The 72,089-nt window shown below is 36.8% G+C and overlaps 2 protein-coding genes across 4 annotated transcripts; both read right to left on the bottom strand.

The window, feature by feature from the left end:
- Positions 1 to 22,567: 22,567 nt before the first annotated feature.
- LOC131895526 (serine protease inhibitor Kazal-type 12-like) lies at positions 22,568 to 25,475 on the bottom strand. The gene is made up of 4 exons (XM_059245996.1): positions 25,415 to 25,475; positions 23,241 to 23,266; positions 22,855 to 22,982; positions 22,568 to 22,616 (listed from the first exon to the last, which is right to left on the bottom strand). Exons 1-4 carry the CDS (start codon positions 25,473 to 25,475, stop codon positions 22,568 to 22,570), a joined length of 264 nt encoding a protein of 87 aa, XP_059101979.1.
- A 15,942-nt stretch (positions 25,476 to 41,417) lies between these two features.
- Spink6 (serine peptidase inhibitor Kazal type 6) lies at positions 41,418 to 67,381 on the bottom strand. Of its 3 annotated transcripts, none has more exons than XM_059246237.1 (6): positions 67,252 to 67,381; positions 54,306 to 54,438; positions 51,378 to 51,400; positions 45,044 to 45,118; positions 42,712 to 42,827; positions 41,418 to 41,652 (listed from the first exon to the last, which is right to left on the bottom strand). In XM_059246237.1, exons 2-6 carry the CDS (start codon positions 54,361 to 54,363, stop codon positions 41,607 to 41,609), a joined length of 318 nt encoding a protein of 105 aa, XP_059102220.1. In that variant the 5' UTR covers positions 54,364 to 54,438; positions 67,252 to 67,381; the 3' UTR covers positions 41,418 to 41,606. The 3 variants fall into 3 exon arrangements, with proteins under 3 accessions (XP_059102220.1, XP_059102221.1, XP_059102222.1); XM_059246238.1 differs by lacking the exon at positions 67,252 to 67,381 and adding an exon at positions 67,131 to 67,233; XM_059246239.1 differs by lacking the exon at positions 45,044 to 45,118.
- Positions 67,382 to 72,089: the final 4,708 nt, after the last annotated feature.

The raw sequence follows: 72,089 nt of genomic DNA, 5'->3' as shown, positions 1-72,089 counted from the left end.
TCTTACATATAGGTTTGGGTACTAAAAGAAAGACAAAGACCAATATTTACAAAGTTTTGAAGTTTGGGAAGTGGAGGGATCCAAGTCACTGGTAATGTTTGGGAAAGTATACACAAAAGTCTAGAAATCAGGAACTACTTTTGAACTGATTTTTATTTGCAGTGAATGGAACAAGCTCGAAAATTATGTAGACTCCATTAGCTGAAGAACACCCCGCTAGCTTCACACTTGAACTCGACAGGGAATCCATTGTGAAATGAGAATTGCAAGTGGATTTTGAAGTTATAGATAATTTGGTTCATATGAACATCTAACATTTCCCCTCATGGTTGAGAGTCAGCTTCCCTTTGCTCAGCCTGAAAAAGACAACAAGAGAAATCAAGTTATTGTGGGACCACTACAAAGAGAAATACGATTATTTGAAATCAGCCAGGAAAAGCAGGCTTAGCTGCTGGGTGCTGTGGCCCTCATTCACTGTTCTGAGGATCTATGCACATTGATTCTGCCACTGCTCCTCTTTAGGCAATGTGCTTTATCAAGAATATGAAAGACTTGGTGTCTAACGCCTTTTGTAATTACAGTTGCTTACAGGGAGTGTGATGTTAACAGTTAAGTAATCTCCAGATTCCACAACAGTTGGAAATAAGAGAACTATTCTTAACTTGCTGAGCCTTCAAAAATTCTGATAACTTACTTTGCAACTCTTTCTTAATCAGTTGTTACATAAAACATTTTTGTTGAATCCTGTTTATTTTTATTCTACATGTGTGCATGGGGGGGACACACACACATATGTAAAGGTCAGAGGACACACATACTCAGGATTAACTTCTTTTCTTTTATCATTGTGGGTCTGTGGGATGAAATTCATACTATCAGCCTGGGAGGCAAGAACGTTTATCTGATGAGTCATCCATCACCCTGACCCACATATTATAATTTCTAAGTGGCATAAACAATTTTGTTTCTTGTAGAAGGACAGAACACTGGATGGTTCATATATGGCCCACCAAATCCAATTTTGGTGTCATTACAATTAGAATGTTATTATTATTATTATTATTATTATTATTATTATTATTATTATTATTATTTTGGTTTTTCGAGACTTTTTAAGCAACAATAACTAATTGAAGGGTTTCCTAGTGTTTCTTCTTTGATATGGTTGATTTACTTCTCTCACATTTCAAAACTAAAGTTCACATGAGCAGGAATTTCTGAGTTTTTGTTCATTGTTCATTTTGTTCATTGTTCATTTTGTTCATTCAAAATCTTAAAACACTGTCTGGTACATGGGAGCTGTTAAGAAATATTTGATAATTCCACAACTGAAAGTGATTTTTTCCTTCTATAATTAAATTAATAAACACTATTCCCCGAGACTTAACTGAATATATATTTCAATGATTAAGTATCTTGGGACCAAAAATGTGCCCCAGTAGTTAAGGGAGCTTGCTGTTCTTCCAGAGGACCAGAATTTGGTTCCCAGCACTCACATTGAGTGGCTCACAAACCACCTGTTAACTCTAGCTCCATGGGATCTGATAACTTCTTTTGGTTTCCTTAGATACCACCTATAAGTTTTTTTAAAAAAGAATTAGGTATCTTTTAAATATTTTGTTAGAAAAATAATAGCCAGGACATTGTTTAGAGAGGACTATATAGACATAGGAAATATTATTCTCTTTTCTATGAGTGAAAAGGAAAACAAAAGATTATTACCTTTTTGCCTCCTTAAATACACAGGAGTTCCCATATGTTTTTCCATCAGAACCACAGACTGGTTTGTAAACCGAGTCACACCTTTTGGTACCATCTGGGCTCTTGCTGACCAGGCTTCCAGCCTGCAAAAATAGGAGAGATCATCAGGTAAGGACAGAATGATGAGTTTGATTCAAATATCACCAAGGAAAACATTAACTGCTCATTTATTGTTGAGAAGCATTATTCTGCATTATTCTCTATTAATCATATTAGCCCCTTAGTACATACAATACAATAAATCTGTATGTCTATAGTGTTATGCAAATGTCTTGAATGAACAGTGTATTTTGACCTATTTTACAAGTCTAGGCACGGAAGCAGAGTGCGTTCAGGTTTGAGTCTCACATATGAATGTGTTAAATATCTAATCAGTGACCTAGATATGAAGTTTGTAACACATAACCTGTTCTTACATTATTTAGAGACAAGCCTTAACTCTAAAAGGAGAAGCAAGTGTGGGGAAAGCCATACTGACAAGTGTAAATAACATAGAGTTTATTGATTGTTTTTCTGTGCCAAAGAAAGAAAGATGAGGTGGGAATAAGATTATGCACAATTCCTTTACACAGTACCTAAGGATTTTTTTTTTTGAGTATAAATTACTAAGTAGCAGAGTACCATAAAGCTTTGACTAGCCTATGAGAACAGATGTTAATAAGAGTGGTGAGATACTTTTAGTCAAAAGTCTATAGCCTTCTTATGATGGTGACTCATTCAAACATAGCCTATAAAATAGACGTAGTTATGTCTCCCATTTTAGAAGGAATATGAAATTGTCCAAGTTGTATGATATCCCGAAGACTTCAGAGACCTACTGAGGGTGTTAATATAGATGGCAACCATCTTTCTGGAAGAGTAATACTTTATATCAACCAAGAGACACTAGGAAGAACAAATAGCTTTCCTCTGAAAGGAAGATGAAAATAGATAATTTTTTTATAAAAAATAAAGTTTTCCTTAAAATGAGATAGAGGATGTGTTCTGTCAAATTCAGGTGGAAGTATAAAATGGAACTGTTCAGAGTCATTAATAGATGAAACCAAGAAGCCACAGGGGAGAGAGGGCAAGTGACAGAAAAGTACAGTAGGACCCAGAAGAGGATGCAGGAGACATGCTGAGCATGTGGGTGCTCATCTTTACGTAAAAATGGCTCACAAGCATCCAGCATGTTGTTATTCTATCCACTGACCAAACCAGGAGAACTGATTATTATGTCTCACTTATCCTAGACTAGAAGAATATAGGTTAAAAATAAATGGTAATTTTTGACATGTTCATGATTGGGTTGAAACTATAGGTGGTTAGTTATAAAGGAACAACATAACTTGTATGATATAGGAAATGATCAGGAACATATTAGCAAGCTATACAGGACTTTATGTGATAATGATGACATGTGAGCAAGTGTGATTTGGAAGGACATTGGATGACAAACAGGGTCTTAGTCCAAAAAAGCCCTGAAAGTCACATCTGGGAGTTGTATTTTCTAGGTAACTAGAAGCAGTGAAGAATTTTGGTTGGGAACAGCAGACTACATCATGTTCAGTATCCAGATTACAGTTGGGATCGAAATGGGTATGAAGGTTAAACCTGAAAGGGATAGGCTCAGTTGATGAGACTTTGAATTAATTCAGTTCAGGTTTTGAATTGAAGATGACAGAAAGAAACAAAAAATGGTATAAAAGTAAAAGTCTCTCAGTGATCATGGATGTGAAAATAACATTGCTTTCATTTTGCTTGGTCAGTGGCATTGCAAATTGTTGTGAGTTTGTGGTATTCAGTTAACTATTATGAGGCTTGGAAAACAGAATAACTGAGGTAAGTTTAAAGGATAAAACAGACATCAATACTAACCTTAACCCGCATTGTATCATCCTTTGGAAGGTTGTCTACATTTTTTCTTTCTTCTTGTTTATATAAAGACCTTGGTTTCCTTTGTTGGCTAGAAGGTTCTGGCTTCCCTTGTTGGCTAGAGGATTCTAGACTTCCAGGCTTGCCTTTATTGCTAGGTAATGTTGGTTTCGCCTTTTGGCTAAGAGACTCTGGCTTGCCTTTGTCCTTAGGTGATTCTGGCTTCCCTTTTTGGCTAAGAGACCCTGGCTTTCCTTGTTGACTAGGTGATCCTGATTCTTCTTGCTTGTTAGAAGCCTGTGGAGTTCCTTTTTGGTTTGATTCCCCTGGCTTCCCTTGCAAAATCCAAGCACTGGGCATCCCAGGCTTATTCAAAGCTTCTGGCCTCCCTTGCTGATAACCACTTACTGGTTTCCCTGGCTGGTTGGAATACCCTGGTTGTCCTTGCAGAATGAGCATTCCTGGTTTTCTTTGTATGAGACTACCTCCTTGTTTGTCAGGTTCCTGCTCTCCCCCAGGATTAGCTTCATTTTTTGTCTCTAGAACAAGTGCAGGTTGTTGGTTCTCTTCTAGCTTGAAAACGCTTGGTTTTGAAATCTGTGCAGAAGACACTGAAAGGACACGATAAGAAAAATAATAAAAGAGGAATTATTTTAATATTCTAAAACAAATCCCTCACCACACGATCTAGTTTTTATTATATAACTTCTTGAATTTTCCCATATTTCCTCCCATGTAGAATATGTCGGTTCCTCCATCTGTTTTTCTTTAATGAGTTATAATTTCCAAAAAGCACAGCGTCTAGCAAGCAGCTTGCTCATTTGTAAATAATGTTATCTGAATCCTTTGAACTAAGCCTTCTTTCTATCTTTGTTTCCCTGTGTTTCTTGAGAAATCAGTCTCTACTAGGTGCCTATTTTAAGCTTCTGTTATATCACAGAAACCATTTTACAGATGGTATCAATTTTCTAAGCACAAAGTCTCTTCCAGGCTGCAGGGGAAGCATTATTTGCTTCCAAGCAAAACTCCCGACATCAATCACAGTGATGGTATATATATCAGATATATATGTTAAATTGTAGAAAATGATAGATACTATATGTATTTCTTTGTGTGTATTCTCCATTTCTATTTAAAATTTTATTTCATTCATATATTTTCCACCAACACCATGCTTTTTTTTTTTTTTTGCAATGGCTCTGAAATGCAGCTTGAGGACAATAATTTTGTCACTTCCAATCCGGCTCTTCCTAACAAGGCTTTGGCTATTTGGGACATATTTTTGTTTGTTTGTTTTCATATAAATTTCAGTATTGCTGTTTTATTCTTATGAAGGATATGCTTAGAATATTAATCAGAATTGGATTGAATCGGTAGGTTAACTTGGACACTATAGTCATTTTCACAATATTAGTTCTGTCAACTTATGAACATGGAAGTTATTACTATCTTCTTGAATCCTCTTTAAGTTATTTCTTCAGTGTCTTAAAATGTTTATTGTAGAGGTCTTTCATTTCCTTTTAGGTTTATTCTAAGGTTTGTATTATACTTTATTCTAAGGTATAATTATAAGTTAAGACTTAGAGAAATTCATACAATGTATCCTGATCACATTCAGCCCCAACTCCTCCTTTCTACTCCTCCCAGAACCATTCCCCCACCACCATCTTATTCTTTTTCTATGATGTTGTCCTCAGAAAAGTCTATTTCCCAACAACTGTTTTAGTCCTCCGGCTCTTATAATCTTTCCATCTCTCTTCCAGGATGTTCCCTGAGCATAGAAGTTTAAGGATTGTGTCATAAAAGTCCACTTAGAGGAGGGCACCCCTTGATCAATTGATCTCTGCACTTGGATCAGTTGTGGCTTTCTGTAATGGCCTGTCTTTCTGCTGAAACAAAAAAGAAAGCTTTCTGTAGGACCAGAGCTGCACTTACCCATGGATGAGAACAAGTACTCAGAGTGCAGTTAGAGATTATTGGTTTAGAAAAGCAGCAGCAGTAGATCCTTAAAACTTATGTTCCAAAACTAATGTACTCCATGTTTTCAATTTATTTTGGTAGCCCACATATCACTTACATGTTATTATGTTTTTTTCCCCAGATTATGTTCCCCAATAAACAGTATCTAAAAACAATAGGCATAAGTTGATATTTTATAGCTAAGGAAATTGGTATTATTCTGGGTTATATCTTTTATGAGTACAAGTCATTTCTTTTGTCTCATCTTGTTTTTGATAGTAGTCTCTTTTTTTCTTTTTTATCATGAGGTTTCTTCCAAGCTTTTATTCAATGTTACATTATTTTTCCTGAGTAATTCTCTTCTCACTTCACACAACTTAAAACCATCTCAAGGCAGATGATTCCCAATTTATACTCAGGGTTATATTTGAATTTTAAATTTCCCTGCTTGATATTTTCAAAAGTATACATTTACATATCTCACACGATTTTAACACAACTGAATGTATCAGCAATTGTGTTGAGTATGCTGGTGTACCGACTGGTAGTTAAAACGTTGTCTGGGCAGAATACTGAGCAGCTGGCAGCATTTTGAACGATACTGGTAGAGCATGAGGAGAATCATGACTGTGATTTAGTCATTCATCCAATTAACCGAAATCTTTATGTTCCTGACTGTGCCAGGTCTATAATGAAAACTAAAGAGACAACAAAGAGCATGATTCTGAGAAGTCTGTCAATGTATGCAAATGTCTACATAGGAATGCATAGTCATACAATCAGTTCTAAACATACAAAAGAGAGGGAACGAGAGACCAGGTAATATGGATGTGGTGGCAGAAAGTGGTGCTTATGTGGACTTGGCAGGTGAAGAAAAGAGAGGTCTGAAAAACCAATGTCAGCATAGAGTAGAGTTTGTAAAATCAGAAATGGAAATGAAAACCCAAACCACACCAAAACTGCAGACAAGTATTTTTCTCCTCAGAGAAGGTGACAATTACGGTAGACAAGCTATAATTGGAAAAGATGGCAATGAAATCTACTCTTGCAGAAAGACCAGGAGTACAGATGTACACTCTCCAAGTTTTAGAGACCAAAGGTTGTTCAATCCCAGTCACTAGCACTAACAGTCAGTTTGAAATGCGATGAAATGGAAAATGTACTGTTGGATTAATTTTTATTAACCATATTAATTTTGAATAGATGGCATAGATAAATGGCACTGAATCTTAAAGACAAAAAGCAATTCTAAGTCAATTTTCTGGATCTCCTCTATCCCCCTCCCCCATGGTTTCTTCTCTGGGAAACCGTCACCTGTATCAAAACTACCAAAAACATTTTTTTTTGCATTATCCCAGAAATAACGCAGGTGTTTACACACATATTCAAAATGTAATGTTTCCCAAGCACTCAGAAGCACAGTTCGCTTGCTGTTTCCTTCCTTGTCTCCTCCCTCAACAGTGTAGGGAAGCTGTCAGTGAATCAGTACCCAGTGTGCTTCCATTCTTTCCCCTTGATGGCTACACCTGCCTTATTATTTGGATTTATCATGCTTTTTTTAATTATCACAGTCACTCTGTGAGTAATGAAGTTTATGTTCCCAGTTTGCTACTGCAAAGAATTATTCCATGAAATTTCAGATAAAACATTTATCTCACATGAAAAAAATAAATCTATAGGCTAAAAAAACCTGAGGTGGAATTTTGGTGGTAAATCAGATATTGCTGGACATAATGGCATATACTTGTCAACTAAGCAGGAGGGTGGTTGAGTCAGGAAGGCTGTGAGTTCAAGTCTAGCTTGGGATTTAAGGAGGGACACTGTCTCAAAAATAAAATATAGGCATCATACTATATTAGGAGCACGTATTTGAGTAAAAAAAAATTAGAAAGTAGTTATCTTGTGCTTTGGGTTTTCTTTTGTTTTGAATTGTCTTTTCTCATTTTACAAATCCCAACATGTGCTTGGCTACTCTTTCTTCACACTTTTCTCTTCTTTGCCTCCCAAGCTCATATTACTGCTGCCTATAGTCTTGACACTTTCTTCCATCAACATACTGTCACTTAGAGAGACCCCCAAAACGCATGGCAGGTGCCACCATCATGAACAGAAGCTTCAGGGAGGGATTTTAACTATCTGGCCTTTCCTCTCCACCAAACATATATGCTCTTACTTGACCCTTCTCTCACTCTGTCCCTCAGTTCTATACTAATTTCTTAACACAGTTTATCTATCTCTCAGCAGCAGCAGCATCATATAACCATTGCCCCAATCCATTTCAGTACTATCAAAATACTCATAGTTCCGAACGAGTTGCATGTAATCATTCTTGTCTTCAGTAACATAAAATAGTTCCACAGTGTCTGCAGTGGAAGATAGCCATCATGTCCTTTGCTGCACGTGCACGAAGCATTAGGTCCTAGCTATTTTTGTTATTCCTTTACACTAGTCATAAGAAAGAGCATCAAAAGATCATAATTTGGGGTAAATTAACTTTTTCCCCGGTTCTAGAGACAGAATTCATACACGTTAAGCATGAAATCTATTATTAAACATAGTCCCTTAAAATCCATTCTATTGTAATCATTATATTAATATATGTATTAAAATATTTTATTAAGACATATATATTAAGACATTAAGAATTTCTCATCATCTTGAGAAATTCATATATCAGCTAGAATTTATATATTTTAAAACACCTAAAAGTATGAAATAGAAAGTATAATACTATCAGTCACCTATAGAGAGATGAAACAATGGTAACTGATGTAATCACCCAAGTAATTTCTAAAGTAAAAGGGAAGTACAATTATTTATATTTTACTTATAAAAATAGACTCAAACACCTTCAGCAAGTTACATAAACATAGAAATTCAGTATTAAAATACATTTTAAAAATTTGATCATACAACATTGGATCATACCACACCACCCTTCTATTACAGGATATGAATGTGAATATTTAGATGCCCTTATAACACTTTTAGATGGACAGTATCTTTGCACTCTAAGCCTTTCCCAACCTTTTATTCTTGCTTCCCTCTGACCATAAGTCTTCCATTCTTGTTACAATCAGTCACCATTTTATACCTCTAGATCTTTATTTTTCTGAAATTCTCTTTGCCATTTTGTTGTTTGATTCTAATATAGCATCATCTCATCCCTCAAGTGTTCAAACTCTGTCCTTAGAGAGTAGGAAAGAAAGACACCAGATGCAGCTTTCTTACCTGGGAACACAACCAGGAACATGAAGGGAAGGAACATTAAGCGCCCCATGACAGAACCAGTAGATTCAGACTTGGCTGTTGGGTAGCTTATGTGGAACTCTTCTGTAGTTCTTTTCTAAGTAAGCCATGCTCATCCCCACCAAGTTATATATTTGAAAAATTCTCCACCCTTATTGCTAAACACTGTTTAGCACTGTCTTGAAAAATTACACAGTAAACTTTCACAAATGAAGGTGTTTTTCAAATTTGAGTTTCACACCCCAACTCCCATAAATATCCAAACTTTAATATGCGTCTATCAGATTATCTTCTCCCAGGACGAAAATAGTGAGACACACCTGAGGAAGGGATGAATTCATTGTTCATTTCTTTATGGCTAGGGGATGGCTTATTGTTAGGTTGTGTTGCTATTCACTCAAGTTTATATGTCCATGTTAGAGATCTTCAAGGTATTTTCCCTCAACTGAGTTATATACCAATAATTTACCTCAAATTATATATTAAAATCAAATAAACTGCATCAAGTATTGGTCATTAGTAAGTTATGAATGCATTCAGTAGGAAATGATGACATGTAATGTGTTTTTATGAGTTAGCAAGAGACAATAGTGTTCATGTTAGGGGAATAACATTACACTGCGGCCTTTTCTTCTCAAGTTATAGCACCAAACAGAAGCTCATGTGAAAACCATGTTGGGAGGTTTACTTGATCTTAAACTCAGTATTTATAATACACTGAAATATTGTCTTCAAGGTTAGAGGTTCCACGTAAGAAATTCAAATTATTTGGAGCATGCTCAAAAGATGTTTTTGATAATGTGACATCTAGACATCAAATAGCATGATGTAGGTTAATGGTTCTTAACTATCATCAAGGAAGTTTCTTTCTGAAGTAAATGGAGAATATCACAGAAATCTGTAACTGGTCAAAATGCAGGAAACAACTGATCATGGGGAGCCCAGCCCCAATTTATATATTTACAATACAACCCTCACACTGAGGCTCAGGGGACATTATGAAGAGTAGATGGGAAGATCATAAGAGCCAGAGGAACAAGAAATTGGCTGTGAAATTGTGTCTTCTATACATAACAGGTACTTACAGCTATGAAATTTTAACATCAAGTTTGCCCACACATTGACAAAACCAGTTGACATGGCAATATGGATGGCAGAAATCTCACAAAGCTCAATGCCAAGATGAAGAGCTATGGGAAATTAAATAGCTGCTAGGGAGGGGGAGAATCAGTTTCCTCCAGGAACAACCTCCTGATAGGTTATCTAATCTTAAGCGGTCATCCTAAACACATACACATGTGAGCAATACTAAATGAACTTAGAAGTCTGTGTGTGTGTGTGTGTGTGTGTGTGTGTGTGTGTGTGTGTGTGTTTGTGTCTGTGTCTGTGTGTGTGATGTGATTCTATGTGTTCAAGTTTGTGTCTCTGTGTGTGGATGTAATGTGTGGATTGTGTGTGTGTGTGTGTGTGTGTGTGTGTGTGTGGATATGTGTGAATGAGATGTGATTCTGTGTGTTTAAGTTTGTGTCTCTGTGTATGGATGTGATATGATGTGTGTGTATGTGTGTGTGTGTGTGTGTGTGATGTGATGTGATTCTGTGTGTTCAAGTTTGTGTCTCTGTGTGTGTATGTGATGTGTGTATGTGTGTGTGTGAATGAGATGTGATTCTGTGTGTTTAAGTTTGTGTCTCTGTGTATAGATGTGATATGATGTGGATGTGTGTGTGTGTGTGTGTGTGATGTGATTCTGTGTGTTCAAGTTTGTGTCTCTGTGTGTGGATGTGATGTGTGTATGTGTATGTATGTGTGTGTGTGTGTGTGTGTGTGTGTGTGTGTGAATGAGATGTGATTCTGTGTGTTTAAGTTTGTGTCTCTGTGTATGGATGTGATATGATGTGCGCGTGTGTAGTGATGTATGTGGTGTATGGATTTAGACATGCTTCTTTTATCTGAAACATTGAAAAAAGCTCATCGCCAAGTCCCCCGTAGCATATGTACTCCAAGAACAACTTTCCATGCAAACAGCAACACCTCCAAATAATGTGTTGAAGCAACCTCTATGACCTCAAAGGAGAAACACAAGAGATTTTTAACTATCATTGTAATGTCGTGACCTATAAGTATTGGATGCTGCTTACTAATATGCATATTGTTTTGAAATATCAATTACCCTGGGGTTGAAAAGTAACATGGGGTAGCACTAAGTGATTCAGAGGCAACTGCTAAAGAAAATTCAACTATTCTTGTAGTATCCTATCTAAAATCATGATAAGAAGTCATTCAAGGTGTTGAGCTTCTCTGATACTTAGCTGTGGTTTGGAGAGGAAATCCCTTTGTTTTTGTAGCATCCTTGTTGTTATTCTGTCCTGAAATTTTCTTTACTTCTCCATCTATAAAATGAGCTCGAGTTAGGATTAAAGTGGATTTATTCTGGAGGTGGGGGAATTGAAAACACAATACCCTGCTATCAGTAATCATTTCAAGCACATGGATTGAATTATACCAATTTAATAAGTTACTGGCACTTGGAATCCACCTGCATGTGCTCATGAGCCTGTTCTGTGGGTGAAACGGGCAAAGCCGGAGTGGGAGGGAACAATGCCTACTGGTACGGTACCACTTACAGCATTTGCCTGGCGTTTTCAAAAGTACTTTTTTTAAATAGTGTTTTTATTTTATAATCAACTTAATTTCACATATCAGCCACGGATTCCCCCTTCCTCCCTCCTCCCAACCCCCAGCCCTCCTCCCCCCAATCCATCCCCCACTCCCACCTCCTCCAAGGCAAGGTCTCCCCTGGGGAGTCAGCCCAATCTGGCTGACTCAGCCAAGGCAGGTCCAGACCCCTCCTCCCTACACCAAGGCTGAGCAAAGTGTCTCAGAACAGGCTCTGTCATGATAGAACTCTCATCCAGTGTCTGATGGGAGAGGATGCAGTGATCCACTGCTGAGTCCCAGGTAGAGCTCCAGGAGTCCAAACAGCAAGAGAGAGGAGGGATTGTATGAGCGAGAGATGTAGAGATGTAGAGGAAGCACAGGGACAAATAGCCAAACTAGTGGAAACGCATGAACTGTGACTAAGGAGCCCCCATGGAACTGAACCAGGTCCTCTGGTTAAGTGAGACAGTTGATTGGCTTGAACTGTTTGGGAGGCCCCCAGGCAGTGGAGCCAGAACCTGTCCTTGGTGCATGGGCTGACTTTTTGGAGCCTGGGGCCTATGCTCAAAAGTGCTTTGAAGGGAGGTGAAATGTTTCCTGCGGTTTCCTGACCATGGTTTCTGCAGTGGACTATCCATATCCAGATTACTGCATTCACTATCAAGCTATTTACACCCACCCAAAAGTGGAGAAGCTGTGAACTCTTATAATTTTCTCTTTTTGATTTTACTTGTGTTCTTACCCAGGGAGAGAAAAACACATGTCAAGCTTAATTCTTGTGACTCTTGGGATGATTTAAGAGTTTGAACACAGAAGAAGAGAAAAATGTTCTCCATCTCATTCCTATTCTGATACAAACACAGCATATTTCACTGAGTCCGGACAGATAAATGGAACACTTACTCTGGTCTTTGGAGTATAATTTTCCTTTTATAAGAGACACTATCCCTGTTAAATTCAGCATCCTGTTGCCAAAGTTGTTAGAGAAAGGCTTGCCAGTTAGTCAACTGATCTTATTAACTACAGTATCCAGAAAGGGTAAAGGCTATCCACTAAATAATCACTCTGCATCAAGGACCTTTGCCATTCTTTAGTTGATTCCTTGATTAATAAATGTACTTAATTTTCCATTCTACACAAGGAATGTTTCAGTTTTAGCACACTGAGCTCTGGAAGGGATGATTGAGACTTTGCTTGAGACACAGTTTCTCTGCTGTGGGTGTTCATTTCTTCAGCCAGTGCACAATGTTTCAATGAGAACTGAAATTCAATTGCATTCAATTTCATCATTATTTATTGAGGTTACACATTTATCTGACACAAACTCACATTCCATGAATGTTAGCCAGTGTTATTCTGTGAACATCGGCATTGGAGGAAAGTAGACACATGACCTTACTGACTTCATTTTAGTTGCACCCACATGAAATGAGGAGACACCAATAAAATACAAAATAGAGTGTAATTAAAACAGTCATGAAGTAAGCTGGTTATAATAGACGTTTATTGACTTGTTCCCAAGACCTATTACATGAAGATCTTTTGGTGTACATGTCTGTAAATTCTAGGGATATTAAATAAAGTTTAATCTCTTTCTAGCTCCCCAATTCACCTCCATTTACCTCCTTAAGAATAACACAGCTTTTGCCTTACTCCCATCTTCATATTTAAGAGAAATTAAATCACACAATCATTAGGTTTTTATTTTTTGTTAACTTTTTACTTAAGCCTTGATTCCAATCATATTCTATAAAATATCCACTCATAATTAGGTTTATATTTTGAAGAAAGAACATAGCTTTAGAACTGTGTTAAGAACAGCATCAACACATCCTTATATGGCTCTATTCTTCTACAGGACAGAGTCCACTTTTCTTTCCTGCCATCTAAGATGTGGTCACATTCCTTGGAATAGGAGGCAGTAGGTATGGTGGAATGGTAGGTTTTGGCCTAAGCCTTATGAGGCCTGGGAGTATTAGATGAAATTAAATATCCTCAATCATGAGCTAAAATACCAGTCATATGACTGAAGCCATCTTGGAAATCAGTTGAATACCCTGCTATGACAATAGTGTATAGAGATAAACAGCCCTTTCAGCTGAGTCATGCCTTCAAAAGCCACAGAAACGTGAGCAAATGAATGTGTGGTTGTTGTAAGCCACCAAGTTGATGTGGCATTGACTATGTACATTGGATCAAAATAGCTATACCAATCACTCTTGTGGCCTCTTTTATTTAATATTTTTTGAGAACTTCATACATGAAGATTACATTTATAACATTCTGCCCTTTCCAATCCCCATTCAATTGCTTCTATGTTTTTCTCCAAAATTAACAATCTCTTAATTATTATTGTTACATGTATATAGACACAAAATATTATTTTTTGAAGAAAAAATTTTATGTGTATATCTAAATCTTCAAAGCTTAAGTTCATAGATTCAATCATGCAATAGTTCACATCTGGATGCTTCTGAGAAGCCTGTCTGTTAAATGACTGGTTTCCAGCCTATGGCACCATTTCAAATGGGGGTGGAATCTTTTTTTTAAAATTTATTTATTTATTTATTTATTTATTTATTTATTTATTTATTTATTTATTTTTTTGGGGGGTGGAATCTTTAACACACAGGGCAAAGAGGGCCAAGTGGGTAGCCTTAGGACACTGAGGACACACCTTGTAATGGGACTGTGGGATAGCAAACTTTTCTCTGTTATTCCTGGCCACAAGGTAAATGGGCTTCCTCTGCCATGGGCTAATACTCTGATCCCCTGTTTCTTCATGGTCCCAGATCAAAATTAACAAGGCCAGTTGGTCAGGAGCTAAGGTCTTCAAAACTATGGGAGCCAACACAAAGACCCAATTTTTTCTTTTTAAAACTGACTTATCTGTTATTTATGTATTTATTTATTTACAGTAGTGAGAACCTAAGAGTTAAGATCTCTAAAATTCTTAAAACAACATCTAGCACATAGAAAGCATTCAGTGAATAAAAGGTCTTTTTGAAATTGAGCTTTCAATTTGACCACTAGTATGCATGCACTGATGTTGTCAAAATAGGTTTTTTGTTTTTTTTTTTTTTTACATATTCTTTGCCGCAGTGGGGCGATAATATTTCACAGCAGCCTGCTGTATACTTTATAAATAAACAGATTAGAGGAACTGAGACCAAGTTATACCAGTTCTGAGCATAACCCAAGAGATTTTATATCCTACCACAGAGACTAGCATATCAATGTTCATTGCCACTCTATTTATAATATCTAGCAAATGGAATCAACCCAGAAGTCTATAAGTGAATAGATAAGAAAGATGTGTACATATACCCTTTGGAATGTTACTCAGCAGTCAAGAAAAATGAAATAATAAAATTTGGAGGTAACTGATAGAACTTGGAAAACTACATTGAGGTAACTCTGGCTCAGGAAGACAAATGCTACATGTTCTCTCTCTTCCTTATGAGGTGAAGGGGGTCCCTGAAGATATCATACAGGGAAATGAACCCTGCCTAAAGATAAGAAAGAAAACCCAGTGCATATTGACTCTGTCAACCTGGATCAGACTTTGGGGAGTCTAATAACAGGTGGTTTATTCCCAATGCATTTAAGCCCAGCATAGTTTGGAATAAGTTTCTTTGTGTAATACGATCGCCATTGCACAAGGAAGCATACTTACACTGAAATTCAATTCAGGGTGCATGTCACTTCCTCCAAGAAGATGGGTTCTAGAGAAACACCACCTGTACTAGCTTAAGAGCCTAAAGTTCTGGCTTGGTATCAGTCATGCAGATAGCATAGAGGTCATTTGGGCTATTAGCCACCTCTGATCCTGGTTATGGGACCTTGGGAAGACTCTAGCTATCATGACCCGTCCCGCGGGCCAGGTTATTTGATGAGACCCGAGGAGGCACCTCCTGAAAGATCAATGGGGGCGAGAGAGAAAGGAGACCAGGCGCAGAAAGAAAGACAGAGTCATTCTGAGTCGTGTCGAGGTCTCGTTTATTGACTGGGTGTTGAGGCTTATAAGCAGGGCTTCAGGCAGGGAGGGGGAGCAGGGGAAGCAAGGGGAGAAGAATGGAAAATTCCTAAGGGAGGGTGAGGTCGCTTTGGTCCCAGGCCCCTGCAGCTGGCTGATTAGCACGTACTCCAGGAAGTTGTACAGCCCCCGGTTAGGCCAGGAACTTCCTGCTTTTGTAAGGCTTGATAAAGCAAGGAAGGTCACACAAAGTTCAAGACACAGCTGTCCGGAGTCGGTCCCCAACACTATCAGAGGTATTTAGATTACTAGCTACCTCTGGTCTTGGTTGTAAGAGCTTGGTGTGGCCTGGTCCAACAGATAATACATGACTTCAACAGGAAGTCAATCATTTTCAATTCTCAGCTTTCTGGATGGAAGAACAGGTTTTCCATTCTTTCCAATGGTTAACATTCCCAGTTCCTGTGGTATTCGTCAAATTATTAAGGCCATTCCACGTAGTTAAAAGGAAGATTTATTTAGTGGGTAACTTACAAATGAAGGGATAGGTAGGTGGCGGGTTTTGAAAAAGACGCAGCGCAGTCCGGCAGTGTTCTTTGGAGAACTCCCGTTGGTCTACCTCTAACATCCAGGTCCAGGAAACAAGAGAGCGCATCGCGTCCCAATCTCGGGTCTTCAGGGCCCTCCCTTGGCCCTGCCTTGTAGGCATGATAGTTACCGAAGCCTCAATGGGGGTTGGAACTTCCAGACCAAAGCTGGAATGGCTACCCTCTACACTCTGGAGATCTGTGGATGCAAGAACTTTCATGCTATGCTCCCAACAATGAGGATCCTAGCCTGAAATATTTTGTTTTGTGTTTTTAACTCAGAGCACAGAATGAAAGAATGAAGCCTTTGAAGAGTTGTGAAATATTTGTTTAATGATACAAAGATGTGTTGCATTTGTTTAACTATGTTTATATTGCAGAATATTTAACTATGCAAAGATGTGTCTCTGTTTTACCTTGCCTGCCTAGGGCACCTCATTGGTCTAAAAAGAACTGAATGGCTGGTGGTGAAGGAAAAGGTATAGGTGGGATTTTCAGGCAGGGAGAGTATTAGTAGGAATTTAGGCTAGGGTAGGAAAGAAAAAAGAGAAGCCAGGGAGACACCAGAGCCTAGCCTGCTAGACATGGAGGAAGAGGAAAGTAGAACATACAGAATGAAAGAAAGATTAAAAAAAAATCCCTGAGGCTAAATGTTGATGAATAGAAATAGGTAAAATTCAGTTAAAAGAGCTAGTGGGACAAGCCTAAGCTGAGAGCAAGCATTCATAATTCATAATACGTCTCTATATCTTTATCTGGGTGCTGGTTGGTGGCTCAAAGAAAATTCCAACTCCAGGGAGTCATGTTAATGAAGAGTCATAGAACATTGCAGGTAAAATGAGGAGGTAGAGTACGGGGAGTAGAACTGATTATGTCTGGAGGAGCATGAGAGTATGGGGGAGAACGAGGGTTTAAGGAAGGGTGAGGCCAAGGGGAAATCTTTATGAAAGCTTATTCTCTCAAAACCCAATTAGAACATATAATTGGGAGGAGAGTAGGACACATGTGACATGAACGAAGAGAGGATGTATTGGTGTTTAAGGATTAAGTGGGAGTACTGGTGGGAGAAGGGGGTAGATGAATGGGCACTGGGTGGGTTAATCAAAATTATGGATGTATGAAAAAGCCTATGGAAACATACTAATTAGTAAGATAATTTCAAAATGTAACTTAAAAAATAAGGGTTTAAAAGGAATTACCCTCAAAGGATGGACAATATTCCTCCCAGAAGCTATAAGTTATTAAATTAAAATCTCAGTGGTATACTTCCCCATGAGTTATTGGTCAGAGAGGCCCCTGAGGTCTCTCAAATAACACAGACTATTGCCATTGCCCTTGGTTATTCACCATCACTACATGGCAAGACCCTGTTTCTGAAGACATCACACACTTTGGCTTCAGGACATACACAAATCAATGTCAAGCTCATAGGAAAACATCCTTCCTGCTGGCTAGCATCTGCAGGACAGTAAGATAATATGGCTGCTGTTAGGGTAGAAAAAAGACATTAATGATCTTCTCTAGTGCTAGACTGTGCATGCTACAACACCTACATGCTGGGCAAAATGTATCCACTTGTGCAAGAGTGGCATTAAAGTTATTGGAGCAGCCAACCGTCTTCTGATTGGATTCGAGGCTTGTTCCACAGAAAGGAATGTCATGGGTGGTACTGTAATGTAATCTGGGTCCAAGTCATGGCTGGGAAAGTCATAGGCCTTCAGGTAGATCATGGGACTGCCACTGTGCTTAGTGGTCATGTTGACAAATTACCTTTTAAATATTGATATTGATATTCCCTTTTCTTTGGTTGTGGATAGCAATCAACACAGAGGTACATAATGCCTCAAACTGCTGAGAATAATAAACTGAGTATATAACCTTAATTGGTACATATTTATTATTCATCACCCCTGATGAGGCTCAGGGAACATTGCAGGAGGAAAGGTGTGTTAGATACTTTTCAGTTGCTATGACAAAAACACCATGACCAAGGTAGCTTAGAGAACAGAAGAGTTTATTTGGTCTTATGATTCCAGAGAGTTGGAGTCCTTGATGGAGGAGAAACAGGAAGTGGCAAGATAAGAGCTCACATCTTGAACCACACTCATAAAATGTGAGATGGGGGAGGGAGGGAGAGAAAGAGAGAGAATGAGAGAGAGAGAGAGAGAGAGAGTAAAAGAGTGAATGAGTGTTAAAGAACCGAATATTGTCTATGTTTTTAGACTCTCAAAACCTGCCTCCTGTGACACAGCCTGAATGTAACTGTGGGCCAAGTGTTCAACCACGGAAGACTCTGGGGGGCTTTTCTCATTCAAACCACCACAAGACAAAAAAAAAAAAAACAAAAAACAAAACAAAACAAAACAAAACAAAACAAAAAAACAGGAGAGCCAGAGGATTGGGAAGAGGGTTGTGAAGTGCCATCTTCTAGAAATAACACAACTCTCATGTTTACGAACCCACACTAACTATAGTTACATGTACATGACATGCACAGGACCAAACCAGAGAAAATCCCAACACAGGTGTGGGAGTTGCTATCCCGGTCAGCCTCCTTAAAGAGGAGCTATTGGCACTTGATAGCTGCTAGGGGAGGGAAAATCATTCTTTTGGTGGGGTTCCTACTGGCTGTTTCCCCATGATGCAGTAGATGGTTATGGAATATTATTTTAACCATGTAAAGATGTGTTACTTTTGTTTATGCTGTGTTTGTTTAATAATGTAATGATGAGTGTTTAATTATGTAAAGATGCATTATATTTGTTTCACCTTACCAGCCTAACGCACCTGATTGGTTTAATAAAGAGCTGAATGTCTAATAGCTAGGCAGAGAAAGGATAGGCAGGACTGGCAGGCAGAGAAAGTAAGAAGAAGGAGAAAAGAACAAGGAGGAAGAGAGGGACACAGCCAGTGTTGTGAGCCAGGAAGCTGTCAGCGAATCAGACATAGAGACAGCAGGAAAGTAAGGCATACAGAATGAAAGAAAAGTAAAAAACCCTGGGGCAAAAGGTGTATAATGATAAACAAGTTAATTTAAGTTTTTTTTTTTTTTTTAAAAGCTAGCCAGAAATGAGCCTAAGCTAGGCCGAACATTCATAACTAATAAATCCCCATGTCATATTTAGGAGCTGGTTGGTGGCCCCAGAGAAAAATCCTGCTACAATGGATGGCTCAACACCCAGGTACACGTGGGCAGCACTAACTGGACTTACTAGGTTATGGAAAAGAAAACAAAAAGAAAAGGAAGACATGAAGTTGGGAAGGGAACATGTTGCAGAGGGAGGTGGATAGAGGGGATGCGGGAGGAAGTAGCAGGGTCAGATATGATAATATTCCACTGTATACATGCTTAAAATTCTCAAAAATAAAGAAAAATTATAATAAAAAGACAGAAACAGTAAGATTCTAAACACAAGAATGTAGCTGAAAGTTTTTCTGTATCTCACCTGGCCTGCAGTCAGGACAAGTCTCTCTCACCCACCAGTCCTGCAGCTGCTTGAACCCAAGTAAACACACATAGGCTTATATTAATTAAAACTGCTCAGCCATTAGCTCAGGCCTACCGCTGACTAGCTCCTACACTTAAACTCAGCCCATTTCTATTAATCTATATGTCGCCATGTTTTCCGTGGCTTCACCTGTTGCTATTACATGCTGCTCCCTGGACAGCAGGCTAGCATCTTCTGATTCAGCCTTCCTGTTCCCAGAATTGTCCTCCCTGCTTGCCCCACCTGTACTTCCTGCCTGGCTACTGGCCAATCAGCATTTTATTTATCATCCAATCAGAGCAACATAGAGTCACAGCATGCAGGACATCCCACAGCACATGAAGGACAATAAGACAATATTAATTACACTAATATGATCAGTACACATAGTAGATACATTTTGAACTATCTCAGTATTCTCATTTATAATGATGGCTAATCAATTTCTTGAACTGTCTCTTCTTTTAAAAATAAATTCATTCATTAATTTATTTTACATCTTAGCGGCAGTTTCCTCTCCCTCCTCTCCTCCCAGTCCCTCCCCCTGGGCTCCCTCTCTTCCCCTCCCCCCCAATCCATTATTCCTCTGTTTCTGTTTAGGAAAGGGCAGGTCTCCCATGAGTATCAACAAAACATGGCATATCAAGTTGCAGTAAGACTAAGCACCTCTCCATGTATTAATGGCTGGGCAAGGTGACCCAGTACGAGGAATAGGGCACCATAAGGAGAAGATAAGAAGGATGGAATGGAAATATGGAGGAAGGAAAATGAAAGTGAAACAAGGAACAAAGAAAAATAAAAAAAAAAAAGAAATTAAGATTACCAAGCTCTCTATTAAGAGATAAGTGGAGATGATATTTGAAAGTAGAGAATGTGGAAACCAAGTAAAATGATATGATCCACTGCCCTTAAGTTTGTGTTCTGTGGTATTTTGCATCGTGATTAGGATGGCATGCATGATGTGTCTTTTGTGGTTTCAGAGCAGAGTATTTGCCACTTTGTGTAAGTGACAAAGAGGAGAACATTGACTCCAGGAGGAAGCTGTTAAGCACTGATGAAGTGATCTTGTCCTCTAGAGCGTAAACTTCTTTTCCTGTTTTAAAAATAAATTGTTGTTGTTTGTTTGTTTATTATGTAGTGTTCTGCCTACATGTATGCTTGCATGCCAGAAAAGGGCACCAGATCTCACGATAGATGTTTGTGAGCCACCATATGATTGACGGGAATTAAACTCAGGATATCTGGAAGAATAGCCAGTGCTCTTAATTTCTGAGCCATCCCTCCAGCCCTAGAGTGTAAATTTCTAAAACCAAAGTTATTGAATGAGACCCTTAAAGAAAGAAGTGAAACTTTATCATCTGCGTTCAGGAACTAGGAACAAGAATGAGGCTGATCTGGAGGCTTTGGTAATTAGTCTACTAAAAGGGGTCAAAGTCAATCAGTTATTGAATATTGAAGAATTAGAGCATTATGTGACTGGATCTTCTCATATCTACAGTTTCTAGAAATCCATATTTTTATCTGACCTTTTACAAATCTTAAATATTGTTATCTAACTGAAAATAAAAAAATTCATGTGTGTGTGTGTGTGTGTGTGTGTGTGTGTGTGTGTGTGTGTGTGTGGTGTATGTTTGAGATATCTTGACTAAAGAAACATCTCTAAGACACCTCTGACTTGTTGTGCAGTGAAAACTTCTCCTTTAAAAGCAATGTGTTTAGCTGTGTAATAGGGAAGTACTCCAACCAAGTTTGCATCTAATTAATATACTTACTCAATTTCAAACTTCACATTATCCTTTCTCTATGCAAAACTTTCCCTCACTCTTAACTAAGCAAATTTCTTTTGTATCACAGGTGTACTAAAACAACATGCCTACTGTGAATTGTTTCCTTAGTCTGCATCAATAGGTTCCTGTAATGGAGCACATCTTCAGATTGTGTGTGGCTGTCCTCATCCATGTAATCCTGCCAGTCTTACTCACCTTTATTTGCTTTATATTTGTTATTCTCACTACTTGAAGTAGTCTCTATTTCTCCACTCTTCAAGATCCACTCCAAAGAATCAATTTCAAGCAATCCTTGTCCCCAGCCACTCCTCCAATTATCTCAACCATGTGCCTCTATTTTGTTTCCTTTTAAATTTTGTAATAACTGAAAACCGATTTAATCATAGTTTTATCTACCTACTAAGTTATAAGTTTCTTCAAAGTGGGAATCTTGTCTTTGATTTTTTATTGGAATGATATCTGGTGTATTACAGGCACTGGGGAATTATTTCTAGAAATAATAAATGGAATAATACTTTCATTGGAGTTTTTAAGCAAGAACATATCAAAGCATGCTTTAATGTTGATCTGTGTCTGTCTTTACAGTGACTGAAAGTGTTTAGCTTGTTTATGTCTACATTTTGAAACATCCGCAGCACATGATCTACTCTTTTAAGCCTTTTCACAGTTTTGCACTTACAGAAATTATATTTTCTGTGATACGTGGTGTCACACCGATAAAAGAGACAGGTAATGTGGAGGCTTCCAATGTTCCAGAATGTATTCAGAGTGACCAGTATTTTGTCCATCTTTTATTGCTTTCTGACCTCAATGCTTAAGTTGAGACATTATACAACTCAACATACTCCTTAGGAAAAACCACTCTTCCAGTATGTCATGGTGTCAGATACATATATTTATTTCATGGATTCCAATTTTATTTCCTTCAAATTCTCTGTATAGCTACTGAAGAACTGAGCACTGATTGGACACTTCTGGGTCTGGTAAGTGTAGTAATATTCTGTTTAGTTTTCAAGTTTCTCATTATATATTGAATTGTGTAAGTTTCCCTAACAATTAATTAGAGGTGCTTTCATTATCTGAAATAAAGCATTGGTTTAGAGATATTGCTGGGATAACTTTATTAAAATTTTATCTTATTCATGATAACTGGTGGGAAGCACATTGCCATGGAGACTGGGCAATAGAGAATACACATCTCAGCATAAAAATCAAACCAAAGGCGCACCCAGTGTTGTGTTAGAGGAATCAGCATTTCCCTTCATGTTTGAAACCAAGTTTCCCAAAACTTCTTTCCCTGAAAGAGAAGAGATGATGTTCACGTATGAAGTATAGTAGAAATGGGTTAATTCTAGGCTGGGTAAAGTGGGCAAAGATTGTTTTTCTAGGTTTAGGATTGGGAGATAATCATATTACTTTTTTCATATAAAATTAACTTTAATAGCCCAGTAAATTATTAATAAATAATTCATGGACTCCTACTCCACTGGACCCAACCAAGAACATCATGCTATTAGCAGCGTCCATTTGCTTACATGGCTGTTCGGCAGAATTCACAGCGGTTTTGGTAAGTTTTTCCATCAGTGCCACACACCGGTTTGTGGAACTTTGGGCACGATTTTGTATCAGTAGCCAGTGTCTTCTCATAGTTTCTGCAAAAAGCCTGTAAATTAAATGAAGTATTTTTTTTTTAACTTTCATTTCTTATTCAATGGAAAAATAGCCTTACATACCTCAAAATTCCTTGAAGCACATTCATGTTTTATTATGAAAATGAAAATACATCAAAAAGAGAACAAAACCCCTAAAATTGCAGCATTTCTTGTTAGCAGTTTATTGTCTTCCTTCCCTCTCTTCTCTGGGTATTGTGGTGCAGCTTGCCGGGGTAGGAACGACTAGAGAGAGGATGAGAGGCACATACCTTAAAGCCCCCTTGGCTCACAGCATCTGCAGTGAAAGAACAGACATTGATAAATCACATGTGACAACTGTATTTTCCAGTTGCAGCTAACCACAGCAGTTTCCTGACGCATCCGTTCTGCTTCGCGGATGGAGAACTACACGGAGACACACAGCTTGTTAACTGCACGGGAGTGCCAGAGGCAGGCTGCGTTATGCACAGTTGGAACAACATTGCTCTCAGTGTGTTTGCCCTTTATGAACTTTTGTGCAATCACGTTTTCCACTTTGTGGTTTATCTCATAACAAGCCTCTCCATGGAAAAATGAAGGCAAAGTCTTAAGCTGTTCTTTGTTGAACAGATATATATTTAGTATAAGGGAGCTGAAAATCTTGGAATTAAAAGCTTTTGGTGACAGGATAGTGATATAACAAAAATACAAAATAAATTTTAAAAAATTGCAATACTAATAATCGTAATTTATTACATTTACATTTGGCATACCCCCCTTCTATGGTGGTATTGTGTTCCCCAAAATATTGTGCACCCTAATAAACTTATCTGGGGTCAGAGACAGAACAGCCACTAGATACAAAGGCTAGAAAATGGTGGCACTCACACCTTTAATCCTAGCATTTCAGAGGTAGAAATCCCTCTGGATCTCTGTGAGTTCAAGGCCACATTGGAAACAGCCAGGCATGGTGACACACGCCTTTAATCTCAGAAAGCGAGCCTTTAATCCCAGGGAGTGATGGTAGAAAGGAAAGATATATAAGGCATGAAGACAAGAAACTAGAAGCATTTGGCTGGTTAAGCTTTTAGGCTTTTGAGCAACAGTTCAGCTGAGACCCATTCAGATGAGGATTCAAAGGCTTCCAGTCTGAGGAAACAAGACCAGCTGAGAAGTTGGCCAGGCTTGTTCTGTCTCTCTGACCTTCCAGTATTCACCCCAATAACTGGCCTCAGGTTTGATTTTATTAATAAGACTCTCTAAGATTCCTGCTACATTTCTACTGTGGGAATTATACATTTAAGTACTGTACTAAATCTTACATATATCAACTCATACAACAATCTTATTTTTAAAGCTAAGGAAGCCTGTTGATGGTTGTTCATGCTTATAATTCCAGAGCACAGCTGTGGAAGCAGGTGGGTCACTGAAAATTTAAATCCTGATCCTACCTAGCAAGTGCCAGGCCAGCCAGGCGTGCATGGTTAGACCCAGTCTCAAGAAAACAAAACAAAATAAACCAAAATCAAAACAACAGCCAAAAAGCCCAAACAAAAAACCAAAACAAACAACAAGAACAAAACAAACCAACAAACAAGCTAAGGAAACTGAGTACCAGGACAAGAATTTGGCTAAGTATTAATAATTATGTTATAAATGGCAGAATAAGGAATATAATCTAGACTTGCTAAAACCTAAAGCCAGAGTGCTTAAGCAGCACCTTTTGTTGAAGGAGGCGTCAGTGCACATGAGTTTCCTGTCGACCATTAACATCAGACAAAATAGCAACCAGAGGACAGGGGTGACTTATTCAATATGAGAAGGGGTGGTGGGAGAATGAACATTGGAAACGTCTTGGAATGCCATTCCTGGGCTCTTGCTACTCTCCTACACCATCGTAATGTTCTATGTCTCCTTCTCCCTCTCCTTCTCCCTTTCTCTTTCTCCTCCCCTAGTTCTCTCTTTACTTTTTTTTGCCTGGAGGGTAAAAAAAGGATGACTCAGATTTTCACGCCATATCTCAGAAGAATGCTGACAGTTGAAGCCCATTAAATAAGAATTTCTTAAAGAAGACATTTTAGGAGGACTTCTCATTTCTACATCAACGTTTCCCTAAAGATGGAAGCATAGTTCTAAACAGATACCACTTGTGGTGGCCCATAGACAGCAATGTAAATGGCCTACAATCTCAAAATTAGAACGTGGGAGCCTCTGAAATCTAAAACTAGCCTTTTCATCCTAGACAACCAGAAACGCATTTTGAAACTGAATACTATAGTGCTTTAAGCAGAGCATTATAGTAAAAATTAAAATAGCTCATTTATGCATTAAAAATTCCACTGAAATGAAAAGGTTTAGTTCATCATTCACCATTGTTATCATCATCATAAAAAACAATATTGTAATCCAACGGCTGGCATTAGCCAGTCTGGTCCAGAAGTCTATGGCATAGTTTTGCACTTACCTGCATAGAGGAACAAACAAGCTAGGCTGATGAAAAGCAGAACGGTGCCTGCTGGCTTCATGTTAGTGAGGACTTCAAGGTCTAAGAAAACAGAAATGTTAATAGAGTTCAACACTGTGGATGCTGTTCTCTGGGCTGTATTTATAAGTGGATCTATATGTGTAAATCCATGTACCTACACATTTGTCACTCAGAGACATCCTCCACCCCTATTATGCAATTGATTTCTCTAAAGAGTAGACACTAGATAACAAAGAAACTTATTTCAGGCCTTTTTCAGTCAAGAACAATAATCAAAAATGATGTTTAGGCATAATTAAGTGTATTATAAATTGCACACCCAAAATTTCTCCTGTGCACCACACAGAGATAATTGCAATCAAATCCTTACCTTGCAATTTATATACTTTGGACTTGTCTGTAACAGAGCCTCAGGGCCACTCAGCTAATAACTGTAACCTGGAATACAGTCTGAACAATTTGCGTATAATATTAATAGGGTTTTGTGCCATAACTATGAGGAAATGAAAAATATTGATGTGAGGGATTTTGAGGTCAAAGAATTTATTATATACAATAAGAGCAATAGCCTGAATGGTCATTGGGACAAACGCTAGACATTGAAAGTGGATAGGATTTACAAGGCCATTTCTTTCCACTCTTTTATTTTAGTCAGTGTCTGCTGGTTACTAATTTTTAACCAAATCAATGTTTTATACATCAGTTTTAGACACTAGACATATATGACATCCACAGTTGCCTTTTTTTTTCTTTCTCAAAAACACTACACACTCTTTATTTTAGCTCTTTTGCTTTTATTGTTCTACCAGACATATTTCTGGGCTAGAAACCTGAAAGTTCATTCTGCTTTTTGTATTTTATAAGCAACATAATAATTAAATGTTGAAAATAAAGTTACACAGACACATATTCATAGGACTTACATTCTCCCATCTTTTCTCAAACACTTGAACTTGGAACCGATGGATTCAAGGAAATTATTGTGTTCTGGAAATTTAAAAATGAGCAAAAGAAGCTAACATGTTACATAAAAAAACCAAAAACAACTAAAGCTATATATAGGCTGGTAAGGGAGTACTGACGAGAGGAAATTTTGGCCAAGAAGTAGTGATGACTCTGTTCTTGGCCTTGGGAGTTAGTAGAAGGTCTTGAGGCACGTAAACAAATACAGTAGTCTGAGAACAGGAACAAATATGAGGAAATAATAAAAATTAAAGTTATAATTTTGTAGATTTTTGGGGGGGGTTCTGAGAATTTGTACCCAGGGACATGCACCTGCTGGTCAAATGCTCCTTCACCAAGCTCCATCACTGATGATGGTGCAGTCTTGGAAAGGAGGGTAATTAAGGTTATATTTAAATACAGAGAAGGACCTGAAGATAAAGGTATTCTTGGCTATTTTATGTTTCTCTTTGTCTCTGGAGTCCATTAAATTCGCTGTTAATATCATATGGCACATTATCCTTCACAAAACCTGTTTTTTTTCTCTTTGGAAGTATATTTTATACTTTGGATATCTCTATTTTCCTTCTATTTGCTTAACATGTTTCATTCTGTTACACCTTCTCAAGCATATAGGAAAATTGACTTAATAACCTTGTCTATAAATTACATTGTATGAGTCTTTTATGCTCAGTTTATACAAGTGATACTGTTTATCATTTTTTCTTTTTTCTTTGGAAAACAGAGAGTGTGGATTTTATTTTGATAGAAATTACATCTTTCTGTATTTGTATAAGTAATTTTTATTTCCTCAGTCAAATTACTTGAAAGTCGTCTTTATTATCTGAGATATGCTTTAAGACTTTCTTAGATACATACAAAGTGACCTTTGACTGAAGGCCAATGTTGCTGTGTCACAGAGACCCTGTGTCTGAAGCTCTCAGCTAGTTGCTGTGTGGTATGAAGTTTCACACTCTGGCCAGGGGATTGTAAAAATAGTTTCAGTTTTGCATAAATTTCAGGAATTATTCTCTGTCCATTTGGGCAGTTCTCCCTTGGTCTTCTACAGCTTCTTTTCCTATGTAAATATTATTATTATTATTATTATTATTATTATTATTATTATTAGGCATTTAATGTGTGTATGCATATAGAGATCAGGCAATAGATTTGAAGGGTCAATTCTTTCCTTTCACCTTATTTGTGGGCTTGTGTGGCAAGTGCATTTTTACCAACTAATCAAACTAACCAACCCAGCTCCTAGAGTTTCTTTCTTTCTTTTTTTTTTTTTTTTTTTCGAGACAGGGTTTCTCTGTGTAGCTTTGCGCCTTTCCTGGGACTCACTTGGTAGTCCAGGCTGGCCTCGAACTCACAGAGATCCGCCTAGCTCTGCCTCCCGAGTGCTGGGATTAAAGGCGTGCGCCACCACCGCCCAGCTAGAGTTTCTTAATATAGATATAGTAACCAACATTTAACTGAGAACTGGAGAGTTCTTCTCTGCAGACCTCCTGAACCCTATACTCTGCCCTGTGGACTCCAGATGCCTTGTTCTCCTTCAGGGAAAGTACAGGGGCACTACTGGAGGCTCTTCCCTAATTCTATCACCAGGAAATTCTGTAGGAAGCAAGTTGGTGTCACTTTAGAACACAGCTTCTTTGTCGTGATTATTGTATGAAAGATGTTGTATTACATACTTTGTCTGGCACACTAATTGCTATCCTCCTATTAGTATCTTTGATACTCCAGTCTTATTTTTTTTTAAACTTCTGTTATCGCTTCTGAAAATCTTTTCCCTTTTATGTAAAGCAACTTTTTCTGGGTTGAGAGTGTAATTCAGTAGTAGAACATGAGCTTAGCTCACAAGAGAACTTGAATTTGATTCTAGCATTGAAAAATAAAACAAAATGAAAACATGATTTTAATATTTATACTGAATTTATTCACGTTAGGGAATTACACGTTGGTAGAGAGTTTTGTTAGCTCTAAAAACTGGCCAAGGATGTCACTCCACTAGTTCTCTGGGATTAAGACTGGCAGAGAAACGGTTAAATTAGAGATACGATTAATCTATGATTTTGCATGGGGTAAATTGAACTGTGATCTCACATTAAACTCATCTATTATTCCTAGATAGCTTTGAAGTTCAAACCATATGTAACCTCTTTCTTTCTTTCTTTCTTTCTTTCTTTCTTTCTTTCTTTCTTTCTTTCTTTCTTTCTTTCTTTCTCTCTCTTGTCTTTCTTTCACACACACATACATATTATGATACATATGATTCATATGCATATGACAATCACCGTCATATGTATTTGCAAATGTTCTGTTTTAGAAAATGATTTATAGATTCTTGCTCTAAAATCCATATATTGATACAGTTTTAAAAGCATACTTTGAAAAATAATTGTGTTAAAAGTTGATTAAGCAAACGGGCTAATGTATGAGCTAGTAGTTACAAAGTTTGGAGCAAGTTTCTGGAAATCCAGGCAAAAAGAGAAAAATAGCATGTTAAATAAGTTTGGATTGTTTGAAAGAGAAAAAGTATAGCTACCACTCTGGTACTTTGATTCCTAATAATTTTCATAGTGAAGTATTGCAACTACATAGCAAAATACAGAAAGCTGAAAAGAGACACATGTGCCTAATTCTCTCATTTACTAGATGTTATTACCACTGTAAATATTTTATTACGTTTTTAAGTAAATGGACCATTTATTTAAAATTTTGATGACAATGTGGCAAATCAAAATGCTGAGAAGCCACAGCACTCATGTGGAGGTCAGAGGACAAAATATGGATTCAGTATTTCCCTCCTTCAACCTGTGGGTTTCTGGGATTGAAATCAGGCCACTAGGAGTAGAAGCAAGTACCACTACATGCTGAGGCATCCTCCCACCTGGAAATTGCAGATTCAAAACTGTCAGCCCTGAATACATACATATAAGTAACAATGTACAGAATGATCTGGTTGTATTTAGGAATATATGTCTATACATTTATAAATATGTATGTAACACAATGAATGAAAAAAGATGCCATGAATTTGAAAGAGCCGAGGGGCATATTGGAGAGTTTGGAGGGAGAAAAGGAAAGGGAGAAATGATGTAATTATACCACAATCTCAAACAATAAAAGACATAAGATAAGAACCAACAGTGGGACACACTGGCAGAAACAAATGTTGCGTAGGTTTGACAGTCGCAGATCACATGTGATTCCAAAGTCACATAAATGAATACTGATAATGAAGAAATTCACTCCAAAAAGGATGCGTTCTGTATGGTTCTAGCTATGTGGCATTTGGGAAAGACAATGTGATGTAGACACGAAATGAAACTAGTGGTTCCCAGAAGTTCAGATAGGGAAGCAGAGAGAGGAACCAAAACAGAAGAAGGGTGATAGGATCATTTTACATGGAATTTTAAGAATGCATACTTATACATTTATCAGCTTCCGAACAAAATATTAAAGAGATACGCATGATGTACACCATTGTATTTCGTAAATAATGATGCGCCAATGTTGCCATCTGTTGTCACGAATGCATCCGATGGTGGACACATGACAGAAGAGGCTGAGTAAAATGTTCAGAAGGCCAAATGTGAGAATTTTGACATTCCTATTTAATTTTGAATTATTCCAAAAATCCTCTAAAGTATTTTATTAATATCTGGATAAGAAGAGCACAAATGTAGGGAAACAAAAGTAAAAGAAAATGCTGAATGTTAATTTGGTCAATGCACACTATCTGCATGAGTTGAAATCTCAAAGTTATTGTATAAAATGAATGCACACTGGTAAAAATTTAAATCAAAATTTTAAATAAAGTAAATTTAAAAGGTAACATAATAAGTAAACACAAGTTTTGTGCAGCCATGGAGCGCTGTCAGGACTGTCTCTCCAACTGGAAGTTATCTCCTTCATGTCTATTATTAGAATTATATTTTCATATAGTCACACAAATTACAGTGTTTGTAGAGACTTTTAATGGTTGTGTTTATTCATTTTTTCCCCAAAACTAAATTAGTGGTGTCTAATTATTATTATATTGAGTATTATATTATATTGAGCATTACTACATTCTGACTTAATTCATCATTCCTTTTAGAGCCCAATTAAAAACATTTTCTAACTCAAAACCTAGGTCCTCCTAGGGACTCTGGAGAAAGCACACAGACAGGCTGTCTGTAGTACAGATTTGTACATTGAATTTATGGAAAGGACAAAGGCTTTCCAACCCCATTCCTTCTAGTGGAGACTAATTTATGTCAGAGAAGCAAAGTAGGATTTCCATGAGAACAAGCTAGTACTCTCTTTTAATATAAGTTTTAAAAATTATTTCCTTTTATGAGATTATAACATAATTACATAATTTCTCCCTTCCCTTTTCTTCTTCCAGTCCTTCCCATATACTCCCCCCTGTTCTCTTTCAAATTCACAGTCTTTTCTTTCATTCATGGTTGTTGCATAGACATACATTTTGTTACTCTTGATGGTCTGGACAACACATTACTCTCCCTCTTTGTATTTTGCAATGTGATATTTCTCATAAGGAACATATTGTAATAGCTTCTGCAAAGTAGGGAGATATACTGTTTATTACCAAGCAAATACCAAGTGCCTTTTCCCATTGTAGGATTTCAAGAACAAAAAACTAGTGTTCTTAGAGGAGTGGGAATTGACTCATACTTGGGGAAGTGTTGAGAGATTCTACAGTTTCATTCTTATAAAAGAGCACAGAGGTTTTCAGTAACTTCCAGAAATTAACCTATAATTAATTATGACGCCTATAGGAGGGGCGTAATGCTTCATTATAGTCAGTAAGAGGGTGTTTAATGATGTCTGCCTAAGTCTATAAAAATTTCAAAGCATTGCACATCTTAAACATTTATTGTGGAAAAATAAGGTGGCTTTTATAGGATTAACAGAATTTTTTTTTCATAATGATAATTTAAGGAGAGTTGTGTTTAAGTCAAATTATTCACAGGAAAACGAAAATAATCCACATCGTTTCCATTCGCACTGTTACTCTGATTTACAATATGTGTGATTTCTGACCCTCCCTGCTCAATTATTTTTTCAAACAGCCTTGTACTGCTGTCATTCTTTCCTGAATGAGAACAGACCCTGGCTTCTCCGTGCTTCATGTTGACATCTTACCCTCTCTGAAGACTCTAGATAAAGTCTACCTTTCTTGTGTTATTTAATAATATATTTGTCAGATTTAATTTCCCCAAGTGTGTTTAATACTTATTCCTCTTGGGAGTTTTCTAGTCACTCTTTGCACGTGAATGTGTCCTCTGTAGAAGTGATGTCTGACCCTCTAAAGCAGCAGTTACAAGCTGGGTAGTCACACATTGGACTCAGCCCATAGCTGCTCCACCTTGTCTTTGATGCTACAGTTTTCTTTTTATGATAAAAAAAGCAATCTAAACTCAATGCTAACAAAAGAGGGAAAAAAGCAGTAAAATTTTAAAAGAAATATAAAAATAGAGATCAACATGTAATACAGATAAAAAGCAAAACCCAAACTTATTTCTCTGAGGTGAACAAATTGGTAAAGATTGACTAAAAATAAAAAGAGAAAATCTAAAATCAGATTTGAAAGTGAAAATATTCCTACTAATTTATAGAAATGAAAACATTATAAGAGAATATAACTGTATTCTAACTAGTATATAAACTAAATGAAACACGTAAGTTTCTAGAAATACATAATCTACCAAAATTGAATTATGAAGAAATAGAGAATGTGACTGGAGATATTGCAGTAAGTAGATTTTTAAAAAATATTTATTTATTTTATGTTTATGTGTGTTTGCCTGATATATGCATGTGTGCTGCATGCATGTCTGGTGACTATGGAGATCAGAAAAGTGCTCTGGATCCCCTGGAACTAGAGTTACAGGATGAGCTGCCATGTGAGTGCTGGGAACTGATCCTGTTGATAAGCATCAAGTGCTCTTTACCCCTGAAGCATCTCTCCAGCACTGTGAGGAGATTTTTAAACAAAAATTGAAACCTCCTAATAAAGAACAGTTATGGATCAGATCACATAACAAAACTGATTTAACTATGTAACTTTAGATAGTCCTACAAAACAGTTCAAGAAAAATTAATACTAACCCTTCCCAAACGTTGAAGACAAACAAGACTTATTAGTATGATACTAAAAATGTGTGTGGATAGTATATAAAGAGATTCAAAAATTATTCCATAAAATACTGAAAACCATATTCAACAGCATGTTAAAAAAATACAAGCTCACATTTTCTATTTCAAGGTCAGCCTGTGCTGCATATGACTCCACAAAGAAAGTATATTGAAATTTACCTAATGACTTTGATGAGTCAAATGCATTTTCTGATTACATTCTATTAAGGAAGCATATATCATTAACGGATTTTTATATACTAAACATTCCAGTATTCATGGATTAAACCCCTTGAGAATGGGAATGTTTTTCATTTTCTGTCTTGGAAAGTTTGTAAGCATAGACAAGCAACTGATTTTTACATGTTCATTTTGTGTTTTTTTCTTCATTCTTGAGACGAGAATATAATTATACCATTTTCCCCTTCCTCCCTTAAAACTCTCCCATATACCCTTCCTTGCTCTCTTTCAAATTCATGTTTTCTTTTTTCATTTATTGTTGCTGCATGCATATATGTATATGTTTATACATAAATATTCCAAAATATAACCTGCTTGTTCTGTAAAATGTTACTTATATGTCTGTTTTCAGGGCTGATCATTTGCTATTGGATAACCAATTAGTGTACCTTTCTCTGGAGAGGACTGTTTCTTCCTTAGTTGCCTGTGGTTCTTATGTAGGGTTGAAACCTCAACGGGCCTTCCCCTGCCCACCTTGGCATGTCTATTGAAGTTGTCCTTATTCAGGACATGTTTAGGCAGTTATTTTGGTGAAAATTTATAGGTAAGCTTCTCACATTACTAGAAGACACAATCTCACAGCAAATTCCCTGATTTTCTAGTTCTTAAAATCTTTCTGCCTGCTCTTCCAAAATGTCCCCTGGGTCTTACTTGTGGGAGAGTTTTGTGAATCCTCTGGGACTGGTCTCGATAACTCGGTGTTTTGATGGTTGTGGTTTTCTGTAATGGTCTTCATCTGTTGTAACAAAAAGTTTTCTTGACAAGGAGCGAGGATTATACTTATTTGTGAGAATAAGGACAAATATTTAGAATATAGTTAGAGATCCTGCTGATTTAGTAAAATGGTGGAGGTAGGTTCTTCTCCTAGATCCATGATGATTCATTAGTCATTTGAGAATTTTATACAGTTCTGATCATATTTATTTCCCTTCCCTACCTCATCCTAGATTTTCCTTCTCCCTATTCAATCAACTTCATGTCTCTCTCTCTCTCTCTTTCTCTTTCTCTCTCTCTCTCTCTCTCTCTCTCTCTCTCTCTCTCTCTCTCTCTCTCTCTCTCTCTGTGTCTCTCTCTCTGTCTCTCTGTCTCTCTCTCTCTCTGTGTCTGTCTGTCTGTCTGTCTGTCTGTCTCTCTCTCTCTCCTTTGCTTTGGGGCATGCCTTGGAGTGTGGTTGATATACCAGGTACTATAACACTAAAGAAAATAGGCTTTCCCTCTTCCAGCAGTAGTAATAAAATTCCAGTCACTTCCTAGTTAAGGGTGGAACTTCCTACTCATTTCCTTCTTCCATGTTGGAATTTTGCCTCTCTTGAACTTATGCAGGACTTGCTCATATTGGAACAACCTCTGTGAGCATTCATACGTGCAACTACCCTGATGTTTCAAGAAAACACTAGTTTTCTTGAAGTTAGCTACCACATCTGACTCTTAGAATCTTTCTGTCCTCCTTTTCCATTGAGAGCCCTAAGCCTTGAGGGCAGAGGTGATACAGATATCCCACTTAGGGCTGAACATTCCAAAGTCTCCTATTCACATACTGACATGTTTTGGTTTTCTGTGTTTATTGCCATCTACTTCAAGAAGAAGCTTCTGTTACAAGGGTTGAAAGATGCTATGCATATAGCAATAAGTCATTAGGAGTGCTTCTAAAGTTAAGTTTATATAGCACAGTGTTTCTCAACCTTCCTAATGCTGTGACCTTTTAATAAAGTTCCTCATGTTGTGGTGACCCCTCAATCACAAAATTATTTTTGTTGCTATTTTATAACTATAACTTTGCCACTATTATAAATATTAATGTAAATATTTCTAGAGATAGAGGTTTGCCAAAGGGGTCACAACTCACAGGTTGAGAACCACTGAGGGACCATGACCTATCTAATCATAGGTTCATGGTCTCATTGACAGAGTCAGGGATGGGTTCCTTTTCATGTAGCCAGGCCTTAAAACATAAAAATGAGCCGGGCGGTGCTGGCACAAGCCTTTAATCCCAGCACTTGCGAGGCAGAAGCAAGTAAGTGGATCTCTGTGAGATCGAGGCCAGCCTAGGCTACAGAGTGAGTTCAAGGACAGGCTCCAAAGCTACACGGAGAAACCCTATCTCGAAAAACCAAAAAAAAAAATCCCATAAAAATGTAGTTGGTTATACCCTTAATGTTCATGCCACGATTGCACAAGTAAGCATATATTTCCAGGCAGGTCATTATTGTACCATGCAGGGATCACAGCTGACTGCTCTTATCCTCTAGTAGTGTGCATAGCATCTTACAGCACTATGAAAGTTGCCAAGAGGAGATGAAGCTTCCAGTTGAGTACTAGCTAGATTTGTCTATGTTCTATGACTTAAGTATATGGGGTCTTTAGCAAAGGTATATAACTATCAAATTCTGGAGAGTAACCATTGCGTTAGTAATATTCTGTAATGTTGGGGCTAGGGGACTATGAGACCCATTGTCCAAGGACTGAAAAAAAGGAAATCATTCCTGATAGTGAGGGTTTTATTTGGGATTTTTAAAAAAGTATGAATGACTCCCTAGAGTTGAGATATAGTAATTAAATCCCCCAGCATTATAAAATGATCTATCTGAATTTTAAGTCTTGTTGATGTTTGTTTTGTGAAATTGAGGTCCCTAATATTTGATGCAAAGATATTTGCAATTGTCTTATCATCTTGATGGAGTGATATCTTTGTTAGTAAATCATGTCAGTCTTTAGATCTTCCAACTAATTTTGGTTTGAAATTTACTTTATCAGCTATCAGAATAGTTGCAGTAGCTTGCCTTCAACTTCCAATTTCTTTTTTTTTTTAAAAGATTTATTTATTCATTATGTATACAGATTATGCCTGCATGTATGTCTGCAGGCCAGAAGAGGGCCTCAGATCTCATTACAGATGGTTGTGAGCCACCATGTGGGTGCTGGGAATTGAACTCAGGTCCTCTGGAAGAACAGCCAGTGCTCTTAACCTCTGAGCCATCTCTCCAGCCCCCCAATTTCTTGATAGTTTGAATTCACCTTTGGACTCTCAGTCTATGGGTATCTTTCCAGCATAGTGGATTTGGGGAAAGCACAAGTTGGGTCTTGTTTTCAGTCTGGTCAACTATTCTTCATCCTTTAAATTCTGTGTTCAGATTGTGTCTAGTTAAAGTTAAAGCTATTATTGACAAAAGTTTGTTAAGTCCTGTAATCTTATTGTTTTTCTGGGTTGGGTTGATTTTTGTTTGTTCCTTTCTATATCCTCTGTGACTATTAAAGTTTTGCTTATTTATTGTGTTAGATGTGATGGTTTACTTAATAGATTCCTATGTCTCTCTATTCCTTTCACAAACTTTATTCCAGTCTTTTGTAATTGAGATATTCTCCCTCTTTCCCTCTCACTGTTTTTGGCAAATAAACCAACAAACAAAAACAAATAAAGTGACTTTTATTGTGAAGACCAAAGCATCATAATGGAAATATTTTCAGTTATGTTTATCAAAATACTCCAGGATTTTAACTGAATCTAGGTTTATTGTTTCATTACCTAATTTCTGACCAGCAGGGCAAACTTCTGTGTATTAGATTTTCTTCTTCTGTGCATAGTTTTCTTTGAAGTATCATCTGCAGTACAGGCTTGGTGGTGTTGAGCTGCCTGGACTAGTGCTTGTCTTGAAATGTCTCCTCACCTTTTAAAATCAAATTTAATAATAGTTATATTGGATATAACACCCAGTTGGCAGTTATTTGTACTCATGGCTGGCAATGTATCTTTCCATGCATCCCTGGCTTTGATGGTTGCTGGCAAGAGATCTGATGATTCTGCCTTTTTAGGAGAGTTGTCATTTTTCACCTTGCATGTTTGAATATTGCTTCTTTATTTTGTATTTTTTTTTACCTTTTGACTACAATGTGTCTAGAAAAGTTATCCTCTGTCATATCTATCTAGGGCTCTAAATTTGTGTGTGTGTGTGTGTGTGTGTGTGTGTGTGTGTGTGTGTGTGTGTGTATTTGAGGGTTCATTTCTCTAGATTTATGAATTTTTCTGCTGTGATTTTTTTAAGTAGATCTTCATCCCATCAGTGTTTTTTTTTCAATCCCCTTCTCTATCTGGTGAATTCTTAGGTTTAGTTTCTCGACTGTATCTTGCACATTGTGATCATACTTATTTCTTGCTTTCCCATTTATTTAGGTACAGGATTTTATTATTATTATTTCCTACAAACTATAGTATTCTTTCTTCTGTTTGGTCAGATTTGTGGGTGATTCTTTACACCGTATTTTGTGTTTGATTCATTCCATTTTGTAAAATCTCAATTTCCTTGGTAAATATTATTTCTCATTGCTGACTTTTTCACTCATGTTGTGACATTTCTTATTTATTCTCCTGACTTTGTCTTCCATTGCTTCTCACCTTCTCCTCATTGTCCTGGATTAAATCCACGTTTGTATCCTTTTTTTAGACCATTGATTGTTTCTAAATAGATAATGTTTGAAATCTCCATCAGTCATATTTGACCCATTATAGAACATTTGAGTTCATCAGTTGAAGATTTGTGATATTTTTTAAAGGGGGTCATGTTACTTTGTGTTTTCTTTTTCTTGATTCCCGTGTGGTTATTGGCACATCTGTTGATTAGAATGCCTCTTCTGGATTTTGAAGGTTTCTGTTTTTATGGATCAGTTTACTCTTCTATTTTAAATTCTCAATACCACTCAGCAATGAGAAAGCACAGTGTTCAAGAGGACCTAGTCCCTCATGGTGGGGAAGAAATGGCAGCAGGAAGATGGAATAGCTGGATATACTAACTTCACAGTCAGGAGGCAGAGTGCTATTGCTAAATTCATATACATGTAATTTTTAGTAAAGGGATTGGTTGCCATTATTAATAATGAGTTATTTCAAGCTCTCTTTTACTATTTTCTAGGACTTTATTTTCTCATGTTGCATCTTTTTTTCTTATGCTTGTGTGTATATTTCCCTTTAAGAAACCATTAAATTGTTAGGCTCTGCAACACTCCTTCACTAGAGCTTAATCATTGACATACTGAAGAGTTTTTTTTTTCATGTAGTTATGTTAGATAAAACTGATAACTGAGAAAGATGTGACTTGGCAACAATGGGAGGGAGTAATAAATATGCCCAAGAGCAGTTAATGGTTATGACTTTGGCATAATCTGTTCCTGACAATGTTCTCCTTCTGATCTGATGGTATGGTGATAGACACGAGAACAGAGAGCAAATGAACTAATTATTTAGAATAGGGAGTACAAGTCATACTTGAATAAGTGTACTTTGCCCTGAACATCACAATAATGGAAGATTTTTTTTCAGTGAAACAAACTGATGTATCTTATCCTAATAGCTGAACCTGTCTTGGTGTATAAGAGAGAGGTTGTGGTTTTCAATTTAAATATTTTTAATTTAAGTTTTTAAAATTCTTTTGATATTATTCAGTCATGAAGTAATTTTTGTAGAGAACATCCATGCATGTGGATTGTGATGTCATGCACTTATTTTTAACTTATTTTATAATATGTGTTTAAGATATGACATGTCTTTATATGCAAATTCATAGAAAAACAAAAAACTAGATTGAAAGATTGTATATGAGCCACTCTCTATGGTTACATGCATGTATAAGAATGTTTATAATCCATGCTCTCAGCTAATTTTCAGTGTCAATACAAAGTTACCACCACAGTCTATGTGAACATTAAATCCTTAGGACTTACCTCATCCACACAAGCAAAACCTTAACCCTTTGATTTCCTTCCTCCCGTTTTTTTTTCTTTAACTCTAGTAAGCCACTTTCTACTCCATGTTTCACTCTATGTTTCTATTTGCTTGACTTTTCCTAAGAATCTATTTGGATATTTCCTTTAATCTGTGGCTTAAATTAAATCACAGGCATCAGTGCCTATGCATGTCATAGTTAAGACCATTAAGTGTTTATATTCTTAACATAAAAACCATGAAATTGATAATGTATACAACCCTATAACCCTACATTTTGATTGCTAATATTTGATGCCTTTTCCTTATAAGAAATATAATTTCTCATCTTCTGCTGTTTGTTTTTATATGTTTTCTTTACATCCTCAAAAATAGTTTAGAACCAGACAGCAAATGTTTCCCCCCTATTTTCAGATACAGCTCATGAAATGTGCCATAGGATATGTGATAGAACTAAAACAGATGAGAGACTTGTGTGAGAGAAGAAGTAGGTTGTTCAGCAGATGATGATGTGAGAAATGTTTCAGGAAGAACACATCAGTGGATGGAAGGAGTCTTCAGTGTGAGGATAATTGAGATGGATCTGTAATATCTGGAGGGGAAGGTTCCATTGAGAGGCAGACATGGATTTTCCTTAGAAACATCCTTCCATAGAAGCACTGTGATTCTGTTAGCTGACTTCACAAAATGTTAGCATGTTTATGTTAGAATTTTACTAAGTAAAATTAAAGTAAGTAAAAGACATGATTTTTCAAATGAAAAGTTGTAGTTTAGATTACAGACATCAAGGGCAAAAAAGTTGTTATAAAGAGTTCCAAGAGTGGTATATAAAAAGACGATAGATATTTTTAAAAACTATTACATTATGTATGAAATAAAAAGTCTATAGGAATGTAAGTATTACTATTCCGTAAGTGGTGACTGAACATAATAATCACAGGTACTGTGTATTACCTCTGGTTACATATAAAACATTAAGTGAGGAGCATGCATTTTCTTATTCCTCATAATAGAGGTAATTTGTCTTCATTTTGTAAGTTAAAAAATAATGATAAAGAAGTCAAAATGATTCATCTGAATCTAACCTGAATCTTGACCAGATGTAGTGTTTCATGCCTATAATCCCAGCGTTTTAGAGATTGAGGCCACACATAGGTAAATAACTTTATAACTTTATGTAAGAGTCAAGATTCACATTGTGTTCCATTGACTGAAGGCCCACTCTCTTATCACTGTATCCCAATTATACTTATATGGTTATTTTTATGTATCAAGGGGATACTATTTAGACATGGAAGCACGTGCCTATATGCTTTTCCTTGCATAATCTAAATCATTTCTTGGATCTTTATCTAGTCACACATAACACTCCAGTTTGGCAAGATTTTCTTTGATTAAATTCACGAAGGGTAAACATCTATATGTCTCAAAGATATTTGAGATTTTAGTTGTACTTATATACTTATTAATTGTGCTGGAGAACAAACACAGGGACTTCATGCTGGGCTCGTGCTCTACCAATGACTTAAATCTTCTGATATAACCATTCATAGTTAAAAAAAATATCTCATCCATCAATGTCAAAGACAAAGCCTGGAAAATAACCACCATGCAACACAATTTGGACACATTATTCTCTGCCCTGGTCACTTGCTGTTTGTCTAGTCAACAAAATCTTCCTTAGCTCCATTGTATCAACTAGAACAAACTAGGCATTCGTCAACCTGAAGGATTGTGACATAGCTTCTCCCTTTACTCCTCTTCAAGACATTTGCTTGGGCAATTCTATCATCTCTGGGTCTTCCCAGTAAGAGTAAACATAATATTGCCATTGGCCACCATTTCTCCCTAAGAATTTTTCTACCCACATTAACAGATTCTAGTGTTTTTCCTATAGCACATATTACATCCTATCTTACTACGTTTTTATTTATTACATTTATTGCTTCTATTTTCACTTTATTTTTCCATTATTAAATGTAAACCCAGTTAGTTATTGAAGAAGTATTGGTTATTCTTACTTCCATTCGTAGGTATTTTCATAAGCACTTAGGACAGAGTCTATTCTAGATTGGACACCCAGGAAAAGGTTTTTAAAAGAGTGACCGCCATTACGTGGCAGTGAATCTTGATATGTGGTTAAGTGACTTTATCCTCAGGAAGGAATTATTTATAAATATCACATTCTAGTGGATGAAAGTATCCAAGTGACTGGTTTCCAAGACTTCCATGCTGATTTCTCAGAATGAGATGAAAGTTACGCATGAAGACTGTGGATTTTCACAGAACAGAGTAGCTACATGGCGTATGACTAGCTTATCAAAAGGACTCTTGTACTCTTCAGTTTTCTTCTAATTGGAACTGATTTCTTTTAGTAAGTAACTAAATTGCTGTAAGTCTTTGGATTCCTAATGATTTATACATTTTCCCCATTCTACAATGAAGTTCTCTTTTCTTTAGGAGATTTGTTTTTCACATATTCTTTATTGAATAACCAACATTTGTTAAATATTCACTGTTCATTTTGAGCCTTTCTTTACTTCTTATTCAGAGTCCCTCATAATGTTTTCAGGAGGCCAAATACTTTGTATATTTAAATATTACACAGTTCAAATACTCTATTTCAAAGGTAGTTGAAAACAAACTCCATAGATGATCCATGTTTTGCTTTTATGTAAAATATCTTTACTGAAATTAAGAAGCACCAATATCTTGTGATCTAATATTATATAACATAATATAGAATAACATTGATATTAGCTTTATAATTGCCATGAGAATTCCAAAAGTGCAAGAGGGGAGACATTTTTGCAGGACTGCATTATGATGGACAGTGTATTTTGATGAGGGAAGCAGGGTTTTTCCTCAAATTAATGAATCAAGTGCAGTATTCTCTGCTATAATAGCTTGTTATATTAATCCCAGACCAACAGGTAATCAGTTCTGCAGAATTTACTTTATTGAAAAATTAAAGGCAATAGACCTATTGACCTACATAAGACCCACACAGAGAAAAAGTTGTTTAATTTTTTTTTTTTATGAATTTATGGGATTTGCCAGAGAAAAGTAAAAGCAGACGTCAAGGGAGAGAGGATAGGCAAGCTGCCACAAAACTCCAGCTCTAATTCAGCATTTCCCATGATGTTTCAGGTTGATCTTCCCAGAACTTTTCCTGTTCAGAAGGAAAGACAAATATACACTTAGTGCAGTTTCTTCAGTGTTTGTCGCATAGCCCACGGCACTTTTCAACATGGCAACACCCCCCGATTATTGGTTTCTGTTGGTATCTATACTGCTATTAGCAGAATTAATTAATTGAATCTCCTCATCTAACTGTGAAAAGAATGACTCTTAGCTGAATCTCAGCTTTTAATCCTTAGAACTTTCAATACCCGTTACTCATTGTTGAAGAGTGAAAGGTAGATGGGTGGAGAAATAATGCCAATAAAGAACAAATTATAGTTCCGTCCGTCCCGGCAGAACATTTAAGAAAATGAGTGAAAACTTGAAGCATTTTGCATTTTATAGCAGACTGCAGATGCAGGTTTTATCAGGTGCATGTCCTTCCATTCATTCAAATCTCATCCTAAACCCCAAACTTATGCTGAGAAAAATTTGCTATGAATTGCATAGATAGGTTACACATTAGAGTGTTAATTACATATTGAACTCAATATTGACATTTTAAACTATTTTTTTTAAGTAAGAAAAAGTGGGGCTAAAAAGATGGCTCAGTGTTTAAGAGCACTGACTGCTCTTGCAGAAGAGCCAGGTTTGAGAGTCCCAGAACCCACATGCCAGCTCACAACCATTTGTAATTCTAGTTCCAGGGAGTCTCATAACCTCTTCTGGCCTCCCTGGGCACAAGGCATGTACATGGTGCATAGACATACATGCAGGTAAACACCATAAAATAAAAATGAATAAATATTTAAATAAAATGAAATGATGGAAAACATAAGTATTATTAAAGGTAAATTGTTCTATGCAAGATGTATTACAAAGAAATCCCCAAATGCATTATGATAGGTACAAAGTAGTTAAAGTGTTTTGAAATAATTTGTTTATTAACTTTTGAGACATGTGTTTTTAATCCATTTTCTGGAAGTATATTTTTTTCAGTCTTCACAGGAGATATGGATAGAAAATACTGGGCTAGCTCAAGAAAATATTAGTCTAACTCTGGAAGTTTATGCTCACAAGATATAGGTGTGGTGGGAACAACACTTACACCATTGCCTTGCAGAAGGCACATTTATTTCCATATGTCTGGCCATCAGAGCCACAGAGTGGGTCAGATTCCCGAGTGCAGAAGGTCTTGGGGTCTCTGAACTCACCACAATTAATCTACAAATGGAAAAAGAGCATCACTAACATCATATCTAATAGACTAGTGACTTGGCCAGAAGCTTAACATAATGCATCCTGAAACAGATACTTAAATAGAGCATTTTATTTCATTGAGACTCTTTATTAAGACATAGGAACTTTGAAAAATATATTATTATACTTAAGCATAGATTAATAAGGTCTAATGCTGTAAGACATTTTATTCCAACATTAAATTGGTGTTGTTGAGAGTAGTTTTGAATAATACATGCCATTTCTTTCATAACATGTACTGTGTTAATGTACTCTAATAGTATGTCTGCATAATATCAAAACATGAATGATCCTTGCAGGGGAGTTTATAGGCAGTAATTGAAGTTTCTTAGTTTTTCCCATGAGCGCAATACCCTTTTATATACTGAAAACAAAATTCGAATGTTTTTACACTAACTTCCTCTAAGAATCTGTTTGTAGAATTTGAACTTTGCTGACTACTATAGTAATTTATTAATGGTCCCCTAAACTGCTGTGTTTAGAAGAGTCTTGAGGTTTCATTAGACTTATGAGAACATTTGTTATGTCTAATTAAGAACAGCTATCACGGAAATGCATGGAAGTATCTATGTTAACAACATATCCTATCCATTACACTAATCAAAAATAATGATTAGTAGCAGCAAGGTGATTGTCAATGCAAGAGTGATAGAATTAATATTTGGTGTACTTTTATTTTCAGAATATTAACAACTTGATATCCATCGATCAAAACTCCTTCAAATATCAGGAACAATGGAGCGATATTTACAGATAAACAGAGCTCAATCTTGTTCTACTTCCACTAAAATAATATCCTCATGCTTTTTGATATCTCCATAAAAGTTAATCATTTTCCAAGATATTGCTTCATTTGAACCTGCACTATCACTGAGAGCTATGTTGAGCTATATTGGACAGCAGGGAAAAGAGACAAGAGCAATTCTGGAATTGAGGGCCTTACCCATGCTTGAACATATTACTTTTCATTTTTGGGTCCAGAATTTCCAATAATCTATGTGTTCGAGAAATAATAAATCCTTATTGAAAGAATTAGACTCAATGTCACTTTGTATCCTTGACTACACCTATGACCAGGACACACAGATTTCATTAATATTGATGATCAATTTTAATGAACAATATAAATGTTATAGGTACTAAAATTGTATTGTATGAGAATTCCAGTTAACTGAGTATATTTTAGCTGTTATTGCCACAAGACAAACAATGGCTAACTATTTGAGGTAATAGGTATATTAACTTCACCATAGTAATATTTTATCTATGTTACCCTATAACTTCATGTTGTATATCTTATATACAAATTTATGTTTTAAATAGGATAGAAGTGAAGTCTATGAGGCTTGGCAAGAGGAATCCCTTGTTTAAGGTGGCAGATACCATTATATACTGACAAATTTGTCTGAATTTCGCATGGGAAAATCTTCAGTGAGATAGTCATACAATTGTGTTTGACAAATAAACATGTACGTCAAGTTTAAGGTGCTTGAGAGTACCAATTGCATATTTTTGTTGAAATTTGGCATCTTATATTGTTGAGGTGAGTGTGCCGTTGACCTTCCTCTCTGTGCTGAAATACAAACTTATCCTCTCATGTTCTTTCCATATCAATAATCTTTCTTTTAAATTTTCAAACAGAATTAAATCTAGAAAATCTGGAGAACAGTATATACTCAAAACACATTTATCTCAGAACTTTATGTCATTTAAATCGTTATCATACATGTTCACAGCTATATCCTGCGATGTGAATGTGAACTGCGGTGTTGTCTTTGATATTTCATTTGTTCCACAAATGCTCAATGAGTAACTGAAGTATTGAAGGCACAGCGCTGGATGCTGGTCCGGCAAGGAAGTGGTAATAAACAGCCTTTCAGCAAGCACACCATTGACTCTTCATTAGATAGGAGAGAAGAGATGATGTAACTGCAGCACAGTGTGTGGCAAACGCCAGAGGAGAAAAACACAGGTTGTGTACAAGTTGAGCAAAAGGCAGCTCAGCTTTTTGAGGTACTAGGTATATTAACTTCACCATAGTACCATTTTGTCTGCATTACCCTATAACTTCATGTTGTATACCTTATGCACAAATTTGTGTTTTAGAAATATGATAGTAGTGAAATACTTGGATCCAGAATCTCAGACAGTAAGGGAAACAAGCAAAAAAAGTCTCTTACTTGAAAGAGACGATGCCTCAACACACCTTTCCCTGGCAATCGGCCCTCTGATTTTGTGATCCAGCCTCTTTTGTCCTTTGGAAAGCAGATATAAAGACAGGTACTTGGGGAGAGTGTTCACTTTGAGTAATTCTCATCCTCCCAATCCTCCTCAAGCTCACCTATCACCTTCTCCTACTCATTGGGAAAAAAAGACTAGGAAGAGCAAAGGATTTTAATAAACAAATTCACACTTATCAGCTGGCATGTGAACAAGCTGCCTCAGAACAGATAGCTCTCACACTGCTAATTAGTGGATGCTTCAAGAGCCCTGCAGTGAGCTGAGAATCATGTTCTAGAACTTTCTCTATTGTTGGTTATATTATCTTAGGTGAAACAATTCCTGTGTTTTAAATTACTTCAATGAAGAAAGCATGCCTTAAACACCTGCCATGACTTGTTCTCAGATTCTCAGGGTCATCTTGGAGACCAAATATGGCACAGGAATTTGTATTGTTATGGTGGAATGTTCAAAATGGTCCTGGATTGCCTTTTTATTGGAGACATCTTCTTAAGGAGGCTGGGAGAGCTGTTTCCATTCATATAGCATGATCTTTTCCATCACTGGTGCTCTCCAGTGGCCTTTCTAGCTTACATGGTCTGAGAAGTAACTAGGACTTCTTTCAATAAAGCTGTTCTGTCTTTAGTTCTTCAGCTGGATGAGAAATATCATTTTTCTTGCCTCCATGCTTTTACTAGATCTAGAGAAGCCTCTGCAATGCTCTGAAAAGTTTAAGCCAGATCACTGGCATCAGAAGAACCTAGGGATTACAAAGGCACCAAATGCTAGTGTAGTTATCAGGAAACCCCTTCTATAAGGCAGCATGAAGGGGATAGGAGGAGACTGTAGCTCCCACCCCATGAGGAAAAACATTAAGGTGTGTTATTGGCATGCCTTTCTTCTGCCTGAATTCTTTCTTTTTAATTTGGTTGTAGACTCTTGAATGACTTCCAACCGATGGGCTTCTTAATGGAAGTCAAAGCAGATCTAGATTCGGGGAGATGGTAGGATTACCTTCTCTCCACTTAGGTTCCATTCCTGGAGCACTGGAGGAGTCAGGAGAACTTAAATGCCCTCTGAATCTAATGAAAATACATCCAAAGAGTCGTGCTTTGAGGAGGTTGGGCCCCCAAATCAAATTAGGCTGAGTTGGACTTGAATTTTGCTTCTCATACTTATTAGCTGCATTACATTGAGTTTAAATTTCTAACATATGCATCAAGAGGCTGGTAACACCTATCTAGTGGGATCAATGTAGTACCTCTTCCTACAAAAGCACTCTGTAAAATATCAAGTTCCACATGGAAGAGTGTTACAATGAACAGCAGCCAGGTAAATTGCATCCTATCCCAGAATTTTGGTATTATTGCTTCCCTATTTTAATGTAATTTATTTTAATGTTGTTTGGATTGCTTTCAGATTTAACAAGAAATACCATTCAATCTTCTTTGATATTTAAGACTGCTATGCATCGTTTATCCCAGTATTTTCTTCCCTCCCTCTCCCCCACCTGATCCCTCCTGTTTCTAAGACTGGAATTGGAGGTGGGGCATTTGGGATGAGGTAGAATCCTAGTGCAATGGAAACTTCATGAAATCTATGAGAGTAACCCTAGCCAAGACTCCTAGTATTGGGGGACATGGGAGCCTGAACGGGCCAACTTCTGTAACCAGGCAAGGTAAGGTCGCAAGTAGAGGGATTGGGACACCAATCTAACCACAAAATTTTCCATCTACAGTTTATCTCATCTGCAATGTTCTGGGCCTGGAGCCTAGCAGAATTATCATCAATGAGACCAGAGAGACTTCATCCAACAACTGAGGGGAGCAGATGCAGAGTCCCACAGCCAAGCATTAGGCAGACCTTGGGGAGTGCTGCAGGGAGGGGGGAGGGGAGACAGCGGAGGAGGATGGGAAGAACCAGAGGGGTTAGGGACACCATGAGAACACAGTCCACAGAATCTATTGACAGGGACTCATGGGGGCTCACAGAGATCAGGGAGCCTGTAAGGGTCTGACCTAGGTCATCTGCATATATGTTATGGTTGTATAGCTTGGTGTTCTTGTGGGATTCCTAACAATGAGACTGGGGACTGTCTCTGACTCTTTTGTCTACTTGTGGGACCATTTTCCTCCTACTGGGTTGTCTTGTCCAACCTTGATATGATAGTATGTGCCTGGTCTTACCATAGCTTCTTATGTAGTGTTTGGTAGATCTCCCTGGGAGAACTGATTTTTTTCTGAGGGGAGGAGGGGTGGTGGATCTTGGGGATATGGTTGGGAGGGGGGACTGAAAGGATGAGAGAGGGAAACTGCGGTCGGGATGTAATATATGAGAGAAGAATACATATAAAAAACTTCCAGGGTCTTGGATATCAAACTGAGTATCAGACTGCCCTCTTGTGGTTCTTCAGAGAACTGTTATCTCCTAAAAATTTTCAGGAATGGTATGACATTTTAGTACTTAGATTAGTAGTATTTACTGAGGCAATAGAATTGCTTACTTTCATTGAAATTTGAGCACATATGCTCATAAAGTCAACTAAAGACTAGGGATGAGTAACATTCTAATCATTTTGAGTTGACAAATCAATCCAATGTGGAAAATGATATCTTTTCCCCTTTGCTGAAACACATTTCCAGTCAATTCCAACTCCATCCTTTTATCAACTCCAGTCTTCTTAACCCATCACTCTCTAGACCAGTGATTCTCAACCTGTGGGCCATGACCCCTTTGGGGGATAAAATGACCTTTTTACAGGGGTCACCTAAGAACATTGGAAAACATAGATATTTACATTACAATTCATAACAGTAGCAAAATTAGTTATGAATTAGCATTAGAAAGGTTGAGAACTACTAGTCTAGACTAGCCTTCCACTTTTATGTGCCTCTATTCTCTTAGAAGTGATCGCCAAATGTAATGGTTATGAGAATACTTACTACTAATAAAATTTATACTAGTCTTTATGATATGTGCAACTCTTGATCACCAAAATCTTTTTAAAACTCCTAGATTTATATGTCAGTTCCCTTGTTCTTCAACTATTCCTTTTTGCTTTTTTCCTCCTTAATATTCCCTCTAAGAATATATATATATATATATATATATATATATATATATATATATATATATATATATGTGTGTGTGTGTGTGTGTGTGTGTGTGTGTGTGTTCTCAAATAATACTGATCCATCCCAGGCTTTTATTTTGGAATTTTCATTAATAATCAAATCTCTAATTGTCATATGTCTGAGGATTAAGACACCCCAATTACTGGTTTAATTCATAGTTAAGAATTGTTTATTTCCAAAGCACCTCTTCTTTTCCTCTCTACTAGACTTATATTCTAATTGTTCCATTTTCACGAAAGTGCCTCTCTTCAAATTCCTCAGCCTGCTCTCTGACTGAAGCCATCATTTTTTCCTTTAAAATGTCCTCTTTTCTTTCTTTCTCAACCTCACTTCTTTGCTAATTCCAATTTACTACCTGTAAAGGTCCTTAGCATTTCCTATCTGGACCAATACCATCAGTTCTGATCTATATAAGAGATTGCCTACTGGTATCAAATCATTTCTACATTTTGAGAAATGTTATTTTAAATTATAGTGTTCATCATATTTCTTGCATAAAACAGGATGACAATAATCATCACATCAGATTTGCTAAAGAATAGTACTGCTTGAAGCCTTTTACAGAGACTGCATGGAGGCTCTGTACTGCTAATTACAGCTGAGTCAATATGGACTCAGCAGTCCTGGGACTTGATTTCACCCACTTCCTGATGCTGAGAGACTTAACCTACATTCTCTTCACCAAGCTTGAAAGTTTTGTTCCATCTGTGGTTACATTGTGGATACTCTCTAATGCCTCCAAACTGCATTTACATATTGTCAGTACATTAATTGTAAAACCAAGGTAATTGGGAATATCCAAGAACATCAAAATCATCTTAGTAGTAGAATGCTGTGTTACAAATGTACTAAAATGAATCAGTCTTTATCTTAAAATGTAATAGTTATGCCAAAGAGCACAACAGAAAAAACAGTTGCTAGGGTCACACGTTTAAATGGCTCTTTAAGGGTAAAACACCCAAACTTCCAGCCTGGAGAGTGAAAATAATAGGAAAGTAGAAAACATTCCTTCTGTCTGGAGCTTAGGCTTGTCTGTCTGGTATGGTATTCATTACATAAACTAGGTTAGCCTTAAAATTAGATGATCCTCCTGCCTCAGCCTTCCCAGAGCCAAGGTTACATGTATGGGTGTGACAAAACACACCTCATACCACAAAGAATGGTTGCAGAAGAATGGGAAATTTGTAAAGACCTACAATTAGGAGTATGCACTATAATCTCCCAGAAGATGCGTCATGGACAAAATTCCTGGCATGGGAAGAAGGACTTGAGTGCTGGAGGAAACCTGCCTTCCCTTTGGCTCGGCTGGGTCTGACTTGAGCCAGCATGTTCCTACCATCAGTAATTCCTTCTGCCCCACTCTCCCTTTGGCCATGAAGAAGAAAGAGTACGTCCACTTGGGTGTGGTCTCAGAGGGTGGAACCTTCCTTGTATTTTATAGTTCTAAGGCAGCAGCCTTGGCAGTGCAGGTGTGGTTCACAATGATTCAAATATTTAGTTCAGGAAGAGGCTTTACATAGCACTGGACCTCAACCTTCATCTGAAAATGTGAAAATGGAGGTAATGTAAGGGAAAGATATCAACCAAAGCACATAATGAGTAACTGTGAATTAGATTTCATTCACCTTGACTGTCTTCAAAATGAGTACTTCACAGTCTGGCTTGGTTGCTCTTATTTTGTTTAATTGCTAGATTTTGTTCTGTGTTTGTATCATCTATCATCTATACAGTTGTTTAGAATGCAGATTTAAACTCCTTAACAATTCAACTGTTACTGACTGTCCTACGTGAGGATCTGTGTATTTAGAAAACATGCCAAGTGACCTTAAAGCAAGCAGACCACAAGACTTTGACTAATGTAAAAGAACAGAATAAATAAATGACAGATATTACATGAGCAATACAAAACACAATTAAACTCTCAGAAATGAAAATCCCAAGAAAGAAAGTGACCTAAAGGTTAATGAGAAAATTGGGGTTAAATTTCAGATTCATGTGCAATGCTTCTATTATCTTATTTTATAGCTAAATGGAATATGAAATACATTGGCTGAGTCTTAGGACCTTTGGGTTTGCTTCTAAGTTTAGTATAAGCTGTAGCATGACACTTATTTGAGTATATACATTTTAGGATATGCAGCTTCGTAGAAGGATACAAACACATATGAGTTGGTTATATAAATTACAAGACACCATCACTTTTAGATGAACCTTAATTTATCAGATGATAAAATAAATTCTTATGAATATAATGCACACAACAGAGTTAAAAGGTGTTTTTTTAACTTTTTTTTTGCATGCCTAGTCAGTTGGCAACACTGTCTGAAAAATTTGATGCCAAGAATTCTTGGACATGCAAAAATTTAAAGAGCTAGTCCCCGAATCAAGTTGAAATGCCCAACAGAAGGAGAAGGACCAGCAGGGCAAAGAACACTTGTTTGTAGAAGTTTTCAATAGTTAGATTTTAAAAAAAAGTACAGAAAAAAATGCTGTTGAATAAACCTAAGAGAAAAAAAACCTTTATGAAGAAAATCTATGATCAGTTTTAACCCCAACTTGCATTTAAATTTGAATTCTGCAGACTGTATATCCTTTATACACAAAATTATGGTCATTTCTTATTTTAGTAAACACAAAACATACAAACAAAAACCCCCCAAGACCTCTCTTCTAACTCTATTCGAGTGAGTTAATTACAGACCAGTAACTAATTCACATAGAATGTTTACAATTTTCCAAATGAGTTGCCTGGTTTGTGCAGTTTAATGATAACTGTAATTCTATGGAGTGAATTAGTGCCTAATTTTACAGCCATGGTATTTGCAATGTAGAGAACTGAGAAACTCTTCAGCTCAATCGCCTGGTTGCGTTGCAGATAGGACATAAACTTTATGTCACACCCATTCCATGTTTGTGTATAATTACAGCACCCTAACAATGAATAAAATACAGCTTTAAGCTCCTTTAAACTTAAAATTGTATACCATGAGAAAATGTAGTTTAAAATCTCATTGCTTCATCTGATTTCTCAAATTGGCCTTTCTGTTCACTCCCCCCCCCACCCCCGCTTCTTTTACAGCATAGTCACACCTCTTTTTAGCAATAGAATAGCAGCCATATTCTACCTAGGGCAGAAAAGTACAGACAAATGGGTACTCACCTTCCCTCCTTGACCAAAGGCACCTGAAAAAAAGCACAAATTCCAAACACTGTAATTTCTGAATGTGTAGAAGTCATGTACAAATTTAGCCAAAATATGCACACATCTTTCAGGCTGTTGGCCATGTCATGAAGCCTCAATATGTCTTATTTTCATGTCTGTTCACTTCTTAAGGAACAGTAGACTATGAAGGAACACATTTGTTGGGGGTTAGGATTAAGAGAATGATAAAAGTTTAAGAACTAGAGATCGCCGGGCGGTGGTGGCGCACACCTTTAATCCCAGCACTCGGGAGGCAGAGCCAGGCGGATCTCTGTGAGTTCGAGGCCAGCCTGGGCTACCAAGTGAGTTCCAGGAAAGGCGCAAAGCTACACAGAGAAACCCTGTCTCAAAAAACCAAATCAAAAAACAAACAAAACAAAACAAAACAAAAAAAAACAAAACAAAACAACAACAACAAAAAACCCTAGAAATCAATGTCACAGGTTTGGCTTCGCTTTTTGTTTACTATGGGAATGACTTTATCATCTTTGGTTGTACTTCATAGAAGTGGAGTTGGAAAGAATCCCCTAACCAAAATGCCAAGATGCAGTCCTTGTCTTTCCTGTCAAAAGTGTGTGTCACGGACACTGGGGAAGCTGGCTGTTTGCTGAACTCAGGATTGCTTTTCTGTCCTTACTGAAACTCAATTTTAAATATATGACCCAAATGCACATCGTGAAAGACCAATCCTTCCTCTTTTTATGACTCATTTTTTATGTCTTCTCTATTTCTCTAAATTTCTGAAGATGGGTCCCTATATAGTCTCCTCATGCTCTTCTTCCTTCTTAACATTAACATCCATGGTTTTAGATGTGTGATGCTTTTGGTGCAGCTGAGAATGTATCAACCCCTTTCATGTATGTAAGCCCAAGACTTATTCAACGAGGAAGAGGAAGTACAGACAGATGCTACTGCCAACATGGGCCAGTACTCAGGCATGACATGCAGATGTCCTTCCAAATGCAGGGTATTAATGGTTGTAGGAGAATTCGCAACTTTTATATTTTATAAGGGCCTCACTGTCTCTTTATGAGCTTTTCCAACAGCACTGACTCATAACCGGCAGAGTCAGTGATTATTATGAGTACAAAGCCTTCTGCTACATTCTTTGAAAGTTACGTTATGAACCCAGACTTGCCTAGGACTCTGCATTTTGTAAATCCTGTCAGTGATTTTTATGGTCTTGGAAAATTATTACAGTTTTCAGTCAATGTTTCCCTTTGAAAAATCTATACTGGGAAGAGGTAAGATTTGTCTACTGTTGCGTATTTAGGAAATGGCAAAGCAGGAGCAAGATTCATATTGACAATACTTAAGAAAAATTACTCTTTATTGTATTTTAATTATGGCATTAATACAGGCATTCATTTAACATTTATTGTGTCCCAACTACTATGTCAAGCTCTTTATATCAATTTTCTCATTTAAGTCTCCATATAGGAGTAATTATTCTATATTTTCATTTAACATATGAAGAAAAGAAAACTCAAATGTTAGAGCTGAATGATGGAAATGCTAGGACTTAAATTAACTTTCTCAGTTCCAGTATTAGCTTCCTTGAACATGTTACCCCCATAAATGACATCTGATGTGTCTAGGAAGCATCCATGCTCTGGAGAACTCAGGACATTTGTACAGTAGATCTTGTTAAAGTAAGTTTATCTCTACAAAGATAAGCTACAAAGGATGACAATTGACTTCAGGGACTAAATTTTAACATAAGTCCAACTTTCTGCTGCCTCACAAAATGTTTTTGAGTGATTTAATTTTAAGTCAGAGGTACTCAGCAATGTTACAGGAATCTTTCATCTACTTTTAATATGTTCTTTTTACAAGAATTTGTTTCTGTAACTATGACTAACTAGAAGGAGCTTTCTCTATCAACTTAATTTCATTAAAATTAAAAAAAAAACTTCATCAACTTGAAAACCTTGATGGCAACAAAGTTTATCATCTACTGTCCCAGAAAATGGAACATCATCCATGGAAATCCACTCCTTACCCCAAGCCGAGCTTAGTCTCATCTCTTTTCATTCACATAGCAAACAGTATCTAAGAGGATACATAGGACACCAGTGGGAAAGATAGAACTGACATGGGTCAATTTATCCAGATGGACACTATGTCCACTTACTGACAGATAAAGAAGATTCATCAAGGATTCCTTTGGCCTAGAAATGTAGTCTTTTCATTTCCAGATGAATGTTACTTTACAGTGTGACTTTGAACCACCTCAGTTGATAAAACACATATCTATTGCTCATTCAAGTGGTCCAAGATATTGCCTGCTCGAGGAATAATTATCTTTTCTTGTTGCATATGCTTCTTTTTTTCCAAAGCTCCATAACTTCTTTTCAAAGATTCCTATACTGAGTTTATACCCTCCCCTTCCTGTTTCAATTTCAGTTTCTTGAGTCTCTTTGAAATAACAAAAAAGAACAGGAAAGTTTTTCTGAAAAGCCAAGATTAGTTTTAAGGCCACTTATTCATCTTCTAGACTTGTACTTACAAATAAGCATCAACTGTGATGTCTTTAGGACTTCAATAAAAATTACACATTTCTATCGACTTGGTATAATTTACTTTTCTGCATAACAGTTTATTACATGAAGAACAAGGTTATGAACTCCTTATAGGAGAATCAGAGATAATCTATAGCAGCCCTTAGTGCAAGCCTAGAGCAAAACATATGCTCTGGGAATAACACTTCTTATCATCCTTACCAGCATCATTATCATCATTACTGTTACTATCATTATCATTATCATATTCTTTCTTAACTGCTTTCATATAAAATCATTAGCATTTTGAAATCTGAGGAAGATCTACACTTCTCCTATCTGGTTCCATGTAACTATGGGATGTTAATTCTAGGGAAAAACTTACCTGAGAAAAAGCAGAGAAGAGCCAGAGAGAGGAGCAGAAAGACACCTGCTGTTTTCATGGCGTCAGTTAGCTCACTCAGATCAAGGCTGCTTTGCTCAGCTTAGGTTCTCTGTCAAGACACTTCCCAAGAAACCTAGAATAAACACTCAGACTTATATATATAGAAAGAGACAGCGTTAAAGGAGTTGGAATCTCCACCTTCTTTATAAAAATCTCCTTCTAAAACCATGTGCAGTCCTGTACACTTTAGGCGTTTATGAGGATCATCACCAGCTTAAAGAAATGCCTCATGCGGCCCATCAATCTTAAGAAGGAAAACAATTATGTGAGTCGCACCTTAGATCTTATTAGTGGAGGATGCTATTTTCTTTCAGTAACCTACATTTTCCTAACAACCAATACATCCCCCTGCTTATTCCCTCCAAGGCTCCACTATATTAAAGGGATGACTCACAGATGGCATTCTACTTCTCCTTATGTCTCTTTCAGACAGGTCCTATGTGTCTGTGGTCCAGATGAGTAACCACAGCGGAATGGAATTCCTGGGTGTAGCTTGGATATTTCCAAGTCTTCAAGATGTACTTGAAGGAGAGAGGTATTCTTCATTGTCACCAGAACTTCATCAGAATGAACATTTCAGAGCAGGAATAAGCTTGTCAGTTTAAAAATCACTGCTGCAGCCAAATGACAATGATTTCCAATTTTTAAGTTAAAAACAAGTCAATGTATTATTTTCATTTTGTTAAAAATATTGAGAAGTTACTGCATTGAGAATTCGAAATATAGAATATGGAATATGTTCTTAATTCTTCAAAGTAAAAGTGAAAGTTATAATGGATAGCCTTAAGTTTAAAATCTTTGGTAATATGTCTTTAAATAAGTTAAATGAATTTAGTAAGCATATGACATATCAAAGAGTAAGATGCTATTACTTTTTACAGAGAACAGAAATATGAACAAAGAGAAAGTTATAGTCATAGTTGGAAATTCTGCCTTGAGACATTATGTGCTGTTTAAAATACACTCAAGTAAATTATAACAAAATAAAATATAGGAAAATTGTGTAAAATATGGCCAATTGAAACATGGGGTATTGGTGTAATCTATTCATAAATAAGCTATATGTTGTATGTCAAATAATTTCTTTTCTCTTCATCATTTAAAAATGTATAAATCACGTGTACCATTTACCTCAAGACATTTGATTTCCTTTTGAAAATTACTTGAAAATTTAAAATTGATAGCTTCAAAAGCTAAGATAGATCTTATGTCTTTCAAAATAATTGGTAGAATCTATTGGATTTGATAGTCAGAATATTTCATCAGTAGGAATCATAATTGTGACAAAAGTAATTATTTTCATAGCTTTTCTGGTAATTATAAGAAAAGAACAATGAGGATGAAAAAAAGTCAATTTTGGTACAAAAATGTTACCTTGCATAAACTTTGACCTAAGTTAATATATTAGTGATTCACCTAAAATGTGAAATATAGCTGCTTGAATTGTTTTTTTTATTTTTGAGACAGGGTCTCACTTATGTAGCCCTGGCTGGCTTGGAACTTACTATGTAGACCAGGCTGGCCTCGAACTCACAGAAATCCAACTGCTTCTGCCTACTGAGTGTTAGGATTAAAGACACTTGCCATCATGCCTGGCTGGATTATCATAAATATTATTTTCTCTGTTTTCCACTCAACCCAACTACACAGTGCTTTTATGCTTAATAACTCCATGGTATAAAGTGCAAACATGAGTTTTGCTTCTAGATATGTGCATGCATATTCTTATGCCATATATTATATGATTTGAGGAAGATTCATTAAAGTCTCAGTCTTAATATTTCCTGGAAGAAAGATCTAGATGTGTAGCACAGACAAGCCTCAAATTCATGATCCACCTGCCTCACTCTCCTGAGTGCTTGGGCCCTAAATATGTGCTATCACACCTTGCCATACTCTTTAATAGCAGTGGGGAGTCACATTCAGGTATCTTATGCATCTTTATTTGTTTGTGACAGAAATGCCTATAGGTCTCTTTGTTGTTTTTGTTTTTGTTTGTCTATTTTTCATTCGGCCTTTTAATTTGCTTAGACTTGATCAAGGTGAGTGATCTCTCCTGGCTTTGTATGAATTATCTATAAACACAGCATCTTGGAAATCATCAATGTCACTTCAAAAATATTGAAAACAATGAGTATTCCATTAACTTATCTTCAAAATTACTATTGATATCTATTTATATCAATATTCATTTTTATGACATAGCAATAAGATTCTCACCTTTGAGAAATGTTTGGCATGAATATGTTTTTAATAAAAAGTACATGGATTACCTGTCACTCTGATTATTTCCCCCTGTTTATTATCATATGTTTTGATCCTAGCTGAGTGTGAAACTCTCCTGAAATAAAAAGGTTTATAGTTTCCCTTTTATTTATATTATATCCCTATTCACCAATTTTAACCATAGTGCTATCTTTGCTTGGAATATTATTCTTATTTTCTTCAAGATAGGTGAATGACTTCATTATGTAGAGAAGTAAAATGACTTGCTACTGCTAAAATGGTCAGATACTATTATAAGAGTTTACACAGTCTGTGGGTCAGAACAGAGCATCAAAGAAATTTTCAGTAGATGTAAGAGAATTCAACACACTCTCTCTCTCTCTCTCCCTCTCTCTCTCTCTCTCTCTATATATATATATATATATATATATATATACACACACAATATGTATATACAAACATATACATACATGTTTAATGCACATATATGTATATAACAGTGGGGCCACACCCTAATAAAAAATTAGCTCTCTTTCTCTCACCAGTTATCAATCACCAAAAGCTCCTCAGCTCAAGGTGGGACTTCCCACTTCACCCTCACGCTGATATTTTGTCCAATTTGAGTTTACCCAGGTCTTGTGTCTCCTACTACAAACTCTGTGCATTCATATATGCAACTTCCCTGTTGGGGCTGAAAAAAATACTATTTTGTTGTGGTCATCCACTGCCTCTTGTTCTGGTAGTCATTCTGCCAACTCTCCCACAATGTTTCTGAAGCCTTTGGAGGAGGTAGTGTGATACAGAGGTCCCATTCAGGACTGAGAATTCCACAGCCTATTATTCTTTGCCCCATGACCAGTTGTGGAACTTTGTGTTAATCTACATTTACTTCAAAGAGAAGCTTCTGTGATGAGGCTCAAGAGATGAACTCATTTAGGAATATAGTGATAAGTTATTAAGATGAAACGTGCCACAAATGTTGGTGTGGATTTGAACAAAAGAGAATATTTGTTAATAACTGGTAAGATTATAAGCTCATGCAGCCACTGAGCCAATCAGTGCAGTAGTTCCTTTTCTAAAAGTTAAAAATACATCTACCAAGCGAAACAGCTGTACCATTCCTCAGCATATACCCCAAAGACTTTATGTCCTATTGTAGAGATACTTGCTCATCCGTGTTCACTGTTACTCTATTTAAAATATCCAGAAAATGAAAACAGCCTAGATGCCCACAAATCAATGAATGGATAAATAAAAATTTACATAATAGAATATTATTCATCTGTTAAGAAAAGCAAAATTATGAAACTTACAGTTAAATGGATGGAGCTAGAAATAGTCATTCTGTGTGAGGCAACCCCAGCTTAGAAATATAAATACATGTTTTCTCTCATTTGTGGATGTAAGCTTTGAATGTTTTAATATGTGTGTTTCATTTGGAATACTCACAGAGGATAGGAAACTAGTAAAAGCACAGGTCAGGACTCAAGGGAAGAAAGCTAGAACAAGTGATATGAAGTGGTAAGGAGTAATAATGGAACAGGAAGGGTTAGGTGGGATGGGGGATGGGAAGCAGAGTACAGTAGAGAAAACAGAGAGGAATAAATAATACTAAGAACCTTCTGGAAAACACATATGAAAAACTTCTATGCAGAAATTTCCTAAACTATAGACCCGTACATGTATAAAATGCGTCAAACTAGAATTATTCTATATTAGGGAAACAATGTTATAACTAGACACTGCAGGATCACAGATAAAAAAGTTCACTGCCAGTCGTGGATGACCTCTATTAGAGTTGTTGGCCAGTGAGTTCTCATAGATCCCCAAATCTTGTTGGCTATTGCCGTTACTCTTGGTTACTCTCCAGAACAGATGGTAAGTCCCTGTTGCTGAAGACACCACATACCAGAGTCAGAGAACATGGAGAAATCAAGCTGTTGCTGTCTGAAAGCTTCATTGCTACCAGCTAGCTTTCATAGTGCTGGAATGTGCTATTCATACTATCAGAGAAGAAAAGTAATCATCACTCTTATCGAGTTGTAAACACTGTGAACTTCAGTAATGACTGGCCTGGCAAGGTCCATCCACTGAAGCAACCACGGCATGCATATCAAGGGAATGAACCACCTTTTGGTTGGGTTTGGAACCCACACCTGGCACCATTATAATGTCAATATCCTGATGTTAGATAGGTCATAGGCCTAGTATTAAACTAACTGCCTATGGTATTCTTTACTTTAATCAGTGCGTGCCTAAATTCTACATACTAAATAAACCAAAGTCCGTATTACAGTACTTTCCTTAGAACATTCATTTTCAAAGGCAAATGTTCTGAAGTGATATTATCAAAGTTAACACTGGCTTAATAAATCTTATTTTACCTACAAAATGGTTTTAAATTATTTCAAAATAGCCCATGCCTTGGCCCTGGTGTGGTGGTGTGTGCCCTTAATCCCAGCATTTGGGAGGCAGAAGCAAGCATATCTCTGGGAGTCTGAGGCCAGATTGATCTATGTAGCACATTCTGAGACAGCCAACACTATAGAGTAAGACCTTGGAAACAGTAGACGATGACTTAAAAATTTTAATATAAATATATAATATAACATTAAGAAACTATAAATAAGACAGAAGCATTCCTAAAAGTATTGGAGTCCTTAACTGCAATAGCAAGAGTTAGCTGGTGGTCAGGGGAGCCTGCCTCTTCTAAATCTGCTTTAGCTCCATTTGCTTGCCCTATTTGTTACAGATCACCGAAAGGTTGAATTTGACATTTCCCCCCTAATTTTCACCTGTTCTTATATGTGAATATGTAGGCAACCAAAGTCAAAATTGAAGGTCAGCCTTTTGCAATTTCTGTATTTTCAGATTACAATTCTCTTTGTGTCTAATTCCTGTAACCTATAGCATTCATTTCTATTCCTTCCCCTCCTATCTTCCCTTCTGTTCTATTTCATTAAGATCAAGGTATCATATATTTCATTAAATTACTTTATCCATAGTAGAAATCATGTTACATCATACTGTTTTCTGTATGTAGAACTTCTAGAAATTACTCAACGTCTTGAAACTCAGCATATTTTGAGAAAAAATTCTATTTCATACGACCATCTCTTTTGTCTCAATTTATTTTATATTTTAATTTTTATGCTAAATTGTTTTTTATGTGTTTCTATTTATTCTTGATTTACTTATTTATATAATTGAGATAGATTTTCATTTTAGATTCATACCATCTAACTAGGCTTTACTTATTTTCTTCCTTTCTTTTTTTTTTTTTTTTTTTTGGTTAGGAATTGAACCTAGTATCTTGTGCACATCAGGCAAACTCTCTTATCAATGGACTACATCTTCAGCCTTTTTAAAGAACTTATGATCTGTTGCATTTTTATTACTAACACTTTGTTTACTGGGGATTGAATATGGGGCTTGAAAAGGCTGAGCATGTACTCTACCACCATACTAAACCTCACAGCATCTATCTATCTATCTATCTATCTATCATCTATTTATTTACTTATTTCCATACTTACTTATGTTGACATGTTAGCTATTGAAGCCAGGAACTTGTGCATGCTATCCAGAAACCCTAGTTTGGAGACAGTAATTTATTTCTAGAAGTTTAATATATATATATTAAACTTCTTTAATATATATATATATATATATATATATATATGATGCTTAAATTTCTGATTTTAAAATCTAAATATTTCAGCTTGGCATTAATTCAGAATATATTCAAGAAAAGACTATTTTAATATAGGCTTAGAAACATAATAAAGGGAGTATACAATCTTTAGATTAAAAAAATAGGTAAAAGTAATTTTTTTCTTTTTTAATGAGGTAATTAGACTGGTAGACTTGTATAATATAATAGTTTCATAATGGACTTGACCTTCTGCAAGGCATTAGATAAGGACTCCCATGATATAACTGTGAGTGAACAAAGATAGATAAGGTGACTACAATAAATAATAAGAGCACTGGATCAGTTACTCCATTCATTACTAGAATAGTGAATGAAACTTGGAGGAACAAACGTCTGAGGCAAGTAAATCCTTTGTAATAGACTTAAATGAAGACAGAAATCAGGCTTTAAAATCTTCCTTATGGCTCATTTTCTTGACTTAAATAGATAGACTTTAATTTTGTTTTCTTCATTTTGTGCAGTCTCAGTACACAGAGGTCTTTTGGCCTGGACATAGAATCTTATTTTTGAGCTTTGCATAAAATTTATTAATGAAAATTTTCAACAGAGTGAAGGCAAGGGCACCCACAATGCTATAAAAATAGTCTAGGTGGTCTTCTGGGAGCACACAGAAAAGATTTGAAAAGAGGATCTCACACAGATATTTACACAACCCCACTCATGGCAGATTTAGTCATAATAGCTGAAGCACAAAAGAAATCCAAGTGTCCGTCAATAGATGAGTGGGTAGGCAAGATGTTGTGTATGTCCCCCCCCACCACACACATATACCCACAAGGGACACAAAAAAGGGATGGTATGATTCTACTTTTAAGAAATAGTTATAATACTCAAAAAGCACGTGCACAGAAAGTAAAAGAGTAATTTTCAGGGCCTTAAAGAAAGAGTAATGGGGCTTACTATTTGATGAGTATAATAGCAATTGTAGGGTGTGAAAGTTTTCCAGGGACAGGGCATAGCAAATGCCTGCATGACAAATATCTGTGAAGATAATGAACTAACTGTTAAACTACACACTTAAAATGGTTAAGATGGTGTATTACATGTTACAAATATTTTTGTATAAGTTCTGAAAGGTCCATGTTGGGAAGTAGAGGAGGTTCAGGAGGATGTGGCTGGTTCCACTGTCATGGCCATTCACCTTCCCCTTTCTAGAACTTTAATCACTGGGATCTACAGAGACTTGTTCTGAATTGCTTTGATGCTATTTACTGGCTGCATCATGTTTGGTAGCTTCATTTACAAGATAAGACTATAATGATTTGATGGGGGAATGTCTTTCTGTACCATGCGAATATGTGTTTCTCTAATTAGTTGATAAATAAAGCTGTTTGGTCTATGGCAAGGCAGCTTGGAGGCAGACAGGAAATTCAAAGAGAGAGACAGAAAGAAGGAGAGAGGAGATGTCAGTGAGCCTCCCAAGGAGCAACATGTAATGGGATGCAGGTAAAGCCACGGAACATGTGGCGATACATAGATTAATAGTTATGGGCTAATTTAAGATATGAAAGCTAGCTAGCAAAAGGCTTGAGCCATGGCCATGCAGTTATAATTAATATATGCCTCTGTGTGTTTACTTGTGTCTGAGAGGCTGCAGGACTGCAGGGTCGTGGGGCCCAGGCAGGACTGGAGAAACTTCAAGCTACAATGATTTTGACAGTAAATTATAAATTGGTATTATTTTTCTTTTAAATCTACCAATTTACCCAAATGATTTATGACCATCAATGTTGTTGAAGCAGACATGCTGTCTTTTAATATGTCTTAATTTGTTAACCTTTTGATGAACTTATCTAAAACAGTCCTAATTTTATATACTGTTCTTTGAAGACTGAGTGGTTTTTATAGATTAGTCTGGGTTCTGTTATTCAACATCCTCACAGCAATTTGCATGTATCTTGGATGTTTTACTTATAACATTGAGTTATCCCATACTCAAGGGATCTCACAGATTAGCAAATCGGGTATAGGCAATATGCACCAATATAAAGCAATACTTTCAGAAAAAAATGTTTTTCAAGATGCCATTTATGCTTTATGAAAACATAAAGAACTAATTATTTTTGCTAAAATGGTGCCCAGAGATAAGGTTCAATTAATAAATAAGCAAAAGACACAGTTGCACAATTGTCATTTTTGAAAGACATAAGGGTTCTGTGGCAAAGTGTGACTGGAGTAAGTAAAGATGATGGATGACGCTGAAGAGGAGGGTTAACAAGCTAGAACCGTGCGGGAGGCATGCGGATACAGGGAGACTCATGGTTACATGAACACCAAATAGTTCAGCAGTCTGGAACACAGGACACTTGGCAACAATGAAAAATCAGTTGCCACTAGCCAGGACCAAATAGATCCAGCATTGCCATGCCAATCACAGAGTGGACATTAGACCTCAGTAAAACGAGAGACCCCTTGTCATCGGAAGCACTAGGAAGGAAGTCTTGCTGGCATTCTGACCTGCCTCCCTGAGTTGTAACACTGAGTCAGCCTTTGGAAAGTGTGATGAGGATAAACAAGAGTAAATTGCACAAAGGTAACAATGTGGAAAAAAGGAAACAGCCCATTTAAATGACTGGCTTTGCCCAGTCCCTTTGAAGCTTAATTATAACTATCAGAGGAAGCCTCTTAAATGCTTGCTAAGACACAGCAATGTGAGGAGGGGAAAGTTTGCCAAAGGATTTTAAAGTCTCCTCCGGGAAGCAGTACTGCCCATGTCAGGTGGTTTAGCTCAAACAACTCTTTAAGAGGTTTGCCTGAATCTTCAGAAAAATAAAAATAAAAAGATACTGTAAGAATTTTTATACATAAGATCTTAAAAATCCCATTATGTTTTACATACAAATATTTTTCCAAGCCTGTGAATGCTGGTCCAGCTAAGCTACCCCAGGAAACAGTGGAAGTGCCTCTCCACGGCTTGACAGAGTATAGACAGTGAGGCCAATGAGCTTCGGCTTGAGAGTCAATGCTTCTCTCTGACCCTGCACATTCAAATCCAGCCTTAGCTTCTGTTTCCTTCCAAACACAGAAGCTCCAATCAGGAGACTTCTGAGTAAGCTCGATTTGTCTTTTCATAAACTTTTGCTCATTTATATTTTTGTCCATCTAAAGTACATTTTATAAGGTCTAACTGCCAGATTCTGACTCAATTTCCTATGTACTACAAAGCAATGCATATTCTAAAAGGAGTCCCACAATTAATCAAGGTGGGAGGACCAACAACCTTTTTGACTTAAACATGTTTCATTTTACAGCCGATGGGAGCTCCAAGACAAAGAGCTACAGTCAACCAATGGCTGCTGAGAGAGGGAGAATCAGTTCTGCATCCCCAACATCCCAGGAATGAGCTCCCTAATTCCAAGTAGTCAGACCTAAACACATGCATATATGAGCAACACTAAATGGACTCAGCAGGTTTTACATACATATGTATATGTATATGCATGTGTGTAAAACCTAGTAGGTTTTAATGTATATGCAAATAATAAATAAAATATAAGCGTATGTGAGTAATAAATAAAGACAAGATCACAAATGTGAGAGGGAGTAGGAGGCATGGGAGGAATTGGAACTGAGAGAAGAAGGAGTTAAAATGATGTAAATACCATATCATGTACGAAATTCTCAAAGAAACAAGAATATTAAGTAAAAACAAAAAAACAAAAAAAACTTTAGAGTGAGCTTCCAAGGCAGTATCAGCAAATATAATGAATTTGTGGGCAGAGCTAAGAAGGTTTTGAGAAAACCCTTAGTAGAAAGCCTGACAATTTTGATAAGATTATTGGAGAGAAATTAAATGAGAAGGATGACAATATCACAGAAAGCTGGAGGAAAGCAGCCACCTTTTCAAATTAGTGGATGGAATGTTTAACAGCACTGAGGTTCTGCAATGGCTTGGAAAATAAGAGCATTCATAGCCAGTGAAGTGGTAGATCTTGATGGTGACATTTCTTTGTCAATTATTGGAAGGATCACCTGATTTCATCATCCTAGAAAGTTCTCAATCAGACTCTAAAGAAAATGTGGAGGACCTGTATTTTCTGGGGTTGAAAGCATCATCACTTCACAACCTTAATTAGGCCCCAACCAAAAACTAGGTTGCTGCCAGAAAATATATTAAGGTAAGGAAAAATCTGTACTTAGAACTACCAAATCCTTTTAAACTTTAGACCAATGGTTCTCAATCTTCCTTATGCTAGGGCCCGTTAATACAGTTCCTCATGTTGTGATGACCCCTTAGCTACTTCATAACCATAATTTTGCTGCTGTTATGAGTCATAATGTAGATATCTGTGTTATCCTATGTTTTAGGAAATTCCTTTTGGAGATCAAACTACCCACATTGAGAACCACTGCTTTACCAATTTAATGTGTTTCCTCAAGGACCTTTAGGACTAGACAGAAAATCATCTAAGCATTCTGATTGTACCATTTAAGCTTTTTCTCTGAAGTAATGCACATTTTATACCACAGCACCTGCTTAAACAAGAGAAAAAAAAGTCATGCAAGCTACTCAACAAAGCCCAGAATAAAGTCTGCATGAAATTGACAGCATGGATTTAGTCTTGAGAAGGCAATAGTGGAGAAAACAAGGTCAGGCTATAGTTAGTAGTTAGTCTGTTAAGTATAATCTCAGTAACTTCATTATGATGAAATTGATCTATGACAAGCTATGCATAATTCAAATGTGCAATTTGAAAAATTTGAAACTTTGTACACCCTTTAATGCAACAGCAGCAAAATTAACATATCCATCATTTTTTTATGTTCTGTAATCTTCACACAACCATTAATTCACTTTCTGTGACTCTAAGTTTGAGCTTTTAAGAACTTATGTGAGTAGACTCACATAGGATGGACTCTTTCTTGTCTGATTTCTTTCACATAGCAAAATAATTTTGAGACTCATCTCTGTACATTTCAGGGTCTTGCTATACATGTATACTTTTTTAGATGGAGCATCTATTCAAAACTGTTGTGCATTTATGGCCAGTTGATAGTTTTTTCTTCTTAACTTTTGAAAGGATTATGTCCAAACCAAATGCAAGTTCTGTTTTATATTTGCACTAAAAATTTATAGTTTTAGAATTTAGCTATGAATTTAAATTCATTATCTACACCTGTATGAGTATAATTTGTTCCAACATTTATTGAAGATTATCTTGACTTCATTGAATTACTTTTGCACATTTTATTTTTAAAAAGAAATACTTTCACGTGCATGGATCTATTGCTGGACTCTGTCTCTTTGGTCTACTTAAATATCTTAATTGTAGATCCACACCCTTTCAATTACAATGGATTTGTAATTAGGTCTAAAAATTGGCAAATGCTTTAAAACTTACTTCTTTTTATCAATGTTGTTTAGACTATTGTAGAACTCTTATATTTCTATGTGCATGTTTCAACGGATTGCCAACTTCTAAAAATAATAGTACTGGGATATGACCTCAGATTGCATTGACTTCACAAATTGAGTTGGAGAAATGATATCTTGGCAATAATAAATACTCTTACTCACAAATAAAGAATATATTCTCATTTAGTTACATCATTAACTTCACTATAACTTATTTTTAATATATAAGACATGCACAATTTTCAACAGATATGTTCCTGGCATTTTCTATTTTTGATATTTTAAAGACAGTGTCCGAGAAGCATCATTCAGCAAATGATGGGAGCAGATAGCAGATGCAGAGACCCACAGCCAAACAGTAGGCAGAGTCAAGGGAACCCCACAGAAGAAGGGGAAGAAGAATTGTAGGAGTCAGAGGAGTCCAGTACACCACTAGAACAGGGCCCATAGAATCAACTAAGCAGAGCTCATAGGGGCTCACAGAGACTGATGTAACAAACACAGACCCTATATGGGTCTGAGCTAGGTCCTCTGCATATATCTTAGGATTGTGTAGCTTGGTGTTCTTGTGGGACTCTCAATAGCGGGAGTGGGGGCATGTCTCTGATTCTTTTGTGCAGTGGAATAATCCTTCTGTACACTGTGAAATATGTATTACTCTAATTGTTAATAAAAAGCTGATTGGTCTTTAGCTAGGCATTATTTTTGAGCAGAGAGAATGCTGGGAAGAAGAAGGGTGGAGTCAGAGGAGTAGTGAGCAGATGAAGAGAGAGGCAAGATGGACATGCCATCATATTGAGAAAAGTTACCATTGAAAATGTAAGAGTTAGCCAGTAACAAGCCTGTGCTATTGGCTGAGAGCATTTATAATTAATATTAAGCCTCTGTGTGGTTACTTGGGAGCAGCTTTTGGAACAGAAACTTCCTTCTACACTTTTGACTGTGCTTGGGACCTTTTTCCTCCAACTGGGTTGCCTAGTCCAACCTTGATATGAGGGTTTGTGCCTAGTCTTATTGTAACTTGTTTGGTTGATACACCTGGGAGGCTTGCTCTATGTTTTTGAAAGGAAATGGAAGAGGAGTGAACTGGGGGAGAGGGGAGGTAGGGGGATAGGTTGGGAGGGTTGGAGGGAGAGGAAACTGCAGTCATGATGTAATGTATGAGAGGGAAAAATGATAGTCGATGTTTTACATAAACTTTTGATCATTTGCTTTTACTGAATAGAAATTTGACTTTGTTTGAGAAGGCAATGAATGCTACACACAGAAGTCTAGGATGGGGGGGGAGTATGTGATAAGAATGGAAATGTTAGCAAAGGATTATCTTCAGTTAAAATGGAGGCAGAGTCTTCAATGATCAAACACACAGCCTGATGAACATAACAGACAACCATACATTACACATTTTAAATTTTCTGGAAAAGTAGATTATAAATATTTACAGCATAAAAAAATACACCCTCTATACCTAAGCCTCATGGAGCATTGAAGAAGAGGAGTGGAAAGATTTTAAGGACCAGAGGACCAGGCTATCTGCCACAGCTACTGCCATCTGTATATAATAGGAAATTGCATCCATGAAAACTTGCCAAAGTCCAGATCCAGCGGGGTTCTACGCAGCAGGATAGATGTGTGAAGTTGGTGAATAAACGAAGAGTCTGATAACCTTTCAAACTCTCTGTCCAGTCTTTCAAACTGAGGGCTCTGACTATCTCAGGCCGTCTTTATTTATACAAGTTCTAATGCACTCAAACATAAGCAAGTTTCAAATCATTTCTCTTTGATCATTTTCCAAGGATCATTAACATTTATTCATTTTAGTTTCTCTTCCTTTCCCTTGACGTCATTGACCTTTACCCCATATCACTATAAGGCAAGCCAAAATCTTATATCCAGCCAGGCATCTCTTATTCATACTGTACCCTGGCTGGCAGTAAACATGCAGTTACAAAGAGATTTAAGTCCTGTGATCAGTTCTTAACAATATGATACTTTCATATTTTTGTAATCAGCTGAGTATATTATCACGCCTATGATATCATTTTCAGGTGTATGCCAGTTTCTAAGTAATCTGTATATCACTTTCATGTGGACTACAGTTATAATCCTATTCTTTATAAGTTCTCAAAATAGTAATGATTAATACCTAACTCTTTAATTGTTGGGACTAAATTTTTATTCTTTCTGGAAAGTTATGCATGTACTGTTCTTTTAAGGGAACTTGGAGTTTTAGATTCCTTTATTGATATTTTGACATTGGAAAAATATCTAAGTATTCACATCCTGGCGCCAGAGAGATCTCTGACCTTTAATGCCTGTATCTTTTCCTTATATGTTCCTGTAAGTTTTCAATGTCATCTTTTTTTTTTTTTTTTTTTTTGGTTTTTCGAGACAGGGTTTCTCTGTGTAGCTTTGCGCCTTTCCTGGAACTCACTTAGTAGCCCAGGCTGGCCTCGAACTCACAGAGATCCGCCTGGCTCTGCCTCCTGAGTGCTGGGATTAAAGGCGTGCGCCACCACCGCCCGGCTCAATGTCATCTTTTATGAAACCATTTTCCAGTTCTTAAGTTCTTTGGAGTATATTTATCTCTTTTTAAAATAATTGAATAAGCAATAATCCTTAACCTTAGTGAGTTCCTACTGCTTACTCAGGATGACTGCAAAGGCAGCCAGAGGTGACTGGGGAAACTAAATTCTGTAACAGATCAGAGCTTTTTTCCCCAGTAAACTCAGGCATAATCGAGACTAACAAAGCAAAACTAAGAGTTACCATAAGAATAAGCATAGGGCAAGTTAGAGAGGTCTGAAGCCCATGAGCTCCCTAGGATCAGTGCAGGGGTCTGCAGTATTGTTTCCACAGGTTCCTGCCAAGTGGATGGGATTCTCCAAAGGGCCTTGCTGTCTAAGGAGCTCCATATGTGAAACATTTATGTGCTGTTCCCAGGGGTGACAGCATGACTTCCACCAAAAACTTAATAATATGACTGCCTAGCTAAAACCTGAACAATGACAACACCAGTTGACCAGCCATCATAGATGGGAAAATCTTACAAGGCCTCACCTGTAAGTGAAGAGTTGTTGGTAATTAATGGCTCCTTAATGACATGGATCAGTCTTCTCCAGGGATAAGATCTTGTTAGATTACCTAATCCCAAGTGGTCAGCCCTAAACACATATTAGTAACATTAAATAGATTCAGTAGGGTTTTTTAGATTTATTTATTTGTTATGTGTACAATACTTTGACTGCATGTATGCCTATATGCCAGAAGAAGGCACCAGATGCCATTATAGATGGTTGTGAGCCACCATGTAGTTGCTGGGAATTGAACTCAGGAACTCTGGAAGAGCAGCCAGTGCTTTTCACCTCTGAGCCATCTTTTCAGCCCCCTCAGTAGGTTTTATTAGTAAATTTCTCTCTCTCTCTCTCTCTCTCTCTCTCTCTCTCTCCTCTCTCTCTCTCTCTCTCTCTCTCTCTCTCTCTCTCTGTGTGTGTGTGTGTGTGTATGAAGGAGAGGTAAATAATATCAGAAGGTGGCATAAGAAGGGTTGGAGGGAGAAAGGTGGGGTAGGAATGAGGTAAACACAGTACTCATGTACAAAATTCTCAAAAATAAAACAAATATTCAGAACAAGCAAACAAACCACTAAAAAGGAAAAAAAAAAACTAACATTGATATTACTTAGGTCAAGACTCATACTGAATCTCTTTGTCTTCAGTAGAAGCACGTTTTTTATAAGATTTTAGTTTAGTTAAGATTTTAAGTACATACTTTGTTAATCCTGACATTAAAAGTACAGCAGCAGCCCCAGGGCACGTTCCATGTCCTTCCCCTCTCCCATCTCAGTCCCAGCAACCAGATAGCAGGTTGAGTCATGCTAGGAGGCTGCTCCACCACCATCCCCACACATTGGACACTGTAACCTACAAGACCCACTTCACCACCCAAACCCACTGAACCCATCACCCTTTCCCTGACCAAACATCCCCCTCAAGATCAGCAGCCCTTAAGGACACAAATAACACCTGCACCAATTGGAAGAAGAGATGGAGAGATGGTAGTATAAGAATACATTCAACAACATCAAGAACGATATGGCCCCACCAGAACCTAGTGGGTCTACAAAAGCAGGACCTGAACATCCCAACACAGATGAAGCAGAAGAAAACAACCTTAAAAAATAGCTTTATGAAGATGATAGAGGTCCTTAAAAAGGAACTGAAAAATTTCTTTAAAGAAATATAGGAAAAGAAAAACAAAAAAATGGAAGAAATCAATAAATCCCTTAAAGAAAGCCAAGAAAAAAACAATCAAACAGGTGATGGAAACAGTTCAAGACTTGAAAATTAAACGAGAGGCAATAAAGAAATCACAAATGGAGGGAATTCTGGAAATGGAAAATCTGTGTAAACAAACAGGAACTACAGATGCAAGCACAACCAACAGAATGCAAGAGATGTAAGAGAGAATCTCAGGCATTGAAGATACAATAAAGGATATAGATTCATCAGTCAAAGAACATGTCAAATCCAACAAATTCTTAAAACAAAGCATCCAGGAAATCTGGGACACGATGAAAAGGCCAACCTAAGAAGAAGAACAGGGATAGAAAAGGATAAGAATTTCAGCTCAAAGGCACAGAAAATGTATTCAACAAAATCCTAGATGAAAACTTTCCCAACCTAAAAAAAGACATGCCTATGAAGATAAAAGAAGATTACAGAACACTAAATAGACTGGACCAAAAAAAAAAAAGTTCCCTCACTACATAACAATCAAAACAGTAAACATACAGAATAAAGAAAGAATACTAAGAGCTGCAAAGGAAAAAGGTCAAGTAACATATAAAGGCAGAACTATCTGAATTATACCTGACTTCTCAATGGAGTCTATGAAAGCCAGAAGGTCCTGGACAGACATTCTGCAGACACTAAGAGATTATGAATGGCAGCCTAGACTACGATACCCAGTGCTGTGAGATGTCTTCCTCTATGCTGTGAATATGTGTTGCTCTGATTGGTTGATTGGTTGATAAATAAAGATGCATTGGCCTATAGCAAGGGCACCAAGAGATATACAGAGAGAAGAAAGGAGAAGAAAGGAGATACCAGCCCACCGTCCAAGGAGCTAAAAGATGCCCACAGACCAGTAATGCCGCAGCTATGTGGCAACATTAGATTCATAGAAATTGGTTAAGTTATAAGAGCTGGCTAGCAAGAAGCCTGCCATAGGCTGTACATTTAGTAATTAACATTAAGCCTCTGAGTGATTATTTTATAAGCAGCTGCAGGACTGTGGGGCCAGATGGGACAGGAGAAACCTTTCAACTACAACCCAGCAAAAATGGCAATCTCCATAGGTGGAGAAAACAAGGTATTCCATGACAAAAAACAAAACAAAACAAAAAAACAGATTTAAACAATACCTATCCACAAATTCAGTTTTATAGAAAGTACTAGAAGGAAAACTACAACCCAAGGAAGTTAGCTGCACTGGTAAAAACACAGGCCAGCACAGTGTGATCATCCCACACCAGCAAATCCTAAAGAAGGAAAACACACACATACTACCACCACCATCAACCAAATCGAAAAATAATAGGAATTAACAATCATTGGTCATTAATATCCCATAATATCAATGGATTCAATTCACCTATAAAAAGACACAGGCTAACAGAATGCATATGAAAACAGGATCCATCCTTCTGCTGCATACAAGAAACACACCTCAACTTCAAAGACAGACATTACCTCAGCATAAAGAGTTGGGAAAAGATTTTCCAATCAAATGGACCTAAGAAACAAGTTGGTGTAGCCATCCTAATACCTAACAAAATAGACTTCAAACTAAAACTGATCAAAAGAGATGAAAAAGGATATTTCATAATCATCACAGGAAAAATCCATCAAGATGAAGTCTCAATTATAAACATTTATGCCCCAAATACAAGGACATCTACATTTGTAAAAGAAACATTACTAAAGCCTAAATCACACATCAAACTCCACACATTAATAGTGGGAGACTTCAATACTCCATTCTCACCAACAGACAGGTCTGCCAGACAGAAAATTATCAGAGAAATAAGGGGACTAACAGATGTTATGACTCAATTGGACTTAACAGACATCAATAGAACATTTCACCCAAACACAAAAGAATATACCTTTTTCTCAGCACCTCATGGAATCTTCTCTAAAACTGATTGCATACTTGGTCATAAAGCAAATCTCAACAGATACAGAAAAATTGAAATAACCCCCTGTATCTTATCAAATCACCATGGCTTAAAACAACACAAATTACCAAAAGTCTATCTCATGGAAACTGAACAACACTCAACTGAATCACCACTGGGTCAAGGAAGAAATAAAGATAGAAATTGAAGACTTCCTATATTTTAATGAATATGAATGCACAATAT

This window comes from Peromyscus eremicus, chromosome 19, assembly GCF_949786415.1.
Source record: "Peromyscus eremicus chromosome 19, PerEre_H2_v1, whole genome shotgun sequence".
In the NCBI taxonomy this organism is placed as follows: Eukaryota; Metazoa; Chordata; class Mammalia; order Rodentia; family Cricetidae; genus Peromyscus; species Peromyscus eremicus.
This window is presented reverse-complemented; position numbering and strand designations above follow the sequence as displayed.

Excerpts from the sequence above, each read along its gene's own strand:
- LOC131895526 (XM_059245996.1), bottom strand. The coding sequence starts at position 25,475 with ATGAAGCCAGCAGGCACCGTTCTGCTTTTCATCAGCCTAGCTTGTTTG. Across the intron at positions 22,983-23,240 it reads TGAGCCAAGGGGGCTTTAAG|GCTTTTTGCAGAAACTATGA; the intron begins GTATGTGCCTCT and ends TTTAATTTACAG. Across the intron at positions 22,617-22,854 it reads GAATTCTGCCGAACAGCCAT|GGAAAGAAGTTTTGGGAAAC; the intron begins GTAAGCAAATGG and ends CTTCTCTTTCAG.
- Spink6 (XM_059246237.1), bottom strand. The coding sequence starts at position 54,363 with ATGAAAACAGCAGGTGTCTTTCTGCTCCTCTCTCTGGCTCTTCTCTGC. Across the intron at positions 51,401-54,305 it reads TCTTCTCTGCTTTTTCTCAG|GTGCCTTTGGTCAAGGAGGG; the intron begins GTAAGTTTTTCC and ends GCTTTTTTTCAG. Across the intron at positions 42,828-45,043 it reads TGAGGCATCGTCTCTTTCAA|ATTAATTGTGGTGAGTTCAG; the intron begins GTAAGAGACTTT and ends TTCCATTTGTAG.